This window comes from Anomaloglossus baeobatrachus, chromosome 12, assembly GCF_048569485.1.
Source record: "Anomaloglossus baeobatrachus isolate aAnoBae1 chromosome 12, aAnoBae1.hap1, whole genome shotgun sequence".
Lineage (NCBI taxonomy): Eukaryota > Metazoa > Chordata > Amphibia > Anura > Aromobatidae > Anomaloglossus > Anomaloglossus baeobatrachus.
In genome coordinates this window covers 2,768,671-2,840,759 of record NC_134364.1, presented here as the reverse complement: position 1 = coordinate 2,840,759, position 72,089 = coordinate 2,768,671, and the positions used below count along the sequence as shown (strand labels likewise).

The 72,089-nt window shown below is 49.1% G+C and overlaps 1 protein-coding gene across 1 annotated transcript; it reads left to right on the top strand.

The window, feature by feature from the left end:
* Positions 1 to 31,141: 31,141 nt before the first annotated feature.
* Positions 31,142 to 52,591, top strand: ZDHHC22 (zDHHC palmitoyltransferase 22). The gene is made up of 3 exons (XM_075330044.1): positions 31,142 to 31,473; positions 39,731 to 40,325; positions 51,496 to 52,591. Exons 2-3 carry the CDS (start codon positions 39,830 to 39,832, stop codon positions 51,729 to 51,731), a joined length of 732 nt encoding a protein of 243 aa, XP_075186159.1. The 5' UTR covers positions 31,142 to 31,473; positions 39,731 to 39,829; the 3' UTR covers positions 51,732 to 52,591.
* Positions 52,592 to 72,089: the final 19,498 nt, after the last annotated feature.

The following is a 72,089-nucleotide window of genomic DNA, read 5'->3' as shown; positions in this document are numbered from 1 at the left end:
CACTCCTATATACCTCCCCATATACCCAGAATCTGAGGACGCGGGGAGCGCGCTCCTATATACCTCCTGATATACCCAGAATCTGAGGACGCGGGGAGCGCGCTCCTTTACACCTCCCAATATACCCAGAATCTGAGGACGCGGGGAGCGCACTCCTATATACCTCCTGATATACCCAGAATCTGAGGACGCGGGGAGCGCGCTCCTATATACCTCCCGATATACCCAGAATCTGAGGACGTGGGGAGAGCCTCCTATATACCTCCCGATATACCCAGAATCTGAGGACGCGGGGAGCGCACTCCTATATACCTCCCGATGTACCCAGAATCTGAGGATGCTGGGAGCGCTCCTATATACTGTACCTCCCGATATACCCAGAATCTGAGGACGTGGGGAGCGCGCTCCTATACTCAGAATCTGAGGACACGGGGAGCGCGCTCCTATATACCTCCTGATATACTCAGAATCTGAGGACGCGGGGAGCACGCTCCTATATACCTCCTGATATACCCAGAATCTGAGGACGCGGGGAGCACGCTCCTATTTACCTCCTGATATACCCAGAATCTGAGGACGCGGGGAGCGCGCTCCTTTATACCTCCCCATATACCCAGAATCTGAGGACGCGGGGAGCACGCTCCTATATACCTCCTGATATACCCAGAATCTGAGGACGCGGGGAGCGCGCTCCTCTACACCTCCGGATATACCTAGAATCTGAGGACGCGGGGAGCGCGCTCCTATTCACCTCCCGATATACCCAGATTCTGAGGACACGGGGAACGCGCTCCTATATACCTCCTGATATACCCAGAATCTGAGGACGCGGGGAGCGCGCTCCTATATACCTCCTGATATATCCAGAATCTGAGGACGCGGGGAGCGCGTTCCTATATATCTCCTGATATACCCAGAATCTGAAGATGCAGGGAGCGCGCTCCTATATAACTCCTGATATACCCAGAATCTGAGGACGCGGGGAGCGCGCTCCTATATACCTCCTGATATACCCAGAATCTGAGGACGCGGGGAGCGTTCTCCTTTATACCTCCCCATATACCCAGAATCTGAGGACGCGGGGAGAACGCTGCTATATACCTCCTGATATACCCAGAATCTGAGGACGCGGGGAGCGCGCTCCTCTACACCTCCCGATATACCCAGAATCTGAGGACGCGGGGAGCACGCTCCTGTATACCTCCTGATATACCCAGAATCTGAGGACGCGGGGAGCGCGCTCCTATATATCTCCTGATATATCCAGAATCTGAGGACGCGGGGAGCGCGCTCCTATATATCTCCTGATATACCCAGAATCTGAGGACGTGGGGAGCGCGCTCCTATAAACCTCCTGATATACCCATAATCTGAGGACGCAGGGAGCGCGCTCCTATATACCTCCTGATATACCCAGAATCTGAGGACGCGGGGAGCGCGCTCCTATATACCTCCTGATATATCCAGAATCTGGGGACGCGGGGAGCGCGCTCCTATACACCTCTCGATATACCCAGAATCTGAGGATGCGGGGAGCACGCTCCTATATACCTCCCGATATACCCAGAATCTGAGGACGTGGGGAGCGTGCTCCTATATACCTCCTGATATACCCAGAATCTGAGGACGCGGGGAGCGCGCTCCTATATACCTCCCGATATACCCAGAATCTGAGGACGTGGGGAGCGCGCTCCTATATACCTCCCCATATACCCAGAATCTGAGGACGCGGGGAGCACGCTTCTATATACCTCCTGATATACCCAGAATCTGAGGATGCAGGGAGTGCGCTCCTATATACCTCCTGATATACCCAGAATCTGAGGACGCGGGGAGCGCACTCCTATATACCTCCCCATATACCCAGAATCTGAGGACGCGGGGAGCGCGCTCCTATATACCTCCTGATATACCCAGAATCTGAGGACGCGGGGAGCGCGCTCCTCTACACCTCCCGATATACCCAGAATCTGAGGACGCGGGGAGCACGCTCCTGTATACCTCCTGATATACCCAGAATCTGAGGACGCGGGGAGCGCGCTCCTATATATCTCCTGATATATCCAGAATCTGAGGACGCGGGGAGCGCGCTCCTATATATCTCCTGATATACCCAGAATCTGAGGACGTGGGGAGCGCGCTCCTATAAACCTCCTGATATACCCATAATCTGAGGACGCAGGGAGCGCGCTCCTATATACCTCCTGATATACCCAGAATCTGAGGACGCGGGGAGCGCGCTCCTATATACCTCCTGATATATCCAGAATCTGGGGACGCGGGGAGCGCGCTCCTATACACCTCTCGATATACCCAGAATCTGAGGATGCGGGGAGCACGCTCCTATATACCTCCCGATATACCCAGAATCTGAGGACGTGGGGAGCGTGCTCCTATATACCTCCTGATATACCCAGAATCTGAGGACGCGGGGAGCGCGCTCCTATATACCTCCCGATATACCCAGAATCTGAGGACGTGGGGAGCGCGCTCCTATATACCTCCCCATATACCCAGAATCTGAGGACGCGGGGAGCACGCTTCTATATACCTCCTGATATACCCAGAATCTGAGGATGCAGGGAGTGCGCTCCTATATACCTCCTGATATACCCAGAATCTGAGGACGCGGGGAGCGCACTCCTATATACCTCCCCATATACCCAGAATCTGAGGACGCGGGGAGCGCGCTCCTATATACCTCCTGATATACCCAGAATCTGAGGACGCGGGGAGCGCGCTCCTATATACCTCCTGATATACCCAGAATCTGAGGACGTGGGGAGCGCGCTCCTTTACACCTCCCAATATACCCAGAATCTGAGGACGCGGGGAGCGCACTCCTATATACCTCCTGATATACCCAGAATCTGAGGACGCGGGGAGCGCGCTCCTATATACCTAAAATCTGAGGACGCTGGGAGCGCTCCTATATACTGTACCTCCCGATATACCCAGAATCTGAGGACGTGGGGAGCGCGCTCCTATATACCTCCTGATATACTCAGAATCTGAGGATGCAGGGAGCGCGCTCCTATATACCTCCCGATATACCCAGAATCTGAGGACGTGGGGAGCGCGCTCCTATATACCTCCCCATATACCCAGAATCTGAGGACGTGGGGAGCGTGCTCCTATATACCTCCCGATATACCCAGAATCTGAGGACGCGGGGAGTGCGCTCCTATATACCTCCCGATATACCCAGAATCTGAGGACATGGGGCGCACGCTCCTATATACCTCCTGATATACCCAGAATCTGAGGACGCGGGGAGCACTCTCCTATATACCTCCTGATATACCCAGAATCTGAGGACGCGGGGAGCACTCTCCTATATACCTCCTGATATACCCAGAATCTGAGGACGCGGGGAGTGCGCTCCTATATACCTCCCGATATACCGCAGAATCTGAGGACGTGGGGAGCGTGCTCCTATATACCTCGCGATATACCCAGAATCTGAGGACGCGGGGAGAGCGCTGCTATATACCTCCTGATATACCCAGAATCTGAGGACGCGGGGAGTGCGCTCCTATATACCTCCTGATATACCCAGAATCTGAGGACGCGGGGAGTGCGCTCCTATATACCTCCCGATATACCCAGAATCTGAGGACGTGAGGAGCGCGCTCCTATATACCTCCTGATATACCCAGAATCTGAGGACGCGGGGAGAGCGCTCCTATATACCTCCTGATATACCCAGAATCTGAGGACATGGGGAGCGCGCTCCTATATACCTCCTGATATACCCAGAATCTGAGGACGTGGGGAGCGCGCTCCTATACCCAGAATCTGAGGATGCAGGGAGCGCGCTCCTATATACCTCCCGATATACCCAGAATCTGAGGACGCGGGGAGCGCGCTCCTATATACCTCCCCATATACCAAGAATCTGAGGACGTGGGGAGCGCGCTCCTATATACCTCCCGATATACCCAGAATCTGAGGACGCGGGGAGCGCGCTCCTATATACCTCCCGATATACCCAGAATCTGAGGACGCGGGGAGCGCGCTCCTATATACCTCCCCATATACCAAGAATCTGAGGACGTGGGGAGCGCGCTCCTATATACCTCCCGATATACCCAGAATCTGAGGACGCGGGGAGCGCGCTCCTATATACCTCCTGATATACCCAAAATCTGAGGACGTGGGGAGCGCGCTCCTATACCCAGAATCTGAGGACGTGGGGAGCGCGCTCCTATATACCTCCCCATATACCCAGAATCTGAGGACGTGGGGAGCGCGCTCCTATATACCTCCTGATATACCCAGAATCTGAGGACGTGGGGAGCGCGCTCCTATATATCTCCTGATATACCCAGAATTAGTCACAAAAGGGGGGGATTGTGAGAGAATAGAAACCATTTTGTTCTTATAGAAACCATCTTGTCTTATAGATGAATGATGACATAGGGCTCAGCTAATACTGATGAGCGGGAAGCATCACATTTCTACACACCGCTGCAGCTTTTATTGGTGCATAGATCAGCAGAGTTATTTCTTTGTTTAGGATACTATATAAACTGGTCACATGATGTAATAAAGCAGAAACTTTCAGTACAACACAGAGCGTGTGTGCTGCACTAGTAAAACAAATCCTACTAAGTTGGAGTTTTAATGGCAGAGAAGGAGTGTATTTCGCTCACACTACCCAAAATTACAGTTTTCCCATCAGACAAAGGCAAATAAGTAATGAAATCCATGGACAAAAGAGTCCACAGTCTTTCTGGAATTGGCAATAGAGACAATTCCTCGGCTGGCTATGACCGACCTTAGCACGTTTCACAAGTGGGCACAAAATCTTTAATATCATTAAGCATGGATGCCCATCAAAAGAGTCTAGCAGTAGCTTTCTGGGTGGCTGTGACCCCCGGGTGGTCAGTCAGCGCAGAATTATACAATTCCTGCAACAGACATAATCTCACATACACAGAAACAAATAACTTCTACCAGAGAGTACAGTCCCTGACAGAAGTTCTGTCGCTTATCCATGTTATGTAAATAAAAGCTTGTAACCTGACTTTAAATTCATCCAATGGTTTTATAAATTACTCTTTTGAAAGCTGAAACCCTCCCAAATTTGGTTTATGTTATGAAAATAAAGTTGCTGCAAAGCTGAAATATTGACCATTTAATGAACACAGAAAGGTCAGATTTTGGAAAGACAAAAGTTTTGTCGCCCACAGAAAGTAATGTGAAATTCAAACAAATAATTAACGTCTAATACAAAGATCTGTTGCATAACATTGGTGAATGAAGTTGTGGTGCTATTAGAGCCATATGTAATATTTTGTGTGACTTCCAGGATTTTGAAGGACGGCATCCATGCGGTTCAACAATGATTCATACAATGTATTGATGAAGTCATCAGGAATAGTAAAGAATGCATCTTACCTGCCTCCCAGAGTTTCTCTATATTCTTTGGTTTTGTCTTCCAAGCTTCTTCTTTCATCCTACCCCAAACCTGCTCAATGATGTTCCTGTCTGGTGACGGGGCTGGCCAGTCCTTGAGCACCTTGATCTTCTTTGCCAGGAGGAGCTTTGTTGTAGAGGTGGATGTATGAGATGGAGACCATCCTGCTGCAGAATGTGACCCCTTTTATGACTGGGTATGTAAGAGGTAGCTAATACTTCTTGATATTTTAGGCTATTGATATTGCCTTCCACCTTGCAAATGTTTTGCACACCCCCATACTGAATGTAACCCCAGACCATGATCTTTCCACCACCAAACTTAACTGTTTTCTGGATCCATACGGGCTCCAGTAGGTCTCCTGCAGTATTTGCGGTGGCTGTGGTGTAATTCAAGTGAAGATTCATCAGAGAAATCCACCTTCTGCCACTTTTCCAGCGTCCATCTGTTTAGCAGGCTGTGGGACTTGGCAAATGCCACATGGTTTTTTAATTGCCTTTTGTTTAGTGCTGGCTTCTGGGCACTGATTCAACCATGGAGGCCATTTCAAGACAGAATCTTACAAACTGTTCTAGTTGACACAGGGACTTGAGGTGACCAGGCCTGTTGGAGCTCTGCTGCAGTGGAAGAGGGGCTGGCTTTGGATTGTCTAACCAACAAACGTTCCTCCTGAGCAGTTGTCTTGCGGGGTCTGCCGGACCTGGGCTTGTCAAAAACATCTCCAGTCTCTTCAAATCTTTTTTTAATTCTTTGTACTTGACGCTGAGACACATTAAAGGTGCAGCCACCTCTGCAGCGGATCTGGTCTTCAGCCTCTTGATAATCCAGGCTTTGGTCGCAGGGTGGATTTTTGGCATGTTGTCAGAGGTCAAGTTGCAGTTCAACTGAAGGTGTGGGGTGCTGGGTTTCTTCTTATACACACCCACTAATTAACCAATCATTTAGTGAGCACAGGTGAGGATGTAAACTAGGATTGGGTGCATTATATGACAAGGCGACAAAATTTTTGTCTTGCCAAAATCTGACCTTTCTGTGTTCATTAAATGATCAATATTTCAACTTTGCAGTAACTTTATTTTCATAACCTAAACCAAATTTGTGAGGGTTTCAGCTTTCAAAAGAGTAATTTATAAAACCAATGAATGAATTTAAAGTCAGGCTATAAGCTTTTATTTACATAACATGGAGAAGCGACAGAACCTCTGTCATGGACTGTAGTGGAAGGAGCCAGAAACTGGGCTTCACTGATCTCTGCTAAAAAGACTGAAAATACCATAGAAAGCACTACCCTAAGGAAGAATGGAGGTTCTGGAGGAGACACGGATCCAAGGCTGTGCAACAAGGCGTCATCTTTCATATTCTTAGACCCCGGATTAAATGTGACAGAAAAATTAAATCTAGAGAAAAATAAGGACCATCTGGCCTGTCTTGAGGTCAATCATTTGGTAGATTAAATCTAAGGTACATTTTCATGATACATCACAACTGTGACTTAAAGAACTGCAAATGCCTCCAAAAAAATATGTCTATTCTTCAAAAGCTAATGTAAAGGCGAGTAATTCACAATTCCCAACATCATAATTTCACTAAGCAGATGAGAACTTCCTAGAGAAAAATGCACAAGTTGATCACCGTTTTGGGACCTTGAGACAATACATTTGTTACTCCGCTGAGGCGTGGAGATGTACGGTGGACTCGCTGGACCACCGGGGGTCCGGTGGTAGCAGATTACCCGATACAGCAAGAGACCAGAGAGAACTTGGAGAGAATAGAAGATGGCTTATTGAGGAATTGGTTACTGAGCAGATGGTGAGAGGGCCCAAAGGGTGACGATGCAGAGCACCGCCGGAGGAGCAACCGGCGAGGGAACACATATACAGGGATTATCCCGGCAGAGACCCGGAGGGTCCGACAGCCCTAGCCAGAGGGACGACTCACGGTAAGCACCCCCGGTGGGATTGGTGGCAAGGGAACCCCTATACAGGGATTATTGCGGTCATGATTCCGGAGGGTCAGACAGTCCATTAGAGTCCTGGCTTATTCAGTAGAATGACGCCTCAATGGGAGAGTAAAATCCGGAATGCTCTGTACTATTCAAGAGAAGCGGATCCTGTAGTAGAATGAATCCGGAATGCTCTGTACTATTCAAGAGAAGCGGATCCTGTAGTAGAATGAGTCCGGAATGCTCTGTGCTATTCAAGAGAAGCGGATCCTGTAGTAGAATGAATCCGGAATGCACTGCACTATTCAAGAGAAGCGGATCCTGTAGTAGAATGAATCCGGAATGCTCTGTGCTATTCAAGAGAAGCGGATCCTGTAGTAGAATGAATCTGGAATGCTCTGTACTATTCAAGAGAAGCGGATCCTGTAGTAGAATGAATCCGGAATGCTCTGTACTATTCAAGAGAAGCGGATCCTGTAGTAGAATGAATCCGGAATGCTCTGTACTATTCAAGAGAAGCAGATCCTGTAGTAGAATGAATCCGGAATGCTCTGTGCTATTCAAGAGAAGCGGATCCTGTAGTAGAATGAATCCGGAATGCTCTGTGCTATTCAAGAGAAGCGGATCCTGTAGTAGAATGAATCCGGAATGCTCTGTACTATTCAAGAGAAGCAGATCCTGTAGTAGAATGAATCCGGAATGCTCTGTACTATTCAAGAGAAGCGGATCCTGTAGTAGAATGAATCCGGAATGCTCTGTACTATTCAAGAGAAGCGGATCCTGTAGTAGAATGAATCCGGAATGCTCTGTACTATTCAAGAGAAGCGGATCCTGTAGTAGAATGAATCCGGAATGCACTGCACTATTCAAGAGAAGCGGATCCTGTAGTAGAATGAATCCGGAATGCTCTGTACTATTCAAGAGAAGCGGATCCTGTAGTAGAATGAATCCGGAATGCTCTGTACTATTCAAGAGAAGCGGATCCTGTAGTAGAATGAATCCGGAATGCTCTGTACTATTCAAGAGAAGCGGATCCTGTAGTAGAATGAATCCGGAATGCTCTGTACTATTCAAGAGAAGCGGATCCTGTAGTAGAATGAATCCGGAATGCTCTGTACTATTCAAGAGAAGCGGATCCTGTAGTAGAATGAATCCGGAATGCTCTGTACTATTCAAGAGAAGCGGATCCTGTAGTAGAATGAATCCGGAATGTTCTGTGCTATTCAAGAGAAGCGGATCCTGTAGTAGAATGAATCCGGAATGCTCTGTACTATTCAAGAGAAGCGGATCCTGTAGTAGAATGAATCCGGAATGCTCTGTACTATTCAAGAGAAGCGGATCCTGTAGTAGAATGAATCCGGAATGTTCTGTGCTATTCAAGAGAAGCGGATCCTGTAGTAGAATGAATCCGGAATGTTCTGTGCTATTCAAGAGAAGCGGATCCTGTAGTAGAATGAATCCGGAATGCTCTGTGCTATTCAAGAGAAACGGATCCTGTAGTAGAATGAATCCGGAATGCTCTGTGCTATTCAAGAGAAGCGGATCCTGTAGTAGAATGAATCCGGAATGCTCTGTACTATTCAAGAGAAGCGGATCCTGTAGTAGAATGAATCCGGAATGCTCTGTACTATTCAAGAGAAGCGGATCCTGTAGTAGAATGAATCCGGAATGTTCTGTGCTATTCAAGAGAAGCGGATCCTGTAGTAGAATGAATCCGGAATGTTCTGTGCTATTCAAGAGAAGCGGATCCTGTAGTAGAATGAATCCGGAATGCTCTGTGCTATTCAAGAGAAACGGATCCTGTAGTAGAATGAATCCGGAATGCTCTGTGCTATTCAAGAGAAGCGGATCCTGTAGTAGAATGAATCTGGAATGCTCTGTGCTATTCAAGAGAAGCGGATCCTGTAGTAGAATGAATCCGGAATGCTCTGTGCTATTCAAGAGAAGCGGATCCTGTAGTAGAATGAATCCAGAATGCTCTGTGCTATTCAAGAGAAGCGGATCCTGTAGTAGAATGAATCCGGAATGCTCTGTGCTATTCAAGAGAAGCGGATCCTGTAGTAGAATGAATCCGGAATGCTCTGTACTATTCAAGAGAAGCGGATCCTGTAGTAGAATGAATCCAGAATGCTCTGTGCTATTCAAGAGAAGCGGATCCTGTAGTAGAATGAATCCGGAATGCTCTGTGCTATTCAAGAGAAGCGGATCCTGTAGTAGAATGAATCCGGAATGCTCTGTGCTATTCAAGAGAAGCGGATCCTGTAGTAGAATGAATCCGGAATGCTCTGTGCTATTCAAGAGAAGCGGATCCTGTAGTAGAATGAATCCGGAATGCACTGCACTATTCAAGAGAAGCGGATCCTGTAGTAGAATGAATCCGGAATGCTCTGTGCTATTCAAGAGAAGCGGATCCTGTAGTAGAATGAATCCGGAATGCTCTGTACTATTCAAGAGAAGCAGATCCTGTAGTAGAATGAATCCGGAATGCTCTGTGCTATTCAAGAGAAGCGGATCCTGTAGTAGAATGAATCCGGAATGCTCTGTACTATTCAAGAGAAGCGGATCCTGTAGTAGAATGAATCCGGAATGCTCTGTGCTATTCAAGAGAAGCGGATCCTGTAGTAGAATGAATCCGGAATGCTCTGTGCTATTCAAGAGAAGCGGATCCTGTAGTAGAATGAATCCGGAATGCTCTGTACTATTCAAGAGAAGCGGATCCTGTAGTAGAATGAATCCAGAATGCTCTGTGCTATTCAAGAGAAGCGGATCCTGTAGTAGAATGAATCCGGAATGCTCTGTGCTATTCAAGAGAAGCGGATCCTGTAGTAGAATGAATCCGGAATGCTCTGTGCTATTCAAGAGAAGCGGATCCTGTAGTAGAATGAATCCGGAATGCTCTGCGCTATTCAAGAGAAGCGGATCCTGTAGTAGAATGAATCCGGAATGCACTGCACTATTCAAGAGAAGCGGATCCTGTAGTAGAATGAATCCGGAATGCTCTGTGCTATTCAAGAGAAGCGGATCCTGTAGTAGAATGAATCCGGAATGCTCTGTACTATTCAAGAGAAGCAGATCCTGTAGTAGAATGAATCCGGAATGCTCTGTACTATTCAAGAGAAGCGGATCCTGTAGTAGAATGAATCCGGAATGCTCTGTACTATTCAAGAGAAGCGGATCCTGTAGTAGAATGAATCCGGAATGCTCTGTACTATTCAAGAGAAGCGGATCCTGTAGTAGAATGAATCCGGAATGTTCTGTGCTATTCAAGAGAAGCGGATCCTGTAGTAGAATGAATCCGGAATGCTCTGTACTATTCAAGAGAAGCGGATCCTGTAGTAGAATGAATCCGGAATGCTCTGTACTATTCAAGAGAAGCGGATCCTGTAGTAGAATGAATCCGGAATGTTCTGTGCTATTCAAGAGAAGCGGATCCTGTAGTAGAATGAATCCGGAATGTTCTGTGCTATTCAAGAGAAGCGGATCCTGTAGTAGAATGAATCCGGAATGCTCTGTGCTATTCAAGAGAAACGGATCCTGTAGTAGAATGAATCCGGAATGCTCTGTGCTATTCAAGAGAAGCGGATCCTGTAGTAGAATGAATCCGGAATGCTCTGTACTATTCAAGAGAAGCGGATCCTGTAGTAGAATGAATCCGGAATGCTCTGTGCTATTCAAGAGAAGCGGATCCTGTAGTAGAATGAATCCAGAATGCTCTGTGCTATTCAAGAGAAGCGGATCCTGTAGTAGAATGAATCCGGAATGCTCTGTGCTATTCAAGAGAAGCGGATCCTGTAGTAGAATGAATCCGGAATGCTCTGTACTATTCAAGAGAAGCGGATCCTGTAGTAGAATGAATCCAGAATGCTCTGTGCTATTCAAGAGAAGCGGATCCTGTAGTAGAATGAATCCGGAATGCTCTGTGCTATTCAAGAGAAGCGGATCCTGTAGTAGAATGAATCCGGAATGCTCTGTGCTATTCAAGAGAAGCGGATCCTGTAGTAGAATGAATCCGGAATGCTCTGTGCTATTCAAGAGAAGCGGATCCTGTAGTAGAATGAATCCGGAATGCACTGCACTATTCAAGAGAAGCGGATCCTGTAGTAGAATGAATCCGGAATGCTCTGTGCTATTCAAGAGAAGCGGATCCTGTAGTAGAATGAATCCGGAATGCTCTGTACTATTCAAGAGAAGCAGATCCTGTACTAGAATGAATCCGGAATGCTCTGTGCTATTCAAGAGAAGCGGATCCTGTAGTAGAATGAATCCGGAATGCTCTGTACTATTCAAGAGAAGCGGATCCTGTAGTAGAATGAATCCGGAATGCTCTGTGCTATTCAAGAGAAGCGGATCCTGTAGTAGAATGAATCCGGAATGCTCTGTACTATTCAAGAGAAGCGGATCCTGTAGTAGAATGAATCCGGAATGCTCTGTGCTATTCAAGAGAAGCGGATCCTGTAGTAGAATGAATCCGGAATGCACTGCACTATTCAAGAGAAGCGGATCCTGTAGTAGAATGAATCCGGAATGCACTGCACTATTCAAGAGAAGCGGATCCTGTAGTAGAATGAATCCGGAATGCTCTGTACTATTCAAGAGAAGCGGATCCTGTAGTAGAATGAATCCGGAATGCTCTGTGCTATTCAAGAGAAGCGGATCCTGTAGTAGAATGAATCCGGAATGCTCTGTACTATTCAAGAGAAGCGGATCCTGTAGTAGAATGAATCCGGAATGCTCTGTGCTATTCAAGAGAAGCGGATCCTGTAGTAGAATGAATCCGGAATGCTCTGTACTATTCAAGAGAAGCGGATCCTGTAGTAGAATGAATCCGGAATGCTCTGTGCTATTCAAGAGAAGCGGATCCTGTAGTAGAATGAATCCGAAATGCACTGCACTATTCAAGAGAAGCAGATCCTGTAGTAGAATGAATCCGGAATGCTCTGTACTATTCAAGAGAAGCGGATCCTGTAGTAGAATGAATCCGGAATGCACTGCACTATTCAAGAGAAGCGGATCCTGTAGTAGAATGAATCCGGAATGCTCTGTGCTATTCAAGAGAAGCGGATCCTGTAGTAGAATGAATCCGGAATGCTCTGTACTATTCAAGAGAAGCGGATCCTGTAGTAGAATGAATCCGGAATGCACTGCACTTTTCCTGGAGAATTGGATCCGGCCGTTGTAGGAATCAGGAGTGTTCCAGAAGGACCTGAAGGTTCAGGCGGCATTGTAGAGATCCAGACCATAAGGTGAGACCAGGTATAATGAACCAGCTGATGAAGGTTCTGTGGAGAGAAAGAAGTAAATATCTTTGCAGAGCAAAACCCAGCAAAGTCAAGCACAGAGCACAGCAGAAAGGGCCTGAACCCTAGAAATGTTCTATACGAATGATCACATTGCCCAGGCACCACCCATAGGGTACAGGTGCCTTTTAAGCTGTAAGCAATCCTGCAATCAGAAACCGCACAACAAGGAACAGGTGTACTGTTCCTTTAAATTATAGCAGAGTGCGGCATGTGGCACCTAAGTGTGCTTCCAGAGGACTAAAGGTGGCGTTACACACTACGATATATCTAACCATATGTCGTCGGGGTCATCGTTAGAGATATCGTAGCGTGTGACATGTCCGAACGACTGTTAATGAGCAAAAATACTCACCTTATCGTTGCTCGTTGACACGTCGTTCATTTTCATAATCTCGTTCCTCCTTCTGCGCGCCGATTGTTCGTCGTTCCTGTGGCAGCACACATCGCTCCGTGTGACACCCCGGGAACGACTAACACAGCTTACCTGCGTCCCGCCGGCAATGAGGAAGGAAGAAGGTGGGCGGGATGTTCCGGCCGCTCATCTCCGCCCCTCGCTTCTATTGGGTGGCCAATATGTGGCGTCGTTGTGACGCCGAACTTCCCTCCCCCTTCAGGAAGAGGATGTTCGCCGCCCACAGCGAGGTCATTAGGGAGGTAAGTGCATGTGACGGGGGTTAACGACATTGTGCGCCACGGGTGTGACGCACAAACGACGGGGGCGGGTGCGATCGCTCATGCGATCACACGATATATCACAGCGTGTAACGCCACCTTTACTGAGGGAACAAAGGTTCCGGGGGGAGAAGGAGGCGGGGGAAGGCTCAGCACGGCGGACAGGGTGAGTGACATGTTGCGCTGCAGCAACGGAGCCAGCGGCAGAGGCAGGAATAGAGGTGCGGGGAGAATGACGATCTCCCTGCCCAGGGGAAACCGACCCCGCGACCGAGGGCATGACAACAGCCCCTACTCCAATTTCAGAAGCATCCACCTCCAGTGAACGGCTTCAGGAGATCGGGTTGGATAAGAACAGGAGCCGACATAAAGCAATTTTTCAATTTATTAAAGACCCCAACAGTATCTGGTGACCAAACCCTCAGATCCCCGCACATAGGTGTGAGGACAGTGAGAGGGTTAACAGTCAGAGAAGGGCTCCTTATAAATATTCTCTAGTAATTGGCGAATCCCAGACACCGTTGCAAGGCTTTAAGGACCTACATATTCCAAGGGTCCATCTTAAACCCTCCGGAAGACACAAAGACCCCAGGAACTCCATTTCTTGCACAGAAAAAGAACACTTCTCCAACTTAGTGAGCAAAGTATTTTCTCTAAGCCTTTGTAGAACAACACGGACATGTTCAAAGTGTGAATCCAGAGCAGGTAAAACAATTAAGACCATCGTCCAGATAAACCACGATAAACCTTCCAATGCAATCAGAAAGAATGTCATTCATATTAAGGACAGCAGTGGTTAATCCAAAAGGCAGGAGAAGATTGTTATATGGACCCTCAGACGTTAAAACGCCGCCTTCCACTCATCACCCTTCCAGGTGTCTGTCACATTATAGACCTTTCTGAGATCGAGTTTGGAAATCCATGTTGCCCCGTAAGCTGATTATATAGGTCGAGATAAGTGGACGTGGTCTTAACCATAATTTTACTTAATTCACGAAAATCAAAGCAAGGACGGAGACCCCCATCTTTCTTTTATGAAAAAGTCCGGCCGCTCCAGGTGAGGAGGAAGGACGATATGTAAACTTTGGTTTACATATTCCTTCATGGCGGTCCACTCAGCACCCGATAGATTAGACAGTGCGCTATCGCTAATTAGGCATTAGGGATAAGATTGATAGCACAGTCATAAGGACGATGGGGAGGTATATTCTCAAATCTTCTTCCAATAACACATCTACAGCGTGCTTCAGGTTCCCCGACAGAGCCTCCACCCTGTACAGAATTAAGACACTTCTTATGGCAATAGGGACCCATTTGGAAATATCCCTCTGACACCAATGACAGGATTGGGCATTCCCAGCACCAATATCAATCAAGCTAAGTGATCCAGTAACAGGAGCGGGACTCAGGCGTGAACTCCACCGTTACCCCTTGGACAAGGTTCTGGAGTAACGGCATCTTGTCAATGGCAACAATAAGAATGGGTCCTTCCAACCCAACTGTCCCTAATCCTAATCTCGGAACTAGTCATGAGTCAATGAAGTTGGCTGCAGACCCACAGTCTATGAAGGCGAATGCTGATAATGACCGATTTGGGAAATCTAGTATACCATTCAGCAATACTTTATCTGAGGAGTTAAACTGTACCTGGAAGTTTGGGTGACCTCCTCAACAATCACCCAGACTGGGACATTCTCCGTGACTTGTTTGCTTGAGGGCATGTCAATGTGCAGTACGACCACAATAAAAGCAGAGTCTGAGGTTACAAGGACGTCTCCTCTGAATGACCCTTGAGTTGGCTGCTCCCACCTCCATATGTTCAGCCCCAGGTAAGGCAACTGGGAAGAATGACCGAACTCTCCTGTCATACGTCACACCAATTTCCTCGACTGATCATAGTATCATAGTATCATAGTTTTTAAGGTTGAAGGGAGACTCTAAGGCGGGCTTTGCACGTTGCGACATCGGTAACAATGTGTTACCGATGCTGCAGCGATAGTCCCGCCCCCGTCGCACGTTCGATATATAGGGAAAGCTGCCATAGCAATTATTATCGCTACGGCAGCTTTACACGCACATACCTGCCGTGCGACGTCCCTCTGGCCGGCGACCCGCCTCCTTCCTTAGGGGGCGGGTCGTGCGGCGTCACAGTGACGTCACACGGCAGGCGGCCAATTGAAGTGGAGGGGCGGAGATGAGCAGGATGTAAACATCCCGCCCACCTCCGTCCTTCTCATTGCAGCCGGCGGCAGGTAAGGTGATGTTCCTCGCTCCTGCGGCTTCACACACAGCGATGTGTGCAGCCGCAGGAGCGAGGAACTACATCGTACCTGTCGCTCCCCCGGCATTATGGAAATGTCGGAGGCTGCAGCGATGATACGATAATGACGCTTTTGCGCTCGTTCATCGTATCATCTATGATTTACACACTACGACATCGCAAGTGACGCCGGATGTGCGTCACTTTCGATTTGACCCCACCGACATCGCACCTGCGATGTCGTAGTGTGCAAAGCCGCCCTAAGTCCATCTAGTTCAACCCGTAGCCCAACATGTTGATCCAGAGGAAGGCAAAAAAACCCCAATGTGACAAACAAGTTCCAATGGGGAAAAATTTCCTTCCTTCGTCCACATCCGGCAATCAGACTAGTTCCCTGGATCAATACCCTGTCATAAAATCTAATATACATAACTGGTAATATTACATTTTTCAGGAAAGGCGTCCAGGCTCTGCTTAATGTTAGTAGTGAATCACTCATTACAACATCATGCGGCAGAGAGTTCCATAGTCTCACTGCTCGTACAGTAAAGAATCCTCGTCTGTGATTATGATTAAACCTTCTTTCCTCGAGACGTAGCGGATGCCCCCGTGTTCCAGTCGCAGGCCTAGGTGTAAAGAGATCTTTGGAAAGGTCTCTGTACTGTCCCCTCATATATTTATACATTGTGATTAGATCCCCCCTAAGCCTTCGTTTTTCCTGTCTTGGTATTGCAGCCCCCCCATTCCTCTAATAATCTTGGTGGTCTTCTCTGCACCCTCTCCAGTTCAGCTATGTCCTTCTTATATATCGGTGACCAGAATTGTACACAGTATTCTACATGCGGTCGCACTAGTGACTTGTACAGAGGTAGAACTATATTTTTTTCATGAACACTTCTACCTCTTTTAATACATCCCATTATTTTATTAGCCCTGGCAGCAGCTGCCTGACACTGGCCACTAAAGTGAAGTTTACCATCCCCCCATACACACAAGTCTTTTTCTGTGTCTGTTTTACCCAGTGTTCTACAATTAAGTACATAATCATAAATGTTATTTCCTCTACCCAAGTGCATGACCTTACATTTATCTACATTAAACTTCAATTGCCACTTCTCAGCCCAATCCTCCAATTTACATAAATCTCCCTGTAATATAAAATTATCCTCCTCTGTATTGATTACCCTGCAGAGTTTAGTATCATCTGCAAATATTGAAATTCTACTCCGCATGCCCCCAACAAGGTCATTTATAAATATGTTGAAAAGAAGCGGGCCCAATACTGACCCCTGTGGTACCCCACTATGAACTGAGACCCAGTCAGAGTACATACCATTAATAACCACCCTTTGTTTCCTATCACTGAGCCAGTTTTTAACCCAGTTACACATATTTTCCCCTATCCCCATTATTCTCATTTTATGTACCAACCTTTTGTGTGGCACCGTATCAAAAGCTTTTGAAAAGTCCATATACACAACATCCACTGCATTTCCCTGCTCCAGGCTTGAACTTACCTCTTCATAGAAGCTGATCAGTTTGACAGGATCGATCCCTCATAAACCCATGGTGATACTCGGTCATAAGGTTATTTTTCTTGAGATACTCCAGTATAGCATCTCTCAAGAAACCCTCAAGGATTTTACCAACCGTAGAGGTTAAACTTACCGGCCTATAATGTGAAGATGTAATTTACCCTCTCACTGTATATGCTGTACAGATTCCTATTTCAAGCTGGGTTCATTGTCTTATTTGAACTACCTCTGTGTACATTTCTATTGTTGTAGGTAATCACCCCCCTAAAATGCAAGGTTATATCCTCTTGAGGCACTTCCATCCCTGGGAGTAGGGGGAGGTGGGCCTAGAGTCCAACTAGTGTAAACTCTGCTTACCTGGGAGATTCAGTCAGAGTGAGCTGAAACTTGAAGGGAGCAGGAGCTCCAGCCTGTGTGGCTGTGGACACGGACGGAGCTAGGCCTGTGTGGCGGCCCGTGGGATTGTGTGGAACTCTTTGGACTACTGTAAGGACGATTGCTTTGTAATCCGGTCCGAGGATTGTCGGGAAGGGCTCCCGAATCTGTTTTACGTGGACTTATCGTGTGCTGTTCTTGCATTCCTGTTAATAAACCTGTTGGATCGTCCCTCAGCCTCATCCATCCTTTGCTCTGATGTACACCCCGTCACAAACTGGTGGCAGAGGCGGGATCAGAGCAGAAGAAATGGAGGACAACAGCCAATCGACGTCTGAAACCAGAACCTCAGGATACAGGAACTGGACTGTGGCGAGTCTACAAACAAAGGCCCGTGAATTAGGTGTCGGCTACAAAGGACTCTCTAAGGAGCAACTAATTGAGGCATTGGAACACGCTTGCCTGCAAGATGGCACCGAGGAACAATTTCCACAGCAAGGGGAGCAAAGACGGGAGCCGGAGGTGAATACCCAAAAAAGTCAATGGGTTGTGTGGTACAAGGAAAAGATGGCACTGCTTGGAGATGAGGCCACCATAGAAGATAAGAGGGAGGCCATGCGTGGAGCTGAAGAGAAGGAGCGCAGGATGGAGGAGATGGCATTGCTGGATAAGCAGCTCGCTGTGGAAGCCGCGAGAGGTTCCAGACAGACTGTAACCCCAGCACCCATCATGAGGGAACTTCCCAGAGTGTCCCGCAAAGACTTCAAGCAGTTTAATGAGGCTGCTGGTGACATTGAGGGCTTCTTCCAGGACTTTGAGCATCAGTGTCGATTAATGGAAGTCCCAGAAAGGGAGCGCGTCCGGCATCTGGTTGGGCTCTTAGAGGGTGGAGCTGCTGCAGCCTATAGAGCTATGGACCATCGGTGGAACTGTGAGTATGCGGATATTAAACAGACTATTCTAGAACATTATGCTGTAACGCCAGACACTTACAGGACTCAGTTCCGTACTCTAGCATGTGATGAGGAAGTGTCCTTCAAGATGTATGCCCACAAACTCAAACATCTGTGGCATCGTTGGTTGGAGGCAGAGGAGGCCTTAACCTTGGAGACCGTCCTCCAGGTCCTCCTAAAAGAGCAGTTTTACTTCAAGTGCCCCGCTGAGATCCGGGAATGGGTGCGTGAGAGAAAACCAGCGACAGTGGAGGAAGCTGCTGCTCTAGCTGATGAGGTGCTCACCATCAAGCCTCAGTGGAGGGTTCTGTTGGAGGATGGAGAGACGCCTAACAGCTCCACAACACCGGATGCCCCCAGTTATTCTGTCCCCATTGTTCCCCGTTCCTCTAAGCCACCACATGTTGATACCCGTGTTAATGTGCCTCCAGTTGCTTCTACTGCACTTTCTGGAATACGCCGGGGAGAGGAAGTAACAGAGCGCAGGTGTTATGTTTGTAGGCATCCCGGGCATTTGCAGGCCTCATGCCCAGCCAGGCCATGGAGGAATCATCCTCAAACCCCTACAGCACCTTCAGGTGGGAGCCGGCCTCCAAGTTCCCCTACCCCTTACCCAAGAGGACGCCTTGGATGGAGGGAGACCCAGCTCAGATGCTATCAATGTGGACAGCCAGGGCATCGGCAAGTCTCCTGCCCAGCTGTTCAAATGAGGACTGATCCTGCGCCCAATCGGATTGTTAATTATTTACAGCCCAGCGCCATGGAGGAAGATGTGGCACCGCTATGTGAGGACTGGCCTAGTGACTCAGCCCATGTTGCACCACCAGGAGTTTACGGGGTGCGACCTGCAGTTATGACGACTTCTGCTCATCGAGGTAAGCACTTGCAGGAGGTTGTGCTGGATGGACAGAGACTTGTTGGATTTTGTGACTCGGGTGCTTTCCTCACACTGGCTGATCCCCGAGTGGTTCGGCCTGAGGCAATCCATAGAGGACCTGGGATTGTCATTGAACTGGCTGGTGGACAATGGAGGACTATTCCCACAGCCACTGTGGATCTGAGCTTTGGTTTTGGGGTCAGGCGATGTGTGGTTGGGGTGATGGGTGGTCTGCCTGCAGCTGTTCTCCTGGGCAATGATGTGGGAGAGCTACGATGCCAATTCGTGGCTGCATGAAGCCACATGTAAGTAACGCTCTGCCTGTGTGTACTTAACCAGTGACCTGTAGAGGTCCCTAGTACGTACACAAGTTGGGAGGGGGAGGGATTGTGAAGATGTAATTTACCCTCTCACTGTATATGCTGTACAGATTCCTATTTCAAGCTGGGTTCATTGTCTTATTTGAACTACCTCTGTGTACATTTCTATTGTTGTAGGTAATCACCCCCCTAAAATGCAAGGTTATATCCTCTTGAGGCACTTCCATCCCTGGGAGTAGGGGGAGGTGGGCCTAGAGTCCAACTAGTGTAAACTCTGCTTACCTGGGAGATTCAGTCAGAGTGAGCTGAAACTTGAAGGGAGCAGGAGCTCCAGCCTGTGTGGCTGTGGACACGGACGGAGCTAGGCCTGTGTGGCGGCCCGTGGGATTGTGTGGAACTCTTTGGACTACTGTAAGGACGATTGCTTTGTAATCCCGTCCGAGGATTGTCGGGAAGGGCTCCCGAATCTGTTTTACGTGGACTTATCGTGTGCTGTTCTTGCATTCCTGTTAATAAACCTGTTGGATCGTCCCTCGGCCTCGTCCATCCTTTGCTCTGATGTACACCCCGTCACATATAATTTCCCGGCTCAGTTTTTGTCCCCTTTTTGAATATTGGCACCACATTTGCTATGCGCCAGTCCTGCGGTACCGACCCTGTTATTAAGGAATCTGAGAAGATTAAAAATAATGGTCTATCTATCACAGAACTCAATTCCTGTAGTACTCTGGGGTGTAGCCATCTGGCCCCGGAGATTTGTCAACCTTAGTGATTTCGAGGCGGCGGCGTACTTCCTGCTGGGTTAAGCAGGTAATATTCAAGGGTGAATTTATGGTATCACTGGTCATGTCATCTGCCATGGCATTTTCTTGTATAAAAACCGTAGAAAAAAAGTCATTCAGCAGGTTGGCTTTACCGTCATCCCCCTCCACCATTTCACCAAGACTATTTTTAAGGGGGCCAACACTATCGCTTTTCAGTTTTTTACTGTTTATGTAGTTAAAGAATATTTTAGGATTATTTTTACTTTCTCTCGCAATGAGTCTCTCTGTCTCAAACTTAGCTAACTTAATTTGCTTTTTACATATTTTATTTAATTTTCTATAATTATATAATGCCTCATCACTACCTACCCTCTTTAATTATTTTAAGGCTTTCTGTTTTTCTTTTATTGCTTCCCTTACAGCTCTATTTAGCCATAGGGGTTTCCTCCTATTTCTAGCATGTTTGTTCCCATAGGGTATATTTTCTGCACAAGCCCTATTCAGGATGCTCATAAAAGTCTCCCATTTGCTTTGTGTACTTTTATTACTTAGTACATCATCCCAGTTTATTGCACTAAGATCATCTCTCAACCGTTTAAAATTTGCTTTCCTGAAGGTTAGTGTCCTTGTAGCCCCTCTACTAGACATCTTACTAAAGAATACATGAAAACTTATTATTTTGTGATCACTATTCCCCAAGTAACCCCCAACTTGTATATTTGATATGCGGTCTGGCCTATTGGTTAGTACAAGGTCTAGTAGTGCTCCCCCTCTTGTGGGGTCCTGTACCATTTGTGAAAGGTAATTATCTTTCATTGTTATCAAAAATCTATTTCCTTTGCTGGAACTGCAAGTTTCTGTTCCCCAATTTATATCAGGATAGTTAAAGTCCCCCATAATAATTACCTCTCCGAGACTCGCTGCTTTATCAATTTGCTTTATGAGGAGATTCTCTACCTCTTCCATAATATTCGGCGTCTTATAACACTCCCCTATCAGTATTTTATTATTCATTCTCCCCCCCCTTATCTCCACCCATAGGGACTCTACATTCTCAGTACCCTCACATATGTTGTCACGCAGGATAGGTTTTAATGATAATTTTACATATAGACACACACCTCCCCCTCGCTTATTTGTACGTTGATATTGATATGTTCTTGCCACTTCCAGAATATGGCTCCAACAAGGCCCACTGGAACCTTCAGTGGTTTAGAAATTCCTCTGTAACCAATGCCATCATTATGTTATGTGACAATTAGGTTGTGAAGGTCTTAAGACAGCTCACTGGTTTTACCTATCATGAGATGTTTCTTGTGTGGCACCTTGGCAATGAGACACCTTTTTATGGGATATCAGTTGAACCAGCTAATATTTTTCAATAAGTGTCAGGACTGCTTTTTAATTATTGATAGCTTTCAGTTGGTGTCAGGACTTTCGAGGGCTTTTTACACCTCTGTTCATCTGTTCAATACTTTTTCCCGGTGTTATTTCTCATTATTACAGATAATTTATGGACATGTATGGTGATTTCTTTCCCTGTGTGGATTGGATGGATTCTCCAGGAACTAAAAGTGGGAATAAAGCCACAGCAAGTAAATAAGTGAACAGTAACAATGGCAAACGACAGCAATGTGAGTGCACTGCCCTTATTCACATTGTTGTTTGACCCAAAATAAGGGATTATTACTAGACATAGGTTAGGACTGTCCTGAAGGGTACACCTTGTCTTAATGGGATGGCTTTTATGCTATTTTTTTTTTCCTATCAAAAACAACGTTATCCAAGTAACCCATGTTATTTACCAGTAATGTTGGTGTTAACATATTTACTTGCTGTGGATATATACTCATTTTGTTGTTTTTTTTATATTTTTTTCTAGAGTTTGTCTGTACTGCATGAACGGTCACACTATAGAGCTCTGTACTGTAAGAGCGGTCACACTATAGAGCTCTGTACTGTAAGAGCGGTCACACTATAGAGCTCTGTACTGTAGAGAGGTCACACTATAGAGCCCTGTACTGTAAGAGCGGTCACACTATATATAGAGCTCTGTACTGTAAGACCGGTCACACTATAGAGCTCTGTACTGTAGAGAGGTCACACTATAGAGCTTTGTACTGTAGAGAGGTCACACTATAGAGCTCTGTACTGTAGAGCGGTCACACTATAGAGATCTGTACTGTAGAGAGGTCACACTATAGAGCTCTGTACTGTAGAGAGGTCACACTATAGAGCTCTGTACTGTAAGACCGGTCACACTATAGAGCTCTGTACTGTAGAGAGGTCACACTATAGAGCTCTGTACTGTAGAGAGGTCACACTATAGAGCTCTGTACTGTAGAGAGGTCACACTATAGAGCTCTGTACTGTAGAGAGGTCACACTATAGAGCACTGTACTGTAGAGCGGTCACACTATAGAGCTCTGCACTGTAGAGAGGTCACACTATAGAGCCCTGTACTGTAGAGAGGTCACACTATAGAGCCCTGTACTGTAGAGAGGTCACACTATAGAGCTCTGTACTGTAGAGAGGTCACACTATAGAGCCCTGTACTGTAGAGAGGTCACACTATAGAGCTCTGTACTGTAGAGCGGTCACACTATAGAGCCCTGTACTGTAGAGAGGTCACACTATAGAGCCCTGTACTGTAGAGAGGTCACACTATAGAGCCCTGTACTGTAGAGAGGTCACACTATAGAGCTCTGTACTGTAGAGAGGTCACACTATAGAGCTCTGTACTGTAGAGCGGTCACACTATAGAGCTCTGTACTGTAGAGAGGTCACACTATAGAGCTCTGTACTGTAGAGAGGTCACACTATAGAGCTCTGTACTGTAGAGAGGTCACACTATAGAGCCCTGTACTGTAGAGAGGTCACACTATAGAGCTCTGTACTGTAGAGAGGTCACACTATAGAGCTCTGTACTGTAGAGCGGTCACACTATAGAGCTTTGTACTGTAGAGAGGTCACACTATAGAGCTCTGTACTGTAGAGAGGTCACACTATAGAGCTCTGTACTGTAGAGCGGTCACACTATAGAGCCCTGTACTGTAGAGCGGTCACACTATAGAGCTCTGTACTGTAGAGCGGTCACACTATAGAGCTCTGTACTGTAGAGCGGTCACACTATAGAGCTCTGTACTGTAGAGCGGTCACACTATAGAGCCCTGTACTGCAAGACCGGTCACACTATAGAGCTCTGTACTGTAAGAGCGGTCACACTATAGAGCTCTGTACTGTAAGACCGGTCACACTATAGAGCTCTGTACTGTAAGAGCGGTCACACTATAGAGCTCTGTACTGTAGAGAGGTCACACTATAGAGCTCTGTACTGTAGAGCGGTCACACTATAGAGCCCTGTACTGTAGAGAGGTCACACTATAGAGCTCTGTACTGTAGAGAGGTCACACTATAGAGGTCTGTACTGTAGAGAGGTCACACTATAGAGCTCTGTGCTGTAGAGAGGTCACACTATAGAGCTCTGTACTGTAGAGAGGTCACACTATAGAGCTCTGTACTGTAGAGAGGTCACACTATAGAGCTCTGTACTGTAAGACCGGTCACACTATAGAGCTCTGTACTGTAGAGAGGTCACACTATAGAGCTCTGCACTGTAGAGAGGTCACACTATAGAGCCCTGTACTGTAGAGCGGTCACACTATAGAGCTCTGTACTGTAAGACCGGTCACACTATAGAGCTCTGTACTGTAAGACCGGTCACACTATAGAGCTCTGTACTGTAGAGAGGTCACACTATAGAGCTCTGCACTGTAGAGAGGTCACACTATAGAGCTCTGTACTGTAGAGAGGTCACACTATAGAGCCCTGTACTGTAGAGAGGTCACACTATATATAGAGCTCTGTACTGTAAGACCGGTCACACTATAGAGCTCTGTACTGTAAGAGCGGTCACACTATAGAGCTCTGTACTGTAGAGAGGTCACACTATAGAGCTCTGTACTGCAAGACCGGTCACACTATAGAGCTCTGTACTGTAAGAGCGGTCACACTATAGAGCTCTGTACTGCAAGACCGGTCACACTATAGAGCTCTGTACTGTAAGAGCGGTCACACTATAGAGCTCTGTACTGCAAGACCGGTCACACTATAGAGCTCTGTACTGTAGAGAGGTCACACTATAGAGCTCTGCACTGTAGAGAGGTCACACTATAGAGCCCTGTACTGTAGAGAGGTCACACTATAGAGCTCTGTACTGTAAGAGAGGTCACACTATAGAGCTCTGTACTGTAGAGCGGTCACACTATAGAGCTCTGTACTGTAAGACCGGTCACACTATAGAGCTCTGTACTGTAAGACCGGTCACACTATAGAGCTCTGTACTGTAGAGAGGTCACACTATAGAGCTCTGCACTGTAGAGAGGTCACACTATAGAGCTCTGTACTGTAGAGAGGTCACACTATAGAGCTCTGTACTGTAGAGAGGTCACACTATAGAGCTCTGTACTGTAGAGAGGTCACACTATAGAGCCCTGTACTGTAGAGCGGTCACACTATAGAGCTATGTACTGTAGAGAGGTCACACTATAGAGCTCTGTACTGTAGAGAGGTCACACTATAGAGCCCTGTACTGTAGAGCGGTCACACTATAGAGCTCTGTACTGTAGAGCGGTCACACTATAGAGCTCTGTACTGTAGAGCGGTCACACTATAGAGCTCTGTACTGTAGAGAGGTCACACTATAGAGCCCTGTACTGTAGAGAGGTCACACTAGAGCTCTGTACTGTAGAGAGGTCACACTATAGAGCACTGTACTGTAGAGAGGTCACACTATAGAGCTCTGTACTGTAGAGAGGTCACACTATAGAGCTCTGTACTGTAGAGCGGTCACACTATAGAGGTCTGTACTGTAGAGAGGTCACACTATAGAGCTCTGTACTGTAGAGAGGTCACACTATAGAGCTCTGTACTGTAGAGAGGTCACACTATAGAGCCCTGTACTGTAGAGTGGTCACACTATAGAGCCCTGTACTGTAGAGTGGTCACACTATAGAGCCCTGTACTGTAGAGAGGTCACACTATAGAGCTCTGTACTGTAGAGAGGTCACACTATAGAGCTCTGTACTGTAGAGAGGTCACACTATAGAGGTCTGTACTGTAGAGAGGTCACACTATAGAGCTCTGTACTGTAGAGCGGTCACACTATAGAGCTCTGTACTGTAGAGAGGTCACACTATAGAGCTCTGTACTGTAGAGAGATCACACTATAGAGCTCTGTACTGTAGAGAGGTCACACTATAGAGCTCTGTACTGTAGAGCGGTCACACTATAGAGCTCTGTACTGTAGAGAGGTCACACTATAGAGCTCTGTACTGTAGAGAGATCACACTATAGAGCCCTGTACTGTAGAGTGGTCACACTATAGAGCCCTGTACTGTAGAGAGGTCACACTATAGAGCTCTGTACTGTAGAGCGGTCACACTATAGAGCACTGTACTGTAGAGAGGTCACACTATAGAGCTCTGTACTGTAGAGAGGTCACACTATAGAGCGCTGTACTGTAGAGAGGTCACACTATAGAGCTCTGTACTGTAGAGAGGTCACACTATAGAGCCCTGTACTGTAGAGCGGTCACACTATAGAGCTCTGTACTGTAGAGAGGTCACACTATAGAGCTCTGTACTGTAGAGCGGTCACACTATAGAGCTCTGTACTGTAGAGAGGTCACACTATAGAGCTCTGTACTGTAGAGAGGTCACACTATAGAGCTCTGTACTGTAGAGAGGTCACACTATAGAGCTCTGTACTGTAGAGCGGTCACACTATAGAGCTCTGTACTGTAGAGAGGTCACACTATAGAGCTCTGTACTGTAGAGAGGTCACACTATAGAGCTCTGTACTGTAGAGCGGTCACACTATAGAGCTCTGTACTGTAGAGCGGTCACACTATAGAGCCCTGTACTGTAGAGATGTCACACTATAGAGCCCTGTACTGTAGAGAGATCACACTATAGAGCTCTGTACTGTAGAGAGGTCACACTATAGAGCTCTGTACTGTAGAGAGGTCACACTATAGAGCTCTGTACTGTAGAGCGGTCACACTATAGAGCCCTGTACTGTAGAGAGGTCACACTATAGAGCTCTATACTGTAGAGAGGTCACACTATAGAGCTCTGTACTGTAGAGCGGTCACACTATAGAGCCCTGTACTGTAGAGAGGTCACACTATAGAGCTCTGTACTGTAGAGAGGTCACACTATAGAGCTCTGTACTGTAGAGCGGTCACACTATAGATCTGTGTACTGTAGAGAGGTCACACTATAGAGCTCTGTACTGTAGAGCGGTCACACTATAGAGCTCTGTACTGTAGAGAGGTCACACTATAGAGATCTGTACTGTAGAGCGGTCACACTATAGAGCTCTGTACTGTAGAGAGGTCACACTATAGAGCTCTGTACTGTAGAGCGGTCACACTATAGATCTGTGTACTGTAGAGAGGTCACACTATAGAGCTCTGTACTGTAGAGCGGTCACACTATAGAGCTCTGTACTGTAGAGAGGTCACACTATAGAGATCTGTACTGTAGAGCGGTCACACTATAGAGCTCTGTACTGTAGAGAGGTCACACTATAGAGCTCTGTACTGTAGAGAGGTCACACTATAGAGCTCTGTACTGTAGAGAGGTCACACTATAGAGCTCTGTACTGTAGAGCGGTCACACTATAGAGCTCTGTACTGTAGAGAGGTCACACTATAGAGCGCTGTACTGTAGAGAGGTCACACTATAGAGCTCTGTACTGTAGAGAGGTCACACTATAGAGGTCTGTACTGTAGAGAGGTCACACTATAGAGCTCTGTACTGTAGAGAGGTCACACTATAGAGCTCTGTACTGTAGAGAGGTCACACTATAGAGCTCTGTACTGTAGAGCGGTCACACTATAGAGCACTGTACTGTAGAGCGGTCACACTATAGAGCTCTGTACTGTAGAGAGGTCACACTATAGAGCTCTGTACTGTAGAGCGGTCACACTATAGAGCTCTGTACTGTAGAGAGGTCACACTATAGAGCTCTGTACTGTAGAGAGGTCACACTATAGAGCTCTGTACTGTAGAGCGGTCACACTATAGAGCTCTGTACTGCAAGACCGGTCACACTATAGAGCTCTGTACTGCATGAACGGTCACACTATAGAGCTCTGTACTGTAGAGCGGTCACACTATAGAGCTCTGTACTGTAGAGAGGTCACACTATAGAGCTCTGTACTGTAGAGCGGTCACACTATAGAGCTCTGTACTGTAGAGCGGTCACACTATAGAGCTCTGTACTGTTAGAGCGGTCACACTATATATAGAGCTCTGTACTGTAAGAGCGGTAACACTATAGAGGTCTGTACTGTAGAGCGGTCACACTATAGAGTTCTGTACTGTAGAGCGGTCACACTATATATATAGAGCTCTGTACTGTAAAGCGGTCACACTATAGAGTTCTGTACTGTAGAGCGGTCACACTATATATAGAGCTCTGTACTGTTAGAGCGGTCACATTATATATAGAGCTCTGTACTGTAAGACCGGTCACACTATAAAGCTCTGTACTGTAAGAGCGGTCACACTATATATAGAGCTCTGTACTGCAAGAACGGTTACACTATAGAGCTCTGTACTGTAAATGCAATCACACTATATATAGAGCTCTGTACTGTAAGAGCAGTCACACTATAGAGCTCTGTACTGTAAGAACGTTCACACTATAGAGGTCTGTACTGTAGAGCGGTCACACTATATATATAGAGCTCTGTACTGTAAAGCGGTCACACTATAGAGCTCTGTACTGTAGAGCGGTCACACTATAGAGCTCTGTACTATAGAGCGGTCACACTATAGAGCTCTGTACTGCAAGAATGGTCACACTATAGAGTTCTGTACTGTAAGAGCGGTCACACCATAGAGCATTGTACTGTAAGAGCGGTCACACTATAGAGCTCTGTACTATAGAGCGGTCACACTATATATAGAGCTCTGTACTGTAAGAGCGGTCCCACTATAGAGCTCTGTACTGTAAGAGTGGTCACACTATAGAGCTCTGTACTGTAAAGCGGTCACACTATAGAGCTCTGTAATGTAAATGCGATCACACTATATATAGAGCTCTGTACTGTAACAGGAGTCACACTATAGAGCTCTGTACTGTAAGAGCGGTCACACTGTATATAGAGCTCTGTACTGTAAAAGCGATCACACTATATATAGAGCTCTGTACTGTAAGAGCGGTCACACTATAGAGCTCTCTACTGCAAGAACGGTCACATTATAGAGCTCTGTACTGTAAGAGCGGTCACACTATATATAGAGCTCTGTACTGTAGAGAGGTCACACTATAGAGCTCTGTACTGTAGAGAGGTCACACTATAGAGCTCTGTACTGTAGAGAGGTCACACTATAGAGCCCTGTACTGTAGAGAGGTCACACTATAGAGCTCTGTACTGTAGAGAGGTCACACTATAGAGCTCTGTACTGTAGAGCGGTCACACTATAGAGCTGTGTACTGTAGAGAGGTCACACTATAGAGCTCTGTACTGTAGAGCGGTCACACTATAGAGCTCTGTACTGTAGAGCGGTCACACTATAGAGCTCTGTACTGCAAGAACAGTTACACTATAGAGCTCTGTACTGTAAATGCGATCACACTATATATAGAGCTCTGTACTGTAAGAGCAGTCGCACTATATATAGAGCTCTGTACTGCAAGAACGGTCACACTATAGAGCGCATCTATAGCCTGGGGGAGTCGCACTGTGCAGTGGTCAGTGAGCTCTGCACCTATAGCCTGGGGGAGTCGCGCTGTGCAGCGGTCAGTGAGCTCTGCCCCTATAGCCTGGGGGAATCGCACTGTGCAGCAGTCAGTGAGCTTTGTACCTATAGCCTGGGGGAGTCGCACTGTGCAGCGGTCAGTGAGCGCTGTACCTATAGCCTGGGGGAATCGCACTGTGCAGCGATCAGTGAGCTCTGCCCCTATAGCCTGGGGGAGTCGCACTGTGCAGCGGTCAGTGAGTTCTGTACCTATAGCCTGGGGGGAGTCACACTGTGCAGCGGTCTGTGAGCTCTGCACCTATAGCCTGGGGGAGTCGCACTGTGCAGCGGTCAGTGACCTCTGTACTTATAGCATGGGGGGGTCGCACTGTGCAGCGGTCAGTGAGCTCTGCCCCTATAGCCTGGGGGAGTCGCACTGTGCAGCGGTCAGTGAGCTCTGTACCTATAGCCTGGGGAAGTCGCACTGTGCAGCGGTCAGTGAGCTCTGCCCCTATAGCCTGGGGGATTCGCACTGTGCAGCGGTCAGTGAGCTCAGCACCTATAGCCTGGGGGAGTCGCACTGTGCAGCGGTCAGTGAGCTCTGCCCCTATAGCCGGGGGGGGGGGTCGCACTGTGCAGCGGTCAGTGAGCTCTGCCCCTATAGCCGGGGGGGAGGGTCGCACTGTGCAGCGGTCAGTGAGCTCTGCCCCTATAGCCTGGGGGAGTCGCACTGTGCAGCGGTCAGTGAGCTCTGTACCTATAGCCTGGGGGAGTCGCACTGTGCAGCGGTCAGTGAGCTCTGCCCCTATAGCCGGGGGGGAAGGGTCGCACTGTGCAGCGGTCAGTGAGCTCAGCACCTATAGCCTGGGGGAGTCGCACTGTGCAGCGGTCAGTGAGCTCTGCCCCTATAGCCGGGGGGGGTCGCACTGTACAGCAGTCAGTGAGCTCTGCCCCTATAGCCGGGGGGGGTCGCACTGTGCAGCAGTCAGTGAGCTCTGCCCCTATAGCCGGGGGGGGTCGCACTGTGCAGCAGTCAGTGAGCTCTGCCCCTATAGCCGGGGGGGGGGTCGCACTGTGCAGCAGTCAGTGAGCTCTGCCCCTATAGCCGGGGGGGGTCGCACTGTGCAGCAGTCAGTGAGCTCTGCCCCTATAGCCGGGGGGGGTCGCACTGTGCAGCAGTCAGTGAGCTCTGCCCCTATAGCCGGGGGGGAGGGTCGCACTGTGCAGCGGTCAGTGAGCTCAGCACCTATAGCCGGGGGGGGTCGCACTGTGCAGCAGTCAGTGAGCTCTGCCCCTATAGCCTGGGGGAGTCGCACTGTGCAGCGGTCAGTGAGCTCTGTACCTATAGCCTGGGGGAGTCGCACTGTGCAGCGGTCAGTGAGCTCTGCCCCTATAGCGGGGGGGGAGGGTCGCACTGTGCAGCGGTCAGTGAGCTCAGCACCTATAGCCTGGGGGAGTCGCACTGTGCAGCGGTCAGTGAGCTCTGCCCCTATAGCCGGGGGGGTCGCACTGTGCAGCAGTCAGTGAGCTCTGCCCCTATAGCCGGGGGGGGGTCGCACTGTGCAGCAGTCAGTGAGCTCTGTCCCTATAGCCGGGGGGGAGGGTCGCACTGTGCAGCGGTCAGTGAGCTCTGAACTCTGTATGAGGGCCGTCCGTACTGTACGTACAGTCAATTTCCTCCGCACACCCGGCTTTCTGTCTACAGGATGTCTCCAACTTGCCATAAGTGCAGAGTGAGACAATTGCTCTAGAAATCTAGGAGACAATCAATATCTGTGCAATCAGGTTGTTCCACATATCTCTCATCTTACGCTGGGTAGCAGCGATGGATTTCTGCCCATGGGAGGCGCTGCTGACGATATCGGACACATGCTAGTGGCCAGTAGCATGTTATTGTCGGCCAGTGGCCAGGAGCAGTGTTATTATTAACCCTCTCTCTGCTGACCGCAGAGGTTTGCCGTCCTCCTGAGCCCATTGTATATAATGGGGAGTGATGAATGAGCCTGGGCGCTGCGTCCCCCTGATCGGTGCCCCCCTGAATGCAGCAGTCCCTCATGTAGACAGCTGCGACAGGCAGAGGAGCGGAGGGAAGGGGCTGCTGATGAAGGGGAGATGAAGGTTAATCCTCAGCATCATCTGCGCACAGACAGCAGCGAGCGGCACAGAAAGGTGCACAGTGCTGGCTGCGGAGAGGAGGGGCAGGTATCTGGGTACAGGGGGAGGATGTTATACAAGATGCCACCTCAGGATGAGCGGGGACCAGCACCGCAGACACACCGGAATCTGCAGCCGCGCACAAGGTCAGTGGGACGCACAATACAGGGCACACGCCATGGATCTGACATCTGACAGGGAAGCGCACCACATGGGGCACACGCCATGGACCTGACATCTGACAGGGAAGTGCACAATACGGGGCACACGCCATGGATCTGACATCTGACAGGGAAGCGCACAATACGGGGCACACGCCATGGATCTGACATCTGACAGGGAAGCGCACAATACGGGGCACACGCCATGGATCTGACATCTGACAGGGAAGCGCACCACATGGGGCACACGCCATGGACCTGACATCTAACAGGGAAGCGCACAATACGGGGCACACGCCATGGACCTGACATATTACAGGGAAGCACACAATACGGGGCACACGCCATGGACCTGACATCTGACAGGGAAGCACACAATACGGGGCACACGCCATGGACCTGACATATGACAGGGAAGCGCACAATACGGGGCACACACCATGGACCTGACATCTGACAGGGAAGCACACAATACGGGACACACGCCATGGACCTGACATATGACAGGGAAGCGCACAATACGGGGCACACGCCATGGACCTGACATATGACAGGGAAGCGCACAATACGGGGCACACGCCATGGACCTGACATATGACAGGGAAGCGCACCACATGGGGCACACGCCATGGACCTGACATCTGACAGGGAAGTGCACAATACGGGGCACACGCCATGGACCTGACATATGACAGGGAAGCGCAGAATACGGGGCACACGCCATGGACCTGACATCTGAGAGGGAAGCGCACAATACGGGGCACATGCCATAGACCTGACATCTGACAGGGAAGCGCACCACATGGGGCACACGCCATGGATCTGACAGGGAAGCGCACAATACGGGGCACACACCATGGATCTGACATCTGACAGGGAAGCGCACAATACGGGGCACACGCCATGGATCTGATATCTGACAGGGAAGCGCACAATACGGGGCACACGCCATGGACCTGACATCTGACAGGGAAGCACACAATACGGGGCACACGCCATGGACCTGACATATGACAGGGAAGCGCACAATACGGGGCACACGCCATGGACCTGACATATGACAGGGAAGCGCACCACATGGGGCACACGCCATGGACCTGACATCTGACAGGGAAGCGCACAATACAGGGCACACGCCATGGACCTGACATATGACAGGGAAGTGCACAATACGAGGCACACACCATGGACCTGACATATGACAGGGAAGCGCACCACATGGGGCACACGCCATGGACCTGACATCTGACAGGGAAGTGCACAATACGGGGCACACGCCATGGACCTGACATCTGACAGGGAAGTGCACAATACGGGGCACACGCCATGGATCTGATATCTGACAGGGAAGCGCACAATACGGGGCACACGCCATGGACCTGACATCTAACAGGGAAGTGCACAATACGGGGCACATGCCATGGACCTGACATCTAACAGGGAAGCGCACAATACGGGGCACACTCCAAGGGTACAGGACAACTGAACGAGTATGTGACATACAGAGAGACAGCCCAGTATGGAACGTGAAATGCATGTACGAACATAGCACGTGAGTGTAACACCGCCTATAATATATGACTGGTCAGTTGAGAGCAGTGTATGATGTATGACCTGTGGGTGGAGAGCAGTGTATGATGTATGACCGGTGGGTGGAGGGCAGTGTATGATGTATGACCGGTGGGTGGAGGGCAGTGTATGATGTATGACCGGTGAGTGGAGGGCAGGGTATGATGTATGACCGGCGGGTGGAGGGCAGTGTATGATGTATGACCGGTGGGTGGAGGGCAGTGTATGATGTATGACCGGTGGGTGGAGGGCAGGGTATGATGTATGACCGGTGGGTGGAGGGCAGGGTATGATGTATGACCGGTGGGTGGAGGGCAGTGTATGATGTATGACCGGTGGGTGGAGGGCAGTGTATGATGTATGACCTGTGGGTGGAGGGCAGGGTATGATGTGTGACTGGTGAGTGGAGGGCAGTGTATGATGTATGACCGGTGAGTGGAGGGCAGTGTATGATGTATGACCTGTGGGTGGAGGGCAGTGTATGATGTATGACCGGTGGGTGGAGGGCAGTGTATGATGTATGACCTGTGGGTGGAGGGCAGGGTATGATGTGTGACTGGTGAGTGGAGGGCAGTGTATGATGTATGACCGGTGAGTGGAGGGCAGTGTATGATGTATGACCTGTGGGTGGAGGGCAGTGTATGATGTATGACTGGTGAGTGGAGGGCAGTGTATGATGTATGACCGGTGAGTGGAGGGCAGTGTATGATCGGTGGGTGGAGGGCAGTGTATGATGTATGACCGGTGGGTGGAGGGCTGTGTATGATGTATGACCTGTGGGTGGAGGGCAGTGTATGATGTATGACCGGTGGGTGCAGGGCAGTGTATGATGTATGACCTGTGGATGGAGGGCAGGGTATGATGTATGACCTATGGGTGGAGGGCAGTGTATGATGTATGACCGGCGAGTGGAGGGTAGTGTATGATGTATGACCGGTGGGTGGAGGGCAGTGTATGATGTATGACCGGTGGGTGGAGGGCAGTGTATGATGTATGAACGGTGAGTGGAGGGCAGTGTATGATGTATGACCGGTGGGTGGAGGGCAGGGTATGATGTATGACCTGTGGGTGGAAGGCAGGGTATGATGTATGACCTGTGGGTGGAGGGCAGGGTATGATGTATGACCTATGGGTGGAGGGGTGAAGTGCAGTGTATGATGTATGACCTGTGAGTGGAGGGCAGTGTATGATGTATGACCGGTGGGTGGAGGGCAGGGTATGATGTATGACCTGTGGGTGGAGGGCAGGGTACGATGTATGACCTGTGGGTGGAGGGCAGTGTATGATGTATGACCGGTGGGTGGAGGGCAGGGTATCATGTATGACCTGTGGGTGGAGGGCAGTGTATGATGTATGACCGGTGGGTGGAGGGCAGGGTATCATGTATGACCTGTGGGTGGAGGGCAGTGTATGATGTATGACCTGTGGATGGAGGGCAGAGTATGATGTATGACCTGTGGGTGGAGGGTAGTGTATGATGTATGACCGGTGGGTGGAGGGCAGTGTATGATGTATGACCTGTGGGTGGAGGGCAGTGTATGATGTATGACCGGTGGGTGGAGGGCAGTGTATGATGTATGACCTGTGGATGGAGGGCAGAGTATGATGTATGACCTGTGGGTGGAGGGTAGTGTATGATGTATGACCTGTGGATGGAGGGCAGTGTATGATGTATGACCGGTGGGTGGAGGGCAGTGTATGATGTATGACCTGTGGATGGAGGGCAGTGTATGATGTATGACCTGTGAGTGGAGGGCAGTGTATGATGTATGACCTGTGGATGGAGGGCAGTGTATGATGTATGACCTGTGGGTGGAGGGCAGGGTATGATGTATGACCTGTGGATGGAGGGCAGTGTATGATGTATGACCTGTGAGTGGAGGGCAGTGTATGATGTATGACCTGTGGGTGGAGGGCAGTGTATGATGTATGACCTGTGGGTGGAGGGCAGTGTATGATGTATGACCGGTGGGTGGAGGGCAGTGTATGATGTATGACCTGTGAGTGGAGGGCAGTGTATGATGTATGACCTGTGGGTGGAGGGCAGTGTATGATGTATGACCTGTGAGTGGAGGGCAGTGTATGATGTATGACCTGTGGATGGAGGGCAGTGTATGATGTATGACCTGTGGGTGGAGGGCAGTGTATGATGTATGACCGGTGGGTGGGGGGCAGTGTATGATGTATGACCGGTGGATGGAGGGCAGTGTATGATGTATGACCTGTGAGTGGAGGGCAGTGTATGATGTATGACCTGTGGGTGAAGGGCAGTGTATGATGTATGACCGGTGGGTGGAGGGCAGTGTATGATGTATGACCTGTGGATGGAGGGCAGAGTATGATGTATGACCTGTGGGTGGGGGGCAGTGTATGATGTATGACCGGTGAGTGGAGGACAGTGTATGATGTATGACCGGTGAGTGGAGGGCAGTGTATGATGTATGACCTGTGGATGGAGGGCAGTGTATGATGTATGACCTGTGGATGGAGGGCAGGGTATGATGTATGACCTGTGGGTGGAGGGCAGTGTATGATGTATGACCTGTGGATGGAGGGCAGAGTATGATGTATGACCTGTGGGTGGGGGGCAGTGTATGATGTATGACCGGTGAGTGGAGGACAGTGTATGATGTATGACCGGTGAGTGGAGGGCAGTGTATGATGTATGACCTGTGGATGGAGGGCAGTGTATGATGTATGACCTGTGGATGGAGGGCAGGGTATGATGTATGACCTGTGAGTGGAGGGCAGTGTATGATGTATGACCGTTGGGTGGAGGGCAGGGTATGATGTATGACCTGTGGGTGGAGGGCAGGGTACGATGTATGACCTGTGGGTGGAGGGCAGTGTATGATGTATGACCGGTGGGTGGAGGGCAGGGTATCATGTATGACCTGTGGGTGGAGGGCAGTGTATGATGTATGACTTGTGGGTGGAGGGCAGTGTATGATGTATGACCTGTGGGTGGAGGGCAGTGTATGATGTATGACCTGTGGGTGGAGGGCAGTGTATGATGTATGAACGGTGAGTGGAGGGCAGTGTATGATGTATGACCGGTGGGTGGAGGGCAGGGTATGATGTATTACCTGTGGGTGGAGGGCAGTGTATGATGTATGACCTGTGGGTCGAGGGCAGGGTATGATGTGTGACCTGTGGGTGGAGGGCAGGGTATGATGTATGACCTGTGGGTGGAGGGCAGTGTATGATGACCCGTGGGTGGAGGGCAGTGTATGATGACCCGTGGGTGGAGGGCAGTGTATGATGACCCGTGGGTGGAGGGCAGTGTATGATGACCCGTGGGTGGAGGGCAGTGTATGATGTGTGACCCGTGGGTGGAGGGCAGTGTATGATGTGTGACCCGTGGGTGGAGGGCAGTGTATGATGTGTGACCCGTGGGTGGAGGGCAGTGTATGATGTATGACCGGTGGGTGGAGGGCAGTGTATGATGTGTGACCTGTGGGTGGAGGGAAGTGTATGATGTGTGACCCGTGGGTGGAGGGCAGTGTATGATGACCCGTGGGTGGAGGGCAGTGTATGATGACCCGTGGGTGGAGGGCAGTGTATGATGTATGACCGGTGGGTGGAGGGCAGTGTATGATGTATTACCTGTGGGTGGAGGGCAGTGTATGATGTATGACCTGTGGGTGGAGGGCAGTGTATTATGTATGACCTGTGGGTGGAGGGCAGGGTATGATGTATGACCTGTGGGTGGAGGGCAGGGTATGATGTATGACCTGTGGGTGGAGGGCAGTGTATGATGACCCGTGGGTGGAGGGCAGTGTATGATGACCCGTGGGTGGAGGGCAGTGTATGATGACCCATGGGTGGAGGGCAGTGTATGATGTATGACAGAGGAGTCTTGTATACACAGGACCCTTAGTACTGTCGATCTACCGATCACACAGGTGCCTTCACCCATGAGTAATGAGGTGTAGACAGGGAAATGAGTGAAGGGTCTTAGTAGCCGTTGCCATGTGGTTTGGTTGGTGAGGAGCCGGTCACTGGCCATGGGCCTCTTGATGCGGCTTCATATCCGCAGGGATTCTGAATATTCTGCTTGTGTCTGGAGACAGATAAAATGTAATGAATTTTGGTGATAAGATGGAGCCATGAAGGGAAGTCCCAGTGGACTGCTCTAAGGGGTACTTTGCACGTTGCGACATCGCAAGCCGATGCTAGCGATGCCGAGCGCGATAGTCCCCGCCCCCCGTCGCACATGCGATATCTTGTGATAGCTGGCGTAGTGAACATTATCGTACGGCAGCTTCACACGCACTCACCTGCCCTGCAACGTCGCTCTGGCCGGCGACCCGCCTCTTTCCTAAGGGGGCGGGTCGTGCGATGCCACACGGCAGGCGGCCAATAGAAGCGGAGGGGCGGAGATGAGCGGGACGTAAACACCCCGCCCACCTCCTTCCTCCCGCATAGCCGGTGGACGCAGGTAAGGCGATGTTCTTCGCTCCTGCGGCTTCATACACAGCGATGTGTGCTGCCGCAGGAACGAGGAACAACATCGCATCTCCTATTGGTGCGACATTCTGAAAATGACCAACGCTACACAGATCACTGATTCACAACGCTTTTGCAATCGTTTATCGGTGCATCTAGGCTTTACACGTTGCGACGTCGTTATCGGCACCGGATGTGCGTCACTTTCGCTTTGACCCAGACAATATCTCAGTAGCGATGTCGCAACGTGCAAAATACCCCTAAAGCTTCAGCTTGTTAGAGATTAGAGGAAAGTTGTGGTGAGCGAGAAGGGTGAAGACCATCACTCCCAGGACCAAAGCCCCCCGTCACATGTAACCACCTACAGCGATCCCGAAAACGATGCGACCTGATAGGGATCGCTGGTAAGTCGCAGGGAGGTCACTGGGGAGATGTCACACAGTCAGATCTTACCAACGATGCAGGAACGATCAGGGACCTGTATAAGGATGCGCGACCTGTATAGGAGGTCGTTGGTAGGTCTCAAACACAGCGATGCGTCCTGCCCAGCAGAACATCAGCTTTAAAGAAAATAAACCAGAGCAGTGTGTAACGGTCAGCGATCTCACAGCAGGGGCCAGGTCGCTGCTTGGTGTCACACACAGCGAGATCGCTGATAAGGTCACTGGTACCTCACAAAACCTGCGACTCAGCAGCGATCTCACAGCAGGGGCCAGGTCGCTGCTTGGTGTCACACACAGCGAGATCGCTGATAAGGTCACTGGTACGTCACAAAACCTGCGACTCAGCAGCGATCTCACAGCAGGGGCCAGGTCGCTGCTTAGTGTCACACACAGCAAGATCGCTGATGAGGTCACTGGTACGTCACAAAACCTGCGACTCAGCAGCGATCTCACAGCAGGGGCCAGGTCGCTGCTTAGTGTCACACACAGCGAGATCGCTGATAAGGTCACTGGTACGTCACAAAACCTGCGACTCAGCAGCGATCTCACAGCAGGGGCCAGGTCGCTGCTTAGTGTCACACACAGCGGGATCGCTGATAAGGTCACTGGTACGTCACAAAACCTGCGACTCAGCAGCGATCTCACAGCAGGGGCCAGGTCGCTGCTTAGTGTCACACACAGCGGGATCGCTGATAAGGTCACTGGTACGTCACAAAACCTGCGACTCAGCAGCGATCTCACAGCAGGGGCCAGGTCGCTGCTTAGTGTCACACACAGCAAGATCGCTGATGAGGTCACTGGTACGTCACAAAACCTGCGACTCAGCAGCGATCTCACAGCAGGGGCCAGGTCGCTGCTTAGTGTCACACACAGCGAGATCGCTGATAAGGTCACTGGTACGTCACAAAACCTGCGACTCAGCAGCGATCTCACAGCAGGGGCCAGGTCGCTGCTTAGTGTCACACACAGCGAGATCGCTGATGAGGTCACTGGTGCGTCACAAAACCTGCGACTCAGCAGCGATCTCACAGCAGGGGCCAGGTCGCTGCTTAGTGTCACACACAGCGGGATCGCTGATGAGGTCACTGGTACGTCACAAAACCTGCGACTCAGCAGCGATCTCACAGCAGGGGCCAGGTCGCTGCTTAGTGTCACACACAGCGGGATCGCTAATGAGGTCACTGGTACGTCACAAAACCTGCGACTCAGCAGCGATCTCACAGCAGGGGCCAGGTCGCTGCTTAGTGTCACACACAGCGAGATCGCTGATGAGGTCACTGGTGCGTCACAAAACCTGCGACTCAGCAGCGATCTCACAGCAGGGGCCAGGTCGCTGCTTAGTGTCACACACAGCGAGATCGCTGATGAGGTCACTGGTGCGTCACAAAACCTGCGACTCAGCAGCGATCTCACAGCAGGGGCCAGGTCGCTGCTTAGTGTCACACACAGCGAGATCGCTGATGAGGTCACTGGTACGTCACAAAACCTGCGACTCAGCAGCGGTCACAGCAGGGGCCAGGTCGCTGCTTAGTGTCACACACAGCGAGATCGCTGATGAGGTCACTGGTACGTCACAAAACCTGCGACTCAGCAGCGATCTCACAGCAGGGGCCAGGTCGCTGCTTAGTGTCACACACAGCGAGATCGCTGATGAGGTCACTGGTGCGTCACAAAACCTGCGACTCAGCAGCGACTTCGCTAGCGATCTCGTTATGTGAGAAGTACTCCCTCTGGCAGAGAGTACCAGCCTTACTAATGACGGTTCTTCTTCTGTTTCCCAGGATCAGCCATGCTCATCTGCCATCAACGTTGGAGCTAAAGCTTCAGCCCCTCCAAGCAGCCTTCCTGCCCATATTGCCCGCCATGCCCCAGCACCTAGGATGCTTCTCCTGCAGCTTCTGAACCTCATGGCTCCCTGCTACTTTCTCTGCCTCCTGACGGTGACGTTTAGCCTGCAGCTGTTCTTCTTTCTGCCTGGGATGTATGAGGGGCACTCACTGCCTCTTTCCGCTTTTCTGCACAGTTTCTTCTTTGTCTTCTTTCTGGTTAACGTCATAGGGAACTACTTCCTGGTCATCTGGAACAGCCCTGCATCTGGGGCGCTGAGCGCGGAGGCAGAGACGTCGGAGAAGCCATTTTGTGGCATTTGTTGTAGGATGATGTGGGAGCAGGAACATCATTGCTTCTTCACTGGGACGTGTATCGGACGCAGCAACCTGCGCAGCTTCGTGCTGTTCTGCCTGCACGCCTCCTGCAGCTGCTTCCAGTCCGTGCTGGCAGGAGTGGGATACATTGCTCACAACTTCCCTCTGTCTTTCGCCAATCCTCTGACCTTCCTCAGGCTCCTGCCGCTCTCTGTCACGCGCTTCTTCTCAGGTCAGACCCCTCTCATCCGCAGTGACCCCATGAGCTTCATACAGGACCAATAGGGCAGATTAGTTTTAGCCATTAGCACATTGAGGTGAAGCCTATATACAAGGTGGCCATAAAATAACCCACGAGGTTTGGAGCCTTGTGCAGACTGACCCAGTGGACAGAATAGGCTGAAACCTGGTATGTATGCTATTCAAGGAAAGGGGGAACGGAAGGCATCTTAAACATTGTGTTATACCAAATCTCCCCATCAGGTGAAGAAGTGGCGCTGTACAGTGAGCGAGCGGCCCAAAAACCGTGTGCCGATAATTGGAGATGTCCCAATTGTTCCACAGACTAGCACAACTGTTCAATATGGCCGCCATCATGCATGGTGAATATGTTCATCCTATGCAGAACATGCTCGATGGTTGCGTGTAACACGTCTGGTGGAATGCTGCGCACTTCCACAATGCTGCGGTCTTTGAGGTCAGCCAGGGTGTTGACATTTCCCCGATAAACACGCTCTTTCAAGTGTCCCCACAACCAGAAATCAGAAGGATTAAGGGTGCTTTACACGCTGCAACATTGCTACCGATATATCGTCGGGGTCACGTCGTTAGTGACGCACATCCGGCGCCGGTAGCAATATCGCAGCGTGTAACACTAATGAGCGACGATCAACGATCGCAAAATCGTTCCAAAAACGGTGATCGTTGACATGTCGCTCCTTTCCTGAATATCGTTGCTGCTGCAGTAACGATGGTGTTTGTCGTTCCTACAGCACCACACATCGCTGTGTGTGACACTGCAGGAACGACAATCATCTCCTTACCTGCATCCACCGGGAAAGAAGGAAGGAAGGAGGTGGGCGGGATGTTCCAGCCACTCATCTCCGCCCCTCCTCCGCTTCTATTGGCCGGCCGCTTAGTGACGTCGTGGTGACGTCGCTGTGATGCTGAATGCACCTCCCCCTTGAGGGAGGGATTGTTTGGCGGTCCCAGCAACGTCGCTGCACAGGTAAGTGCATGTGACGCTGCTGTAACGATAATGTTCGCTACGGCAGCGATCAGCAAATGTCGCACATATGACGGGGGCAGGTGCTATCGCTAGCGATGTGGCAGCGTGTAAAGCACCCTTTAAGATTGGGTGAACGTGGTGGCCATGCATTAGAGAAGGAGCGTCTCAAAATCCTGTCATCGGGAAAATGTGCATACACAGAACGTTCTTCACACGATGTGCGATGTGAGGAGGTCTCCATCATGCATGACGGTGGTCATGTGAAGACACTACCGCTATTTCCAGAATTGTCTGGTACCTCGCTGCGGTCACAGAACAGGTAACAACCCCAGGTGGCCTCATTTCTTCATAAAAGAACGGTCCGAAGATGAATGATGAGGTGAAGCCACACCAAACGGTTACCTTTGGCGAATCTAGCGGAACCCCCTCGACCGCATGCAGATTTTCAGTAGCCCACATGCAACAGTTTTGTGTGTTCACCGTTCCATTCAGGTAAAAATGTGTTTCGTCGCACCACAGAACATTTCATGGCCGATTGTCATCTACTTCCACTCTCGCCAGAAACATGAATGCAAACGTCGTGCAGGATCATTTCTCCCACGGAAGAAGTTGTTGATGATGGCTGATTTTGTACGGATATGCCCACAAGACCTTTCGGAGAACTTTCCACACTGTGCTGTACGGGAGCCCCAATTGCTTGTTGTTCCCGGCAGGGTTGTTGGTGCCCTGTTCCACGTCGGCAGTGGCAATGTCCTCCACATACTCTCTGCTTACCGGTCATCACCCCCGCCCTGGCTGAACACTCAGTAACCCTGTTGCCACAAAATGTGTCATCATCTGCCTCAGAATACTGACAGCCATTGGCCCGCTACGTGTCTGAAGGTCAAACAGTGCAGCTGTAGCGTTCCTGGCATTGTCATAAAACAACCGCACTAATGGCGCATGCTCCGGCAAAGGGACGGGCATCCTGCAGACTGAGTTGCAAGGCGCGCTCGCTGTACAGCGCCACTTTTTCACCTGGTGGGGAGTTTTGGTGTAAAAAGTTTTTAAGATGCCTTCCGTTTCCCCATGCCTTGAATAGAATACATAGCAATTTTCAGCCAATTCTGTCAACTGTCTACACACGGCTCCAAATACCTTTGTTTATTTTCTGGCCACCTTGTAGATGAATATATCTTCAGCTGTGACGCCATGTCTGAGGAGGCACCAGCTCGTCTTCACACTGGCACTATTGGACCACACTCAGCAGATCGTGAAGTCATTTCCTATCCTATAGGGCAGGAGTTTAGCAGTCAGACATGACCTCTCTTTAGAACTCTCCGCACAAGTACCTGTTTTCCCAAAAATAAGCCCTAGTAGAGTTTTGGGGGATTTTCTGAGTATATATTTAGAATAAGACCTCCTCCAGATGGTGGATGGGCTCTCACCCAGAGATCTACATCGCTGTCAGGTTCCTCGCTGTTCCAGCTCTACTGCACTACAACTCTCATACACAGATCGGGTACCAGGATCTCTCCGTGCCAGTGATACTGCTTCCAGTCACCAGGGGGAGCCTCTGCTGTAGAACGCAGGGGGACCTGACAGCCACGCAGATTTGTATGTGAGAGCCCATTCACGTACCAACTCTAATTTTTTGTGGTCTTGGCAGAGCAATTTTTTTACAGGGTGTCTGCTTTCTATTGGGGGTAAATGTAGCGGTATATAGAGAATAATAACTGTAAGCAGGTCACTTAACCTATATATATATGGCATGTACCCCCCACTATAGGACCGATTCTGCACCATGATTATCAATAGCATCAGATAAGAACATTTTTGTTCATGGGAAAATATAAGCCATCCCCTGAACATAGGCCCTAGCGCATGGTTCGGGGCACCCTGTCTTATTTCGGGGACGCACGGTAGGTGCTCGGGGCTTGGACACACATACGTCCTTACAGTTTTTCCCTCCCATCATTTATTTTACTATCGTGGGAGTTTCGGCCAGAATCCATGAGCTTTCAGCATCTGTCCAGCAGACGGGATTCTGGAAATGTGCAGCACAGGAGCAGATGGTGAAAAGATGGCAGCATTTATCTAATTTGCATAGACTGTGCAGCGTCCAGGCGGAGGTGGAAGGATAATGGGGGCTCATCAGACCCCACATACAGAGGGTGACACGAGCAGCTCACAGCCGCACTGCAAGGAGATACAGCTTCTGGGCTCTGGCGACATCAATCAGTGCTGCCCCAGTTATGTGCCTATATGACAATGACACATGGGGACCCAGCCAAGAGCCTGGCACTATATACAGGCGGGGGGTGAGGATGGATCTGGCACTATATACAGGCGGGGGGTGAGGATGGATCTGGCACTATATACAGGCGGCGGGGGGGGGGGGGTGAGGATGGATCTGGCACTATATATAGGCAGGGGGTGAGGATGGATCTGGCACTATATATAGGCAAGGGGTGAGGATGGATCTGGCACTATATATAGATGGGGGGGTGAGGATGGATCTGGCACTATATATAGATGGGGGGTGAGGATGGATCTGGCACTATATATAGATGGGGGGGTGAGGATGGATCTGGCACTATATATAGATGGGGGGTGAGGATGGATCTGGCACTATATATAGATGGGGGGCGTGAGGATGGATCTGGCACTATATATAGATGGGGGGTGAGGATGGATCTGGCACTATATATAGATGGGGGGTGAGGATGGATCTGGCACTATATATAGATGGGGGGGTGAGGATGGATATGGCACTATATATAGATGGGGGGGTGAGGATGGATCTGGCACTATATAGAGGCAGGGGGTGAGGATGGATCTGGCACTATATAGAGGCAGGGGGTGAGGATGGATCTGGCACTATATATAGGCAGGGGGTGAGGATGGATCTGGCACTATATACAGGCAGGGGGTGAGGATGGATCTGGCACTATATATAGGCAGGGGGTGAGGATGGATCTGGCACTATATATAGATGGGGGGGTGAGGATGGATCTGGCACTATATGCAGGCAGGGGGTGAGGATGGATCTGGCACTATATATAGGCAGGGGGTGAGGATGGATCTGGCACTATATATAAGCAGGGGGTGAGGATGGATCTGGCACTATATATAGATGGGGGGGTGAGGATGGATCTGGCACTATATACAGGCAGGGGGTGAGGATGGATCTGGCACTATATATAAGCAGGGGGTGAGGATGGATCTGGCACTATATATAGATGGGGGGGTGAGGATGGATCTGGCACTATATACAGGCAGGGGGTGAGGATGGATCTGGCACTATATATAGGCAGGGGGTGAGGATGGATCTGGCACTATATATAGATGGGGGGGTGAGGATGGATCTGGCACTATATGCAGGGAGGGGGTGAGGATGGATCTGGCACTATATATAGGCAGGGGGTAAGGATGGATCTGGCACTATATATAAGCAGGGGGTGAGGATGGATCTGGCACTATATATAGATGGGGGGGTGAGGATGGATCTGGCACTATATATAGATGGGGGGGTGAGGATGGATCTGGCACTATATACAGGCAGGGGGTGAGGATGGATCTGGCACTATATATAGGCAGGGGGTGAGGATGGATCTGGCACTATATATAGCTGTCGCGGGCGGAGGAGGGGACGCGGCGCTCTCCCACTGCTCGGGTCCGGCTGCTGCTGCTCGGTGGTGGCTCGAGCGGTGGGCCGGATCCCGGGGACTCGAGCGGTGTTCCTCGCCTGTGAGTGAAAAGGGGAGTTTTATTGTGGGGATTAGATATTGTCCGTGACGCCACCCACGGTTGTGGTGAGATTGGTGACACCACCGCTGCTCTGGACGGGGATCCCAGGAGCGGTGACAGGGAGCAGCTTGGATGTTAGTCCTCCCCTCCCTGGCTAGGGGGATTGGTTGTCCCGGGGCCCGGTGATGGGGTAGAGATGGATGGCAGGCGGGTTACGGGGCCTGGCCAGGTGCAGGGTCGCGGGGGCAGCGCTGTGCCGCACGGCACGGTGGTACTCACTCAGCCAATGATGTACACAAAGTCTCCGGTAAAACAAACGGCTGGATGGACGGGTCCCACAGATGGCTGCGGTGTTGATGGTGACTGCCTTTCCCTGCACCTGTGTAGTGTAACGGTTCCAATGGGTTCCCACCGGTAACCCTCTCCCCAGCTTGGATGGGTGCTGAAGGAGCCCCTTTTGCCTGCAGGCTCTGGCCCTGGAAACTTTAGCCCTGGCGGTGACTGTGTTTCCCTCTCTCGGTTGGACTGTTGCCTTCTGTCGGGACTTGGCTGCTGGGAAACCCAGGAGGTTCCCTTCGCTAACGGATTTGACAAATTCACGGCGACTCCTAGCCTTGCCGGGGTCCGTAAGCCCCTGCCGGATGGTGCTGGCTTCTCTTTGCGTACCGGTCCGGTACCACCGGGCCACCGCCCGTCCACGGTCCTTATGGCTAGCTCCAATAGGCCACTCCTGCAGACGGTCACCACCGTCTGCCAACCTTGCTGTTCCGTCCGGGCCACACACCCGGACCAACTTCAGGCCTCTCAACTGCTGCTTCCCTCCTTCCACTTTCACTTCCAAACTCTATATCGCTGCTTTTCTCGCCTCCAGGACTGTGAACTCCTCGGTGGGCGGGACCAACCGCCTGGCCCACCCCCTGGTGTGGACATCAGCCCCTGGAGGAAGGCAACAAGGGTTTCTGTCTGACTTTGGTGTGCCTGACCGGGAGTGTGGGGTGTGTTGGTGTAGTGCTTGTGACGCCCTGGCTTGCCCAGGGCGCCACATTCCCCCTTAGTAAAATGCAGACCGTCCGCGGGCTGCCCGTCCATCACCGGTTTTTTTTCACAAACTGAAAAAGATTTAAAACGGTAAACAGGTATTACAAGTATATTAACTTCTTCCCACATCGGGAGGCACATTACTTAAACGTTGCTAACGGTAACAGCTTCCGCTCTCTCCCACCCAAGCAATCTGGCCCTGATGCTGTCCCTAAGCAAACGGGCAGCACCCCTTGACCCCAGTCCAGCACAAGTTACCCGAGCGGGTTCTGTTCTTTTCAGGGGACCCACGTCCATGGGGAACCCTTGAAACCCCCGGAGGATCGCCACCGGTTGCAGTAGTGGCGGGCCTGGGTCATCACTTCCCTCCAGGCCTATCCTCCAAATCAGCCTCTCCGTAGGCGGTAACGGTTTAGCCATTTTTATGTACATGCCACTTAGTCTGTGGTTGCCCTGCCAGTTCTCGGGCCTGTCCGCAGCAGTTTCCACGCATTGATTGCAAACAGTCCCCTCGGGGACAACAGTGCTTCGTAGCCAACGGGCTACCACAAACAAAACTGTAGGGTCCCAACGGAGACTTGCCGTAGGGTCCCAACGGGGACTGTCAACTGGGTCCCAGGGGCCATCCAAAACACCTGGCTCCGGTACAGCTTCCTCCTGCAGCTTTCCCACAGTCCACCATCGAACAGCACGAGCCCCCAACGCCACCCTCACACAGGGGTGACACTGTCCCACAGGACTCCATTTTCAGCTGCCGATGATGCGGGTACGACTGCTCCTCCAACCGGACTCCTTAGCCTTGAGGGCCGTCTGGAACGTCAGCAGAGTCCCAATGGGGACCTACAGCAAGGTAACCGGGAACCGCTACCATGCTCTAACTTTTCTTTCTTAATCAGCAATCCCGCGGCGCAGCTGCCTTTGCTGCCGCTCCCGGTGCGGAGCACTTTCTGCTTGCTCCGGTTCAGGCGGTGTCCCCCTGTGTCGGCTACGACCAGTACCTTCGGTAATGAGGGACCCCGCTGTGACATGGCCTGCTCTGCCTCCTGGCAGCTGCATCCCTGCCGTGCCTCCGGTGCATCTTTACTGACGGGCTCAGCCTTCGGCTTCTTCCATGGAAGCGGATCAGGGCGGTCACGAGCTTCTGCTGCAAGTCGGGCCGCTGGGGCGGATTGGCAGGGTACCTCTACCGGTGGTGGTGGTAGCGGGCCTAGTGGTGGGGCAGCAGCAGCCAACACAGGTAGCGGGGCAGGTAGCAGGGAGAGCGGGTATGGACCGGGTCCCTCTGCCGCGATGACCAACCCACTAGGGGTACAGGGGCGTGGGTCACTTACCCTCCCTTCCAAGACTCCCTCCACCTCGTGTCTCCATATGGCCGCCACCATTTCCGCCATGTCGGCCTCCCACTCCTCCAGGAGGAGCTGCATGCGGACCTGCAAACGGCTGCTTAGCTGGACGGTCCGGACTTCCACCCACGCTGCGGTGCCAGGCGCGGGGACCACGGTGTTGTCGGTCGGACTCAGCATCCTTAGCAGCCTCTTCCAGGAACCAGTAAATGGCCGCAGGGTCCTGGCGTCCCTGCTTCCATAGCCGCGGGCTACATGCGGCCAGATGCCATCAGTCCCCCTTAGTCTCTTTCCGGCTCCTCCTTTACAGGGGCGGGGTTTAGGCCTTCGCGCCTCCACTGCTCGAGGAGACGCTCGAGCGGGAATTTTTCGCGCCCAAGATGGCGGCTTCTCCAAATTTTCGGCCGGACACCTCCGGCGGTCACAAGGCGCACCTCTACCAGACGGCAGAGCGGTAAGATCCTGTTTGTGACGCCAAGTTGTCGCGGGCGGAGGAGGGGACACGGCGCTCTCCCACTGCTCGAGTCCGGCCGCTGCTGCTGCGGCTGCTGCTCGGTGGTGGCTCGAGCGGTGGGCCGGATCCCGGGGACTCGAGCGACGTTCCTCGCCCGTGAGTGAAAAGGGGAGTTTGATTGTGGGGATTAGATATTGTCCGTGACGCCACCCACGGTTGTGGTGAGATTGGTGACACCACCGCTGCTCTGGACAGGGATCCCGGGAGCGATGACAGGGAGCAGCTTGGATGTTAGTCCTCCCCTCCATGGGTAGGGGGATTGGTTGTCCCGGGGCCCAGTGAGGGGGTAGGGATGGATGGCAGGCGGGTTACGGGGCCTGGCCAGGTGCAGGGTCGCGGGGGCAGCGCTGTGCCGCACGGCACGGTGGTACTCACTCAGCCAATGATGTACACAGAGTCTCCAGTAAAACAAACGGCTGGATGGACGGGTCCCACAGACAGCTGCGGTGTTTCTCCTCCCGGCAGGTTGATGGTGACTGCCTTTCCCTGCACCTGTGTAGTGTAACGGTTCCAATGGGTTCCCACCGGTGACCCGCTCCCCAGCTTGGATGGGTGCTGAAGGAGCCCCTTTTGCCCGCAGGCTCTGGCCCTGGGAACTTTAGCCTTGGCGGTGACTGTGTTTCCCTCTCTCGGTTGGACTGTTGCCTTCTGTCAGGACTTGGCTGCTGGGAAACCCAGGAGGTTCCCTTCGCTAACGGATTTGACAAATTCACGGCGACTCCTAGCCTTGCCGGGGTCCGTAAGCCCCTGCCGGATGGTGCTGGCTTCTCTTTGCGTACCGGTCCGGTACCGCCGGGCCACCGCCCGTCCACGGTCCTTATGGCTAGCTCCAATAGGCCACTCCTGCAGACTGTCACCACCGTCTGCCAACCTTGCTGTTCCGTCCGGGCCACACACCCGGACCAACTTCAGGCCTCTCAACTGCTGCTTCCCTCCTTCCACTTTCACTTCCAAACCCTATCTCGCTGCTTTTCCCGCCTCCAGGACTGTGAACTCCTCGGTGGGCGGGACCAACCGCCTGGCCCACCCCCTGGTGTGGACATCAGCCCCTGGAGGAAGGCAACAAGGGTTTCTGTCTGACTTTGGTGTGCCTGACCGGGAGTGTGGGGTGTGTTGGTGTAGTGCTTGTGACGTCCTGGCTTGCCCAGGGTGCCACATAGGCAGGGGGTGAGGATGGATCTGACACTATATATAGATGGTGGGGTGAGGATGGATCTGGCACTATATATAGGCAGGGGGTGAGGATGGATCTGGCACTATATGCAGGCAGGGGGTGAGGATGGATCTGGCACTATATATAGATGGGGGGGTGAGGATGGATCTGGCACTATATATATGCAGGGGGTGAGGATGGATCTGGCACTATATACAGGCAGGGGGTGAGGATGGATCTGGCACTATATACAGGCAGGGGGTGAGGATGGATCTGGCACTATATATAGGCAGGGGGTGAGGATGGATCTGGCACTATATATAGGCAGGGGGTGAGGATGGATCTGGCACTATATATAGGCAGGGGGTAAGGATGGATCTGACACTATATATAGATGGGGGGGTGAGGATGGATCTGGCACTATATATAGGCAGGGGGTGAGGATGGATCTGGCACTATATACAGTCATATGAAAAAGTTTGGGCACCCCTATTAATGGTAACCTTTTTTCTTTATAACAATTTGGGTTTTTGCTATTTCAGTTTCATATATCTAATAACTGATGGACTGAGGAATATTTTTGGATTGAAATGAGGTTTATTGTACTAACAGAAAATGTGCAATCCGCATTTAAACAAAATTTGACTGGTGCAAAAGTATGGGCACCTCAACATAAAAGTGACATTAATATTTTGTAGATCCTCCTTTTGCAGAAATCACAGCCTCTAGTCGCTTCCTGTAGCTTTTAATGGGTTCCTGGATCCTGGATGAAGGTAGATTTGACCATTCCTGTTTACAGAACAATTCCAGTTCAGGTAAGTTTGATGGTCGCCGAGCATGGACAGCCGCTTCACATCATCCCACAGATGTTCAATGATATTCAGGTCTGGGGACTGGGATGGCCATTCCAGAACATTGTAATTGTTCCTCTGCATGAATGCCTGAGTAGATTTGGAGCGGTGTTTTGGATCATTGTCTTGCTGAAATATCCATCGCCTGCGTAACTTCAACTTCGTCACTGATTCTTGCACATTATTGTCAAGAATCTGCTGATACTGAGTTGAATCCATGCGACCCTCAACTTTAACAAGATTCCTGGTGCCGGCATTGGCCACACAGCCCCAAAGCATGATGGGACCTCCACCAAATTTTACTGTGGGTGGCAAGTGCTTTTCTTGGAATGCCGTATTTTTTGCCTCCATGCAGAACGCCTTTTTTTTTTATGACCAAACAACTCAATCTTTGTTTCATCAGTCCACAGGACCTTCTTCCAAAATGTAACTGGCTTGTCCAAATGTGCTTTTGCATACCTCAGGCGTCTCTGTTTGTGGCGTGCTTGCAGAAACTGCTTCTTTCACATCACTCTCCCATACAGCTTCTCCTTGTGCAACGTGCGCTGTATTGTTGACCGATGCACATTGACACCATCTGCAGCAAGATGATGCTGCAGGTCTTTGGAGGTGGTCTGTGGATTGTCCTTGACTGTTCTCACCATTCTTCTTCTCTGCCTTTCTGATATTTTTCTTGGTCTGCCACTTCTGAGCTTAACAAGAACTGTACCTGTGTTCTTCCATTTCCTTACTATGCTCCTCACAGTGGAAACTGACAGTTTAAATCTCTGAGACAACTTTTTGTATCCTTCCCTGAACAACTATGTTGAATAATCTTTGTTTTCAGATCATTTGAGAGTTGTTTTGAGGAGCCCATGATGCCACTCTTCATAGGAGATTCAAATAGGAGAACAACTTGCAAGTGGCCACCTTAAATACCTTTTCTCATGATTGGATACTCCTGCCTATGAAGTTCAAAGCTCAATGAGGTTACAAAACCAATTTAGTGCTTCAGTAAGTCAGTAAAAAGTAGTTAGGAGGGTTCAAATCAAGAAATTGATAAGGGTGCCCATACTTTTGCACCAGTCAAATTTTGTTTAAATGCGGATTGCACATTCTCTGTTAGTACAATAAACCTCATTTCAATCCAGAAATATTCCTCAGTCCATCAGTTATTAGATATATGAAACTGAAATAGCAAAAACCCAAATTGTAATAAAGAAAAAAGGTTAACATTAATAGGGGTGCCCGAACTTTTTCATATGACTATATAGGCAGCGGATGGATCTGGCACTATAGGCAGGGGGTGAGGATGGACCCGGCACTATATATAGATGGGGGTGAGGATGGATCTGGCACTATATATAGATGGGGGTGAGGATGGATCTGGCACTATATATAGATGGGGGTGAGGATGGATCTGGCACTACATATAGATGGGTGGGATGGATCTGGTACTGAGCCCTGCTGTCGGTCATGTCTGCCCTTTATTTCTGTAGATCCCTCCCAGCCTCAGCAGGGGAGTTCTCCAGTGATGTCTCCTCTGATTTGGTTTTCCTCTCCACAGGTTCTCTTCTCAGTTCAGAGATGTTGGCCGTCTTAATGCTTTACCTCTGGTTCGGGGTGGGTTTCGCCTGCGGTGCCTTCTGTTGTCACCATCTGTTACTGATATCTAGAAGACCAGGCTGTCACCAGCGCTTGTCTGGAAGCCGCTGTCCCATCACCTGGATGGAGAACATCACAAGCGTCTTCGGAAAGCGGTGGCTCATGGCAATTCTTTTTCCTAGCACAAGGCAAGAATGAAGACAGGAAAAGCGGTGTCCTGTGAGAATGTCACCATGGACGTGCTGTGCGGTGACACCAGAGCTGTGGATTTATGGTGGTGGCCTGTAAGATTGTCACCATGGACGTGCTGCGCGGTGACACCAGAGCTGTGGATTTATGGTGGTGGCCTGTGAGATTGTTACCATGGCCGTGCTGCGCGGTGACACCAGAGCTGTGGATTTATTAGTGGTGGCCTGTGAGATTGTCACCATGGACGTGCTGCGCGGTGACACCAGAGCTGTGGATTTATGGTGGTGGCCTGTGAGATTGTCACCATGGACGTGCTGCGCGGTGACACCAGAGCTGTGGATTTATGGTGGTGGCCTCATGTAGTAGTTTATAGCGACTGCCGTTTGCACACATAGATAGATAATATATTATCCTTAATTATTTTACAAGGTATACGAACGAGTAGAGGTGCAGATTATTAGAAGCTTGTCATCTTCAGCTACTGTCTACCCTGCAGCAATAGCCACCGTGTCCTCCATGCCTACAGAGAACGCCTTCTCACATTAGTTCTCCACATGTATGGGCCACTTGTGCGCCCCCTAATCTCTAGATTAGTATTAGAAACATGGAACTAATCAATGCCAGACATCAGCATAGGCGCGGACATATCATTGGTGCAGCCACACAGGGGCCCAATAGGTATCGGGGCCCATGACCATCTCTAAAGAAGAAGGATTGTGCATAATGCGGAGCGATTGGACTGCGTCTGCTGCTGCATCAGTGGCTTCTGGAGAACGATCAGCAGCTATACAAGGGCGCTCAGTCCTGATCGCAGCAGAGTTTGCTTAGCATTAATCCAATGGACCCGAGTAAATAAACATCCCCGTAGATTTGTGTGGCCTGACTGGTGCTCTGTACCTCTAGAGGAGTCTCAGCTTTGGACAATTTTTGTTAGACGGGTCCCTGATGACGGTCACTACTTTATAATACGAGGAGGCATAAAGTCTCTGCCGAGATTAGAGGACGCTCCTGGAGGAGGGACCTCATCTATTTTCCATCTTACACTGACAGCCTGTCCATGAGTACACGTTCTGCTACACTGGGTATGGAAAGTATTCACACCCCTTTACATTCTTCACTCTTTGTTTCATTGCAGCCATTTGGTAAATTCTCATGAATGTGCACTCTGCACCCCATCTTCCCATCTTGACAGAAAAAAACCCAGAATTGTAGATATTTTTGCAAATTTATTAAACAAGATAAACTGAAATATCACATGGTCATAAGTATTCAGCCCCTTTTCCCAGTATATCACATGGTTATAAGTATTCAGCCCCTTTGCTCAGACGCTCATATGAAAGTCCCATGCTGTCCATTTCCTTGTGATCCTCCTTGAGATGGTTCTGCTCCTTCATTGGAGTCCAGCTGTGTGTAATTACACTGATAGGACGTGATTTGGAAAGGCGCACACCTGTCTATATAAGACCTCACAGCCCACACTGCATGTCACACCAAATGAGAATCATGAGGTCAAAGGAACTGCCCAAGGAGCTCAGAGACAGAATTGTAGCAAGGCACAGATCTGGCCAAGGTTACAAAAGAATTTCTGCAGTGCTCAAGGTTCCTAAGAGCACAGTGGCCTCCATAATCCTTAAATGGAAGAAGTTTGGGACCACCAGAACTCTTCCTAGACCTGGCTGTCCAGCCAAACTGAGCAATCGTGGGAGAAGAGCCTGGGTGAGAGGTAAAGAAGAACCCCAAGATCACTGTGGCTGAGCTCCAGAGAATGCAGTAGGGAGATGGGAGAAAGTTCCACAAAGTCACCTATCACTGCAACCTCCACCAATCGGGCCTTTATCGCAGAGTGGCCGACAGAAGCCTCTCCTCAGTGCAAGACATATGAAAGCCGCATAGAGTTTACAAAAAAACACATGAAGGACTCCCAGACTATAAGAAATAAGACTCTCTGGTCTGATGAGACGAAGAGAGAACTGTTTGGTGATAATTGTAAGTGGTATGTGTGGAGAAAACCAGAGACTGCTCATCACCTGCCCAATACAATCCCCACAGTGAGATATGGTGGTGGCAGCATCATGCTATGGGGGCAGGGACAGGACGACTGGCTGCAATTGAAAGAAAGATAAATTTGCCCAAGTACAGAGATATCCTGGAAGAAAACCTCTTCCAGATGCTCTGGACCTCAGATTTGGCCGAAGGTTCACCTTCCAACAAGACAATGACAGTAAACACACAGCTAAAATAACAAAGGAGCGGCTTCAGAACAACTCTGTGACCACTCTTGACCGGTCCAGCCAGAGCCCTGACCTAAACCCAATTGAGCATCTCTGGAGAGATCTGAAAATGGTGTCCACCAACGTTCACCATCCAACCTGACGGAACTGGAGAGGATCTGCAAGGAAGAATGGCCGAGGATCCCCAAATCCAGGATCCCAAGAAGACTCATGGCTGTACTAGCTCAAAAGGGAGGGTGCCTCCTACTCAATACTGAGCAAGGGGCTGAATACTAAGGACCATGGGATATACTGAGCAAAGGGGCTGAATACTTATGACCATGTGAGATTTCAGGTTTTCTTATTTAATAAATTTGCAAAAATGTCTACAATTGTTTTTTTCTGTCAAGATGGGTGATGGGAAGATGGGGGATGGGAAGATGGGGGATGGGAAGCTGAGTGTACATTAATGAGAAAAAATACCAAATGGCTGCAATGAAACGAAGAGTAAAAAAATGTACAGGGGTGTGAATAATTTCCATACCCACTATATATTCAGTGCCATCGGTATAAAGACTCTTTCCATTTCCTACATCAGAGCAGGATTCGGTCTTACCTTACTCATGCTTGGAGGGTGCCCGGACGTTTTATTTTTCCCTGGGGGCTTCTGAAGTATTATATTTCCTGACACCTGCATAGAAAAATAGGCAGAACCTGGGGTAGTCATATTACGAGTAAATATGGAATAACCAGGACATTAATCTGCTCACCACTTCATTCACAAAATCAAATTCACCCTATTATACGTCTCAGGAGCTGGGGCCACTCATTATTATTTGTCCTGGGAGTTAGGTCCACTCATTATTATGTTCCAGGAGCTCGGTCCACTTTTTATATCCCGGGAGCCAACTCCATTATTATACGTCTCGGGAACGGAGTCCACTCGTTCTTATGTCAAGGGAGCTGGGTCCACTTGTTATGTCCCAGGAACTGGGTCCATTCGTCATTATGTCCCGGGAACTGGGTCCATTTGTTTTTTTGTCCCGAGAGCTGGGTCCACTAATCATTATGTTCCAGGAACTGGGTCCATTCATTATGTTCCAGGAACTGGGTCTACTCGTCATTATGTCCAAGGAGCTGGGTTCACTCTTTATTATGTTCCGGGGGCTGGGTACACCAATTATTATACATTCTAAGAACTGGGTCCACTCATTTGTCCCAGAAGCTGGGTCTATTAATTATATGTCCCAGGAACTGGGTCCACTCATTATTGTGTCCCAGGAACTGGGTCCACTCATTATCCCAGGAGCTGAGTCCACTCATTATTATGTCCCAGGAGTTGGGTCCACTAATCATTATGTTCTGGGGCTGGGTCCACTTGTTATTATACGTCCCAGGAACTGGGTCCACTAATTATTATGTTCTGGGGCTGGGTCCACTTGTTATTATACGTCCCAGGAGCTGAGTCCACTAATTATTATTTCCCAGGAGCTGGTTCCATTAGTTACAGAGATGGGCGAGCACTAAAATGCTCGGATGCTCGTTACTGGAGTCATGCAGGTTAGATGCTCCTAAAAGGGCTCAACTGGAGTAAAAAACCCTTAAAATTCAATTCTTTAATGATAAAGTTTAAAATGGATATCCCAACATGAACACACACGTATACAAAACAACAAAAAAATATATAGGAAGAAGTGCTGCAGTGCAGACTGGGAGTGGTCAACGCCCCTTCACTTCCCCTACCTAGCCTGCGGAGGTCGGCACCCTAAATTCCGTAAAGGCGCCCCCGCTCACCGTCGGCTCGCCCTCCTTCCCCTGCACTGCATTAGAAAGTGCAACTAGTCTGGGAATAAGGGAGTGCTTAATTTGAATATTGCTGCACTGCACAAAATTACAGGGATTGCATAGTGTCTACTAATGTGTAGCACATATGCAGGTGTGACTCTACAGAGAAATTGACCAGGCCAATATAATATAAAATATTTGAGGTTAGAATCGCCACCTTAAAATGAACAATATCAATGGGCACCTCTATATTCAGGAAACCGAACGCAACAAATAGTCTGCTGAATTGGGAAAGTCATCACCCGGTCAGTTTGAAGACTGGGATCCCAAAGGGACAATTTCTGAGATTAAGGAGGAATTGCTCCACTGCTCATGAATACGAGAGGCAATCCGTTCACCTTAAAAAGAGATTTAGGGAAAGGGGTTATCCTCCAAATGTAATTGATAAGGCGCAGAGAAATGCCCTCCACAGTGATCGCAGGGACTTGCTAACCACTTCTCCCAAAAGTGGTGATGGGCAGATCACACGGTTGATTGGGATGTATGATGACCAACATGGAAAGGTCATGACCATTCTGAGGAGATATTGGGGCATCCTCACGAGTGACCCCGATATTTGTGGACATATAACATCACACCCTTCGGTAACTTTTAAGAGAGGAAAGACAATCAAAGATGAGATAGTACATAGCCTCTATGTCCCCCCTAAAAAAAGTGGTACATGGCTGGACAGGAGAGAAGTGGGGACTTTCAAATGTGGGTCATGCATATATTGCAAACATGTGGTTCCATCAAGAGAATTTTGCAGTGCAGTCACTGGGCGTACATATAAGAATCGTAACTTTGCGAACTGCAAAACAGAGGGAGTCATCTACCTCTGTACATGCACATGCCCAAAAGACTATGTAGGAAAGACGAGGAGACAATTGAAAGTACGGATGGGAGAACATTTGGGGAATGTGAGAAACAAACGGGACACACCCCTTGCCCGTCATATTAATTCACACCACAATGGCGACCTGGGGTCTTTCTCATTTAGGACAATTGAAGTGGTTTCCCCATCAATACGCCTGGGAGATTGGGACAAAAAACTGCTTCAAAGGGAGACACGTTGGATCTTCTGGCTAGAGTCAACTAGTCCAGGCGGGCTAAACGAACAACTTACCTTCACTAGCTTCATCTGACCTGAGCATTCGTTATATATTTTGGGATATTTATCCCTCCTTAGATATTTGGGAATTAGATTGAATGTTATTCAGCCATCCTGTATAGGTCTGTTTTGTGGACTGCGGGGTTTTCTTTTTGACCATAGATTTAATGTCTCTGGTTGTTACAGTTTATTCATGTTGATGGATTGGTTCACATGTATATTTACCGATATCCCGCTATGAATTGTAATTATAATGTACTTTTATGGGGCGCTCTCTGTAAAAAAAGGGGGTAAGAGGATTTAGTGTGACTTGTGGTGCCCACTGTTTGTGAGGTATTGGTCAATTTAGGCTGATCTCCTGGTGGGCGTAACTTATGTCCTCTGTTTGTTCCCCCTAACATCGGTGGCTATGCGGTGCGGGGGTTTGCGGCTTCGCGATCATGTGACTGCGACTGGGCCTCACGTGGCAATTCAGCCTCCGCCCTTTTGGGATGAGCCGAGGTGGAGCGCACTTTGCGTTCCACGTGACTGGCACGTCCGCTTTATCAGACGTCACTTCTGCTGACGTCAGGAAGGGTCATCTTCTGTTACCGAGTGATGAGCCGCGGTGGAGCGCATACTGCGTTCCACGCGAGCGGCACTTCCGTTCCAACAGACGTCACTTCCGGTGACGTCAGTAAGCGCCATTTTTTAAAAGAGCGTCCCTTTTCCCCGCGTGTATAGGCGGGGATTAGGACCGTGGCAGAGTGGGTTACTGTGGCCGACACTCTGTGCCCGATTGTGGGCGCTCCTGATGAACCTTGGCGGGACTCTGCGCCAGGGGGAAACGCGTCGAGCTAGCGGTGCCCAAACTTGGGCCTGGATTTTCTAGTGACTACACTGAAGCATCAGCATTGATATGGCGATTTGTCCAGATTCATAACAATAAGCTAAGTACTCTTATATGTTACATCTACAGGGAATAGACTGGAGTTACATACATTGTGTCCAATTTGTGGCTAAGTATGTTATTATATCTGGGGACCATTCATCTGTGTGCCTACTCTGGAGTCATGTTTTGAGCAATTGATTACCTTGTCTGTAGGAGTAGGTGAAGGCAAGGCTCTTTTAGTCTTATGTGCATGTTAGTGCAATCTGTGTGTTTAGCACCAAAATAGGTGTTCTATTACATGCATTTATTGAATATACTGAACAACTGGTATTTACATATAGGGGCCCCAGAGGCACACGGTGCCCATTGATATTGTTCATTTTAAGGTGGCGATTCTAACCTCAAATATTTTATATTATATTGGCCTGGTCAATTTCTCTGTAGAGTCACACCTGCATATGTGCTACACATTAGTAGACACTATGCAATCCCTGTAATTTTGTGCAGTGCAGCAATATTCAAATTAAGCACTCCCTTATTCCCAGACTAGTTGCACTTTCTAATGCAGTGCAGGGGAAGGAGGGCGAGCCGACGGTGAGCGGGGGCGCCTTTACGGAATTTAGGGTGCCGACCTCCGCAGGCTAGGTAGGGGAAGTGAAGGGGCGTTGACCACTCCCAGTCTGCACTGCAGCACTTCTTCCTATATATTTTTTTGTTGTTTTGTATACGTGTGTGTTCATGTTGGGATATCCATTTTAAACTTTATCATTAAAGAATTGAATTTTAAGGGTTTTTTCTTCTCACGGTATACAGTATATGATCCCTTAATCACTATTTACAACGGTTTATTCCTCAACTGGAGTAACAAGTATAATGGAAGCCAATAATTGTGCAGTTCGTCTCTCCACCCACATACAGCCAGCCATAAGCATTTCTGGGGTAAGGGAGGATGTTTTTTCTTTCTTCTTTTGATACATTACATCCAAAAATATTGTTTCAACACCAGTGACAGCCATTCAGAGACTGCAAATGGCTCTCCCTGTGGTGCCTACACACATCATGTGATGAAGCAAGCCTGTGCTTTGTGGTTATTGTTTCACAGACGACCAAGCACCAGCGTTACTCGGCCGAGCACAGTGAGTACCCGAGCATCGAGAAGCTCGATCAAGTACCGAACAGTGGCGAGCAGGCTCCCAGTAGCTGGGTCCACTCGTTATTATGCATCTCAGGAGCTGGGTCCACTCGTTATTATGCATCTCAGGAGCTGGGTCCACTCGTTATTATGCATCTCAGGAGCTCGGTCCACTCGTTATTATGCATCTCAGGAGCTCGGTCCACTCGTTATTATGCATCTCAGGAGCTTTGTCCACTCGTTACTCTGTCCAACGAGCTGGGTTCACTACTTATTATGTCCCAGGAGCTAGGTCCACTCGTCATTATACGTCCTGGTAGCGGAGTCCACTCATTATTATATCCTAGGAACTGGGTGCACACATTGTAATATGTCTCACAAGCTGGGTTCACACATTATTATACATCCCAGGTGCTGGGTCCACGCTTTTTTATACGTCCCATTAGCTGGGTCCACTTGTTATTATGTCCCGGGAGCTGGCTCCACTTGTTATTATGTCCCGGGAGCTGGGTCCACTTGTTATTATGTCCCGGGAGCTGGGTCCACTTGTTATTATGTCCCGGGAGCTGGGTCCACTTGTTATTATGTCCCGGGAGCTGGCTCCACTTGTTATTATGTCCCGGGAGCTGGCTCCACTTGTTATTATGTCCCGGGAGCTGGCTCCACTTGTTATTATGTCCCGGGAGCTGGCTCCACTTGTTATTATGTCCCGGGAGCTGGCTCCACTTGTTATTATGTCCCGGGAGCTGGCTCCACTTGTTATTATGTCCCAGGAACTGGCTCCACTTGTTATTATTTCCCGTTAGCTGGGTCCACTTGTTATTATGTCCCGGGAGCTGGGTCCACTTGTTATTATGTCCCTGGAGCTGGCTCCACTTGTTATTATGTCCCGGGAGCTGGCTTACTTGTTATTATGTCCCAGGAGCTGGCTCCACTTGTTATTATGTCCCGGGAGCTGGGCCCACTTGTTATGTCCCGGGAGCTGGCTCCACTTGTTATTATGTCCCGGGAGCTGGCTCCACTTGTTATTATGTCCCAGGAGCTGGGCCCACTTGTTATTATGTCCCGGGAGCTGGGTCCACTTGTTATTATGTCCCGGGAGCTGGCTCCACTTGTTATTATGTCCCGGGAGCTGGCTCCACTTGTTATTATGTCCCGGGAGCTGGCTCCACTTGTTATTATGTCCCAGGAGCTGGGCCCACTTGTTATTATGTCCCAGGAGCTGGCTCCACTTGTTATTATGTCCCGGGAGCTGGCTCCACTTGTTATTATGTCCCAGGAACTGGCTCCACTTGTTATTATTTCCCGTTAGCTGGGTGCACTTGTTATTATGTCCCGGGAGCTGGGTCCACTTGTTATTATGTCCCTGGAGCTGGCTCCACTTGTTATGTCCCGGGAGCTGGCTTACTTGTTATTATGTCCCGGGAGCTGGCTCCACTTGTTATTATGTCCCGGGAGCTGGCTCCACTTGTGATTATGTCCCGGGAGCTGGCTCCACTTGTTATTATGTCTCGGGAGCTGGCTCCACTTGTTATTATGTCCCAGGAGCTGGCTCCACTTGTTATTATGTCCCAGGAGCTGGCTCCACTTGTTATTATGTCCCAGGAGCTGGCTCCACTTGTTATTATGTCCCGGGAGCTGGCTCCACTTGTTATTATGTCCCTGGAACTGGGTCCACTTGTGATTATGTCCCGGGAGCTGGCTCCACTTGTTATGTCCCGGGAGCTGGCTCCACTTGTTATTATGTCCCGGGAGCTGGCTCCACTTGTTATTATGTCCCAGGAGCTGGCTCCACTTGTTATTATGTCCCGGGAGCTGGCTCCACTTGTTATTATGTCCCTGGAGCTGGCTCCACTTGTTATTATGTCCCTGGAGCTGGCTCCACTTGTTATGTCCCGGGAGCTGGCTCCACTTGTTATTATGTCCCAGGAGTTGGGTCCACTTGTTATTATATCCCAGGAGCTGGCTCCACTTGTTATTATGTCCCTGGAGCTGGCTCCACTTGTTATTATGTCCCAGGAGCTGGCTCTACTTGTTATTATGTCCCAGGAGCTGGGTCCACTTGTTATTATGTCCCTGGAGCTGGCTCCACTTGTTATTATGTCCCTGGAGCTGGCTCCACTTGTTATTATGTCCCAGCAGCTGGGTCCACTTGTGATTATGTCCCGGGAGCTGGCTCCACTTGTTATTATGTCCCGGGAGCTGGCTCCACTTGTTATGTCCCGGGAGCTGGCTCCACTTGTTATTATGTCCCAGGAGCTGGCTCCACTTGTTATTATGTCCCAGGAGCTGGGCCCACTTGTTATTATGTCCCAGGAGCTGGCTCCACTTGTTATGTCCCAGGAGCTGGCTCCACTTGTTATTATGTCCCAGGAGTTGGGCCCACTTGTTATTATGTCCCAGGAGCTGGCTCCACTTGTTATGTCCCGGGAGCTGGCTCCACTTGTTATTATGTCCCAGGAGCTGGCTCCACTTGTTATTATTTCCCGTTAGCTGGGTCCACTTGTTATTATGTCCCGGGAGCTGGGTCCACTTGTTATTATGTCCCTGGAGCTGGCTCCACTTGTTATTATGTCCCGGGAGCTGGCTTACTTGTTATTATGTCCCAGGAGCTGGCTCCACTTGTTATTATGTCCCGGGAGCTGGCTCCACTTGTTATTATGTCCCAGGAGCTGGGCCCACTTGTTATTATGTCCCGGGAGCTGGCTCCACTTGTTATTATGTCCCAGGAGCTGGGTCCACTTGTTATTATATCCCAGGAGCTGGCTCCACTTGTTATTATGTCCCTGGAGCTGGCTCCACTTGTTATTATGTCCCTGGAGCTGGCTCCACTTGTTATTATGTCCCAGGAGCTGGGTCCACTTGTGATTATGTCCCGGGAGCTGGCTCCACTTGTTATTATGTCCCGGGAGCTGGCTCCACTTGTTATTATGTCCCGGGAGCTGGCTCCACTTGTTATTATGTCCCAGGAGCTGGCTCCACTTGTTATTATGTCCCGGGAGCTGGCTCCACTTGTTATTATGTCCCTGGAGCTGGCTCCACTTGTTATTATGTCCCTGGAGCTGGCTCCACTTGTGATTATGTCCCGGGAGCTGGCTCCACTTGTTATGTCCCGGGAGCTGGCTCCACTTGTTATTATGTCCCGAGAGCTGGCTCCACTTGTGATTATGTCCCGGGAGCTGGCTCCACTTGTTATTATGTCTCGGGAGCTGGCTCCACTTGTTATTATGTCCCTGGAGCTGGCTCCACTTGTTATTATGTCCCTGGAGCTGGCTCCACTTGTGATTATGTCCCGGGAGCTGGCTCCACTTGTTATGTCCCGGGAGCTGGCTCCACTTGTTATTATGTCCCGAGAGCTGGCTCCACTTGTGATTATGTCCCGGGAGCTGGCTCCACTTGTTATTATGTCTCGGGAGCTGGCTCCACTTGTTATTATGTCCCGGGAGCTGGGTCCACTTGTTATTATGTCCCAGGAGCTGGCTCCACTTGTTATTATGTCCCAGGAGCTGGCTCCACTTGTTATTATGTCCCGGGAGCTGGCTCCACTTGTTATTATGTCCCTGGAACTGGGTCCACTTGTTATTATGTCCCGGGAGCTGTCTCCACTTGTTATTATGTCCCTGGAGCTGGGTCCACTTGTTATTATGTCCTGGGAGCTGGGTCCACTTGTTATTATGTCCCGGGTCCACTTGTTATTATGTCCCGGGAGCTGGCTCCACTTGTTATTATGTCCCGGGAGCTGGGTCCACTTGTTATTATGTCCCTGGAACTGGGTCCACTTGTTATTATGTCCCTGGAACTGGGTCCACTTGTCATTATGTCCCGTTACCTGGGTCCACTTGTGATTAGGTCCCGGGAGCTGGGTCCACTCGTTATTATAATAATTTTTATTTCTATAGCGCCAACATATTCCGCAGCGCTTTACAATTCACAGGGGACATGTACAGACAATATGAGATATCAAGAGGAGTGAGGGCCCTGCTCTTAAACTTACAGTCTATGACGGAATAGGGGAGGCACAAAAGGTGAATGGGGGAGGAAAGCTTGTCATATATGATCCAGCCATAGATTTAATAGGGGATTAAAAACCAGCTGTGTGGACCGGTCGCCAGCCAGAATTTATACAGGTGCAGAGTGTACAAAAGTACATGGAGAGGAAGGAACCAGAAGATACAGGGGACAAGAATTGGAAGTAAATTTTATGAAAGGCAGAATAGGACTAGATTAGATCAGGGCGGTTATTATGTCCCGTTAGCTGGGTCCACTACACTGTGTTCAGAATTATTAGGCAAGTTGAATTTTAGAGGATTTTTTTCATTATTGATCAAAAATTATGTTCTCAATCAACCCAAAAGACTCATAAATATCAAAGCTTAATATTTTTGGCAGTTAGAGTGTTTTTTTTTTTTAGATTTGGCTTCTTAGGAGGATATCGGTTTATGCAGTTAACAATTTCTGTGCAGAATTATTAGGAAACTTAATAAAATCCAAATCTATTCCCATCTCACTTGTTTATTTTCACCAGGTAAACCAATATAACTGCACAAAATGTAGAAATAAACATTTCTGACATGCAAAAACAAAACCCCAAAAAATGAGTGCCCAATATAGCCCCCTTTCTATATGATGACACTCAGCAGCCGACGATCCATAGATTCTGTCATTGCTTGATCTGTTTACCATCAACATTGCGTGCAGCAGCCACCACAGCCTCCAGACACTGCTCCCAGAGGTGGACTGTTTTCCCTCCCTGTAGATCTCACATTTTATGAGCGACCACAGGTTCACTATGGGGTTCACATCAGGTGAACAAGGGGGCCATGTCATTATTTTTTCATCTTTTAGACCTTTACTGGCCAGCCACGCTGTGGAGTAGTTGGATGCATGTGATGGAGCATTGCCTGCATGAAAATCATGATTTCCTTGAACGATATCGACTTCTTCCTGTACCACTGCTTGAAGAAGTTGTCTTCCAGAAACTGGCAGTAGGTCTGGGAGTTGAGCTTCACTCCATCCTCAACCCGAAAAGATCCCACAAGTTGATCTTTGATGATCCCAGCCCATACCAGTACCCTACCTCCATCTTGCTGGCGTCTGAGTGGAGCTCTCTGCCCTTTACTGATCCGGCCTCGGGCCCATCCATCTGCCCATCAAGAGTCACTCTCATTTCATCAGTCCATAAAACCTGTGAAAAATCAGTCTTAAGATATTTCTTGGCCCAGTCTTGACATTTTATCTTATGTTTCCTGTTCAGAGGGGGTGGTTTTCAGCCTTCTTTACCTTGGCCATGTCCCTGAGTATGGCACACCTTGTGCTTTTTGATACTCCAGTAACGTTGCAGCTCTGAAATATGGCCAAACTGGTGGCAAATGGCATCTTGGCAGCTTCACGCTTGATATTCCTCAATTCATGGGCAGTTATTTTGCGCCTTTTTTGCCCAACACGCTTCTTGCGACCCTGTTGGCTATTTGCCATGAAACGTTTGATTGTTCGGTGATCACGCTTCAAAAGTTTGGCAATTTCAAGACTGCTGCATCCCTCTGCAAGACATCTCACAATTGTGGACTTTTCAGAGCCTGACAAATCTCTCTTCTGACCCATTTTGCCAAAGGAAAGGAAATGGCCTAATAATTAAGCACCCCTTATATAGGGTGTTGTGTCATTACACCGCACCCCTCCTCATTACAGAGAGGCACATCACCGGATTTACTTCATTGGTAGTTGGCTCTCAGCCTATACAGCTTGGAGTAGGACAACATGTATAAAAAGCATCATGTGATCACAATACTCATTACCTAATAATTCTGCACTCTGTGTAGTTATTAGGTCCCAGAAGCTGGCTCCACTTGTTATTATGTCCCGGGAGCTGGGTCCACTTGTTATTATGTCACGGGAGCTGGGTCCACTTGTTATTACGTCCCGGGAGCTGGGTCCACTTGTTATTATGTCCCGGGAGCTGGGTCAACTTGTTATTACGTCCCGGGAGCTGGGTCAACTTATTACGTCCCGGGAGCTGGCTCCACTTGTTATTATGTCCCAGGAGCTGGGTCCACTTGTTATTATGTCCCGGGAGCTGGCTCCACTTGTTATTACGTCCCGGGAGCTGTGTCCACTTGTTATTATGTCCCGGGAGCTGGGTCCACTTGTTATTACGTCCCGGGAGCTGAATCCACCTATTAGGTCCCAGAAGCTGGCTTCACTTGTTATTATGTCCCGGGAGCTGGGTCCACTTGTTATTATGTCACGGGAGCTGGGTCCACTTGTTATTACGTCCCGGGAGCTGGGTCAACTTATTACGTCCCGGGAGCTGAATCCACTTGTTATTATGTCCCAGGAGCTGGGTCCACTTGTTATTACGTCCCGGGAGCTGGCTCCACTTGTTATTACGTCCCGGGAGCTGGGTCAACTTGTTATTACGTCCCGGGAGCTGGATCCACTTGTTATTATGTCCCGGGAGCTGGCTCCACTTGTTATTACGTCCCGGGAGCTGGGTCAACTTGTTATTACGTCACGGGAGCTGGGTCCACTTGTTATTATGTCCCGGGAGCTGGATCCACTTGTTATTATGTCCCGGGAGCTGGGGCCACTTGTTATTATGTCCCGGGAGCTGGATCCACTTGTTATTATGTCCCGGGAGCTGGCTCCACTTGTTATTACGTCCCGGGAGCTGGGTCAACTTGTTATTACGTCACGGGAGCTGGGTCCACTTGTTATTATGTCCCGGGAGCTGGATCCACTTGTTATTATGTCCCGGGAGCTGGGGCCACTTGTTATTATGTCCCGGGAGCTGGGTCAAATCTCTCTTCTGACCCATTTTGCCAAAGGAAAGGAAATGGCCTAATAATTAAGCACCCCTTATATAGGGTGTTGATGTTATTACACCCCACCCCTCCTCCTAACAGAGATGCACATCACCTGATTTACTTCATTGGTAGTTGGCTCTCAAAATATACAGCTTGGAGTAGGACACTTGTTATTATGTCCCGGGAGCTGGATCCACTTGTTATTACGTCCCGGGAGCTGGATCCACTTGTTATTATGTCCTGTGGTTTAGGTCCTTTCGTTATTATGTTTCAGGAGCTAATTCCACTACTTATTATATGTCCCGGGAGCTGACTCCACTCATTATTATACAGTTGTGTTCAAAATAATAGCAGTGCATTCAAAAACATGAGATAAGCCCAAAATCTTTCGAATAGTTATTTCCTGCATTAGGAACGTTCAAACGGTTTTCTAAATCAAAACATGCAGAGAAATGTATATAATGTTTAACTACTTTATAGAAAATATCAAAAAATAAACATTGTGCTGTTCCAAAAAAGTAGCAGTGTCTGCATTTGTTTTTACATACTCAAATCTGTCCTCTTTTTATTTCGGATTTCGCATTCCTGTGAAGCACTATCTTAATATTTCATTGTATATCCGTAGTTTCGTAGAACGGCTTCACATTGATCTTGCATAGAGTTTCCACCTTCTGGCTCCTGTCACCTGTTATCCAGCTGGATGTTTTCACTACATCCCACCATTTATTGGCATTTGTTGGCTTTGCCTCAGAAACAGCATTTTTGATATCCCCCCATAAATGTTCTATTGGATTAAGGTCTGGGGATTGGGCGGCCACTCCATAACCAAGATTTTGTTGGACTGGACCCAAGGTTTTGCTTGTTTACTGGGATGTTTAGGGTCATCTTGTTGAAACTCCCATTTTAAGGGCATTTCCTCTTCAGCGTAAGGCAACATGAGCTCTTCAAGTATAGTGATATATGCAAACTGGTCCATGATCCCTGGTGTGTGGTAAATAGGCCGCACCATAGTAACAGACACATGCCCATATCATGATGACCCCTGGTGTGTGGTAAATAGGCCGCACCATAGTAACAGATACATGCCCATATCATGATGATCGCTGGTGTGTGGTAAATAGGCCGCACCATAGTAACATACACATGCCTATATCATGATGATCTCTGGTGTGTGGTAAATAGGCCGCACCATAGTAACAGACACATTCCCATATCATGACCCCTGTTGTGTGATAAATAGGCTGCACCATAGTAACAGACACATGCCCATATCATGATGATCCCTGGTGTGTGGTAAATAGGCCGCACCATAGTAACAGACACATGCCCATATCATGATGATCCCTGGTGTGTGGTAAATAGGCCGCACCATAGTAACATACACATGCCTATATCATGATGATCTCTGGTGTGTGGTAAATAGGCCGCACCATAGTAACAGACACATGCCCATATCATGATGATCCCTGGTGTGTGGTAAATAGGCCGCACCATAGTAACATACACATGCCCATATCATGATGACCCCTGGTGTATGGTAAATAGGCCGCACCATAGTAACAGACACATGCCCATATCATGATGACCCCTGGTGTGTGGTAAATAGGGCTGCACCATAGTAACAGACACATGCCCATATCATGATGATCCCTGGTGTGTGGTAAATAGGGCTGCACCATAGTAACATACACATGCCCATATCATAATAACCCCCTGGTGTGTGGTAAATAGGCCGGCACCATAGTAACAGACATGCCCATATCATGATGACCCCTGGTGTGTGGTAAATAGGCCGCACCATAGTAACAGACACATGCCCATATCATGATGATCCCTGGTGTGTGGTAAATAGGCCGCACCATAGTAACAGACACATGCCCATATCATGATGACCCCTGGTGTGTGGGAAACAGGCCGCACCATAGTAACATACACATGGCTATATCATGATGACCCCTGGTGTGTGGTAAATAGGCTGCACCATAGTAACAGACACATGCCTATATCATGATGATCCCTGGTGTGTGGTAAATAGGCCGCACCATAGTAACAGACACATGCCCATATCATGATGACCCCTGGTGTGTGGTAAATAGGGCCGCACCATAGTAACAGACACATGCCCATATCATAATAACCCCCTGGTGTGTGGTAAATAGGCCGGCACCATAGTAACAGACATGCCCATATCATGATGATCCCTGGTGTGTGGTAAATAGGCCGGCACCATAGTAACAGACACATGCCCATATTATGACCCCTGGTGTGTGGTAAATAGGCCGCACCATAGTAACAGACACATGCCCATATCATGATGACCCCTGGTGTGTGGTAAATAGGCCGCACCATAGTAACAGACACATGCCCATATTATGACCCCTGGTGTGTGGTAAATAGAGCGCACCATAGTAACAGACACATGCCCATATCATGATGACCCCTGGTGTGTGGTAAATAGGCTGCACCATAGTAACAGACACATGCCCATATCATGATGATCCCTGGTGTGTGGTAAATAGGCCGCACCATAGTAACAGACACATGCCCATATTATGACCCCTGGTGTGTGGTAAATAGAGCGCACCATAGTAACAGACACATGCCCATATCATGATGACCCCTGGTGTGTGGTAAATAGGGCCGCACCATAGTAACAGACACATGCCCATATCATAATAACCCCCTGGTGTGTGGTAAATAGGCCGGCACCATAGTAACAGACATGCCCATATCATGATGATCCCTGGTGTGTGGTAAATAGGCCGGCACCATAGTAACAGACACATGCCCATATTATGACCCCTGGTGTGTGGTAAATAGGCCGCACCATAGTAACAGACACATGCCCATATCATGATGACCCCTGGTGTGTGGTAAATAGGCCGCACCATAGTAACAGACACATGCCAATATTATGACCCCTGGTGTGTGGTAAATAGAGCGCACCATAGTAACAGACACATGCCCATATCATGATGACCCCTGGTGTGTGGTAAATAGGCCGCACCATAGTAACAGACATGCCCATATCATGATGATCCCTGGTGTGCGGGAAATAGGCCGCACCATAGTAACAGACACATGCTTATATCATGAGGATGGCACCGCCATGCTTTACTGTCTTCAGAGTGGACTGTGGCTTGAATTCACAGTTTGGGGGTTGTCTGACGAACTGTCTGAGGCCCTTGGACCCAAAAAGAACAATTTTACTTTCCTCAGTCCACACAATGTTTCTCCATGTCTCTTTAGGCCAGTTGATGTGTCCTTCTTCAGTATTTGACTTTTTTTCCCACACTGGGACTTCGCAGATGTTAAGGTGAACTCTTAACCAGAGATCACTAGTTGCCTACTGCCTGGCCGAATTGATATGGGCCAAGTGCATGCATAAAAGAATTCACACCAGACACAGTCGGATATGAAGTCTCTTCTTGGTCACAGTAGAAAATGGCACCAAAACAGACAGAGAAGAGCATGCGTCCTCTTGATATAGGCTAGGGGCGTACACAAGTTCAGATATGCCCATTTAGTGGGACAGTCCATGAGCTAGCCAATGGGGAGATCCGTGTTGCTGTTGATGGGCGGGTCTGACTCCAGTGGATGAAACCATAATGATGGGAGGGACGTCATTTAGTGGATCCATGCTGATGGTTTGGTCTGTGATGTCTTCTGATCTTTGGGTTGGTCTTCTCTTATATGGTATCTTCTTACACCTGGACATTCCTTGCATTCCATGCAAGGTGTGGAGAAACATGCAATGACAGCCACCTTTATATCTGTGTCATGTATATGATCTGAAACCTGAATTATGTAAGGCAAATCGACATATTTCCCACAAAGCCTTGTCAAGAGGTTAATTAAGTATTTCATCTTATGGCTCTCCTCAACAGTCCCCCCTAAATACTTTATTAACCTTCTGACCCTACCGTGGTCCTCTAACACATCAGCTCTAATGCTTTAACTGCAACCTTTTTTTCGTTTTGCTATCCACTATACAAGCAATGCTAAGCCTTTGCCCCCGCTGGTACAGACTGCTGATCAGAGAGTTGATCACATCCCGCACACACAGTTCACAGAGGTATAGGTAACTAGAACAGACTATTTAATGCCGAAGCGCTTACTCAGAATTTGAGATTAATCGATTAGAAAGAGTAAGGCAATTGTAAGAATAAGCTTCTTACCGTTATGCTGCAGCTTTTAGCATTACTGTTTCTGAAAGACTGATTCTCAGTCAATATCCGAGAGCTGTCCGCGTCTTCGAGACTTTTCTACCCGAATACACCTGATTGTATCACAACACTAATGGATCTCTTCTTGTCTTGGGTCTATAATCTACCACCAGGAGGCCTTTAACAAGATTTCCCTTACACATGGATCCGATTACCTTCAGTAACACAGAGTAGCATTTTTACGGCTTCAAATACCAACAAATAAAACAAGTGTATGTTATCCTTAAAAAAGTCACTTAAACCCTTAAAATAATTGATTGGTTCAGGTCAGATAATGTTTTTTTCCACCATGAGCCCTTATTTGTGTAATGTTCCTGTACCCAATGTTCCCTTATCGTTATTTCCCATGTTTCATCCCCAATCTAGAAATTCTCCATAAGGTCCTATGTGAGATAATCCAGCACTATGTGTGTTTGTGACTCTCATTCTGCTGGTACGATGGACTCTTTACAGCGGCTGTTGTCTCCAGATGGGTTTTCCCTTAAGCTTCATGGAAGTTGCTGTGGTTGGGATAAGCTGGATCGGTCCACCTGATTCTAACTCAGGGATCATTCTGACTTGTCTTTTTAGGGTCACCCAGTCTCCTGGCTGGAGACCACGTGCTCCTAACACTGATTTAGGATCTGAAATTGGAGGATACACATGTTTAACACACTATATAGGCAGTTGTATACGGCTCATACATCACTGGTCAGGATATCACACTGTATCTGCAGTATCTGTGAGAGATATAATCATGTTCTAGGTACTAAACCAAAAATACCTTATCTAAAGATCTAATTATTAAAGGAAAACGAACATTTGTTACATGATTTGCAGCGTTCACCATTATCTTGTGGATCGTTACATGTTTATGTTATAATCATTAAAATTCCAAACAACATCCACCCATGTGACTATAGACACAATTAAATATTCCAATAAAGGAGGGGCAGGGATTGGGGCAATAGCCCTAAACTCTCCCTACCTCGCAGCGGAGGTCGGCACCCTATAAGGCGAATTGGCGCCCCCGCTCCCCGACGGCTCCCCCTCCCTATCCCTACACTGCTAATACGTGCTGCTAATGTCAGTGAGGAAATATAGAAACCGTGAGATACCGGGGATAAAGAGGCGTCAATATGCAATTATATATATCCAATTCATTCCCAAAGATTAAATATTCACACTCTGTATTTTGAGAGAGGGGAGCCAGCATGATCTGAAATTGGCATGCATAATATAAAAAGTGAAAATTCACACATTTATTCCAACTGTACTACAATAAAAAAAAAAATGAGATTTTTAGCAAATAATTGATCAATTTTTTGAGCCACCCCTGCCAACGTCACGGCAAATCTCAATAGGGGGGTCCTACTCTACATTCTGTATTTCATGTGCCATGCGGCCTCCTAGATAAAGTTAAAAGCAGAACCATAATAGAGCACACATACCTGTAACCTGTATATAACCGCTTCTATGTTGCAAAAAAGGCACTTGTGGATAGAGGCCAGCCCAGGTCCCAGCATGTGGAGCAAGCTCTGCACCATACCAGGACTATATCAGAACTGATCCTCCCAGTGCCAAACAGCAACCATTGATAAAGGCGAACCAGATCCAAGATGGTGCTTAATTAGCATTGCCTGTGGAAAGGGGTGAGGTAACTGAATCTGAACAGCTACCAACAGGAGGAATACATAGCAAACCAAAATCAGGCATGCATGGCATGGTGGTGACCGGCCACCAGAATTTGTAGCATAACTACGACCAAACAGAGAGAGAGGGGAGCCAGCATGATCTGAAATTGGCATGCATAATATAAAAAGTGAAAATTCACACATTTATTCCAACTGTACTACAATAAAAAAAAAAAAAATGAGATTTTTAGCAAATAATTGATCAATTTTTTGAGCCACCCCTGCCAACGTCACGGCAAATCTCAATAGGGGGGTCCTACTCTACATTCTGTATTTCATGTGCCATGCGGCCTCCTAGATAAAGTTAAAAGCAGAACCATAATAGAGCACACATACCTGTAACCTGTATATAACCGCTTCTATGTTGCAAAAAAGGCACTTGTGGATAGAGACCAGCCCAGGTCCCAGCATGTGGAGCAAGCTCTGCACCATACCAGGACTATATCAGAACTGATCCTCCCAGTGCCAAACAGCAACCATTGATAAAGGCGAACCAGATCCAAGATGGTGCTTAATT

Bases quoted from the DNA above. Each gene is read 5' to 3' on its own strand.
- ZDHHC22 (XM_075330044.1), top strand. From the start codon at position 39,830: ATGCTTCTCCTGCAGCTTCTGAACCTCATGGCTCCCTGCTACTTTCTC. The intron at 40,326-51,495 runs GTCAGACCCCTC...TCCTCTCCACAG, and splicing joins TGTCACGCGCTTCTTCTCAG to GTTCTCTTCTCAGTTCAGAG.